Genomic DNA, 72,089 nt, shown 5'->3' on the forward strand with positions numbered 1-72,089 from the left:
AAATTTCTCATTTTCACTATGCCAAGAACTACTAAGAGGAACTCTCCTTGGTCCAACATTGTGGGGAAGCTGAAGGGACAAGGTGGGAAGGCTTTTTGCTTAAGTTTGCACCATGCACCCTAGAAGGAAAGAGAAGGAGTACTTGGAAAGTGCAGGTTGACTAATCAAGGGATGAGAGGAGGCTTCCTTTAGCCTTTCCTAATGCACCATGTGTTGAAGAGGAAGGGTCTAAGCAAGGCTTGAGTGAAGGTGATAGGGGAAGAGGGAAGGATGAAGGCTTTAGGCTTCAAGACTGCATCATGTAATTTTTAAGAGACAAAGGATCCTTGCTTTTTGGAAGTGCGCTTTATTGTTCCGAAATGTGCCTTGTTGTTCCAAAGTGTGTTTTTTTGTTTTGGAGTGTGCTTCATTGTTCCGCAATGTGCTTCATTGTTCCGAAGTGTGCTGAGGCTTGGGAGGGTGCAGTTCTCTCCAACATTGGTTGCTTGTTCATCTGGAATGCACTTTTCACTGAGGGAGGTAGCAAAAGGCTAGGTTACTTATCCTAATAAGTAATAATGCACTGTGAAAGGGAGGAGACTTTAGAAAATACTTATTTCATAAGTATGGTAGGAAAAGATACGCCAATGACGCTCATGAATAAGTTACACTCATAACCTAGTAAAAGGGATAATGCCTTTACAATTTGCATTGAGAAAAAGGAAAACATGAAGAATACACTTGAAATATGTTAGTGACCTTGAAATTGAAACATGTTAGAGTAAAGATAACATGAAAAAGACACTTATTAAATTCAAAGTAAGTAAAAGTGACAATTGTGAACATGAAAGCGACGATTGTGAAGGAAAAGGTGTGTAAAAGAGACAATTGGGAAAATGCACCGAATTAAAAGTAAAATTGCAATAAAACTGAGGGATACTGTCAATGAAAGTGCACACTAACTATCAACATGAGTTGAACATCACCCAGACACTATCTTGATGGATGGTATTATGCCTATTCAATCTCACATACAAGAAGTATGCTTATGAATTCATCAAGGATTGAGAATTTGTAGGCTAGTGATGTTGACACTTAGAATCTTATAAGAAGAATACTCTAATACAAAACATCAACCAACCATGAAATTACCATGGGATAAAAGTTCATAGGATTCTTAGTAGGCCCAAAAATTCACGTGTAGGAAATATTTTGGAGGGTGTTGATCACAACATCAACAATTGGTGACACACTGGTAGAACCCCAACTTTATTTATTCAGGTTTAATTCTCTAAGTGCAAGGTCTTAGTCTTTCAGGAAGTATTAATTCATCTTTTGGATTACCTTGGATTCCCCACTTAACCCGATTTGAGACATAGTCCCCTCCATTCCCTTACTCGGTTAAACATCAAGGCATGCCAAAATACAATTATTTCAATCTAGGAAAGGGTAATATATAACTGCAAGTTTAAGATAATCAGAGTATGATTTTTCATCACTATTGTTGCTCTATTTCCAGAAGGCTTGAACAGTACCCCCTCGGAGTCACTACAAGAACACAAGCATCACTTCATTTTCAGCAAGACTAAATAGTACCTTGTCGAAATTACCTGTTTCAGCTCTCTATGCATGAATCCTTTCTCTTCTTTCACCCTTTATTTATTTTATTTACAGAAATGTGCTTAGGCATTAATTTATTTACCAGGGCGAAAGAGGGATTATGACTTATTAAGAGCAGGAGAGGTTGCTCCTTCAAAGAAGGTATATAGACCTATAATATTGGTTTTCTCGCTAATGGAGTTTCCTCTTACGTTTCTCTACTCGATTAGATAAACAATAAAAACACTATTTAGTTACAATGACAAGTTTGAGGAATGAGAATCCTAGAATAGATGCGGGATTTATTTTTTGACAAAAGGCTTTCCATTCGAGTGGATTGTATTTTCCTTTCAGACATCATTGACTTTAAAGATATATAAACCCCAAGTTAGAAAAAAGGTAACATATTAGCCAAGCATTGTTCGTCGTCACAATTACCCTTTTCAACTTTTGCCACATTGTTGTTTCTAGCCAAAACAACATATTTCATTCAAAGACTTGTTAAGAAACAAGAAATAAAATACTTAAGTAAAATGAGAAACCAAAGAAAAATAAAATGGAAACTGAACCCAAAAGCATCATACGAAAACAAAACAGATGAAAACACTATATGGAGAGTAGGAAAGAAGGTGGATGCAATGCAAAGGAAAATAAATGCAACTAAACCTACTCCTAACCTAACCAGCTAGAAGATCAGGGCTAAGTGTAATAATATTTTCAATGAATCCATCTTAATTGGTCTCAACCTGTAATCACAAAGATAGAGGCAATCAAAACCAATATATAATAATGTGAAACTGAAAAGATAAGAACTTGAAAAGCTTGCACAAAACATTGAAGGACTTTATTAAGGGAATAAATATGTGTCATAACACCTGACTTTACCCAACTTGCCACCTTACCTTCTCAATGAAAACCATAATTAAACTAACCTTGACGGCTCGTTGTGAATGTTCCTGCACTTATATTGTCTTTCTTAGCAAACATCAAGTGAGATCAGAACTTGCTTTTAGCAAATGGACTTTCTAAGTAATATGCTTCTAACTAATGATAGATTGTATCATGAAATCCAAAACAATCCTCTTGGAGATCCTAAAATCCTTGGGAGAAATAATTTTCAATTAATGGTGTGGAATCAAGATGAGAATCTTGTAAATGAAGATGAATCTGATCATATTCAGAAGGCTTGTTAAGATAGTGAGGACCTGACATAACCATTAGTGAAGGATGAAGTGCCCCAACTACTTGACAAGTGTCTAAATATTGAGATGATAAACCATAAAGATCAGTTGATGTAAAACAACTATCATTAGGTGCACTAGTGGGAAAATGTTCAATTGAATGACAGTTGTTAGAAAAAGAAGCATGATCAGATGGGTTGATTAAGGCATAAGATTATCGGTTAGGAGACAATAAAGATAGATCAGCTTGAACATATTTACAAATGATTTGAATGAAAGAATCATCTTCCTCATATGTTGAATGTGACAAACCATCTACTTGTGACTAGAAACAAACTAGATTGGCATCATATTAATTAAAAAGAAATGTCAATATGAAAAACACATGAAACCAATCAAGATATAATGGATGAAAAAGAGGTACTTGATTCAGCAAATAACACAAGAATTCATTAGCACTCAAGAGAAAATCTGGTACCATGAAGAAAATTATTAGCATTAGAATATTCACAAGAAAGATTGGGAGATGATTATTTTCAAAATAATGTGATAGGTATGAATCCTTCGGCCAATTATAAACTTTAGAATGATAAAATCCATAACTTCTCTCACCCATGAAAGATATACATTCCAAAACTAAGTTTCAAAAAAGATAATGCTCAATATGACTGGAAACAAAATCTTGAAATATTGCCAAATTAAATATGAAATACCACACGACTTTCAAGAATGAATTTACATCCAATGAAACCATGCCAAGGAAATAATTTTGTGGGAAAATCCAAATCTGATTTGATTCGGGGGCCTTACCAGGTTCACGAGGACCTGACGTAACCATCAACGGAAGTTGAAGTACCTCAACTTCTTGATGTGTCCTGGAACTTTCAAGAATTGTAGAATGAGAAATTGAAGATTGGACTAGATCAGGCATGATACGTGGACAACTGCCATTAGTAATTGTAATAGGATCACTACTATCCAAATGGAAGACATCTATATTACTGATTTGATCATAATTTACGTCTTCAACCAACATATTACATGGGTGATGAACACCAAGGGACGGATAGATTGAATTAACTACATGAGTAACCCGAACAAAAGGATTTTCTTCATGAAAATTTGGAAATGACAAGGGAGGGATAAGGTACTCAATGTTTCATTACCTTCTTCTTGATCGTGAATGATCTCACTGCCTTGTGTCAATTCAAAATCCAACTCATTAGATCATGAACTTGGAGAGCATGGAGTATATTCTTCACAAGTTAATGCATTACAAAAAGCAACACACAAGGGATGGTGAGGTGAAGAGGAAGTTTCAATAAGAACATCTTCTTTAATCGAATCAGATTCAAGATCTAAATATTTCCAAACAATTTTTTCTTGAGAGACTAAAAGATAAAAAGGTTCACTTGGGAAACCATCATTACATACAATAATGGAGTCAGAATCAATAGAATGAAGGTTATCTGAGACTTCAGATCAATTAGGAAAATCAATGTCATTTGATTCATCACCAAGATTCTTAGATTGAAAATCAACCAAAGATGAAAGAAAATTATCTTGACACAGACGATTTTGAAAAAGAGAAGAAATATGAAAAGAATCATCACCTTCCTACTCCTATACCTATGAAAAGTGACTACCTTGCACCTAATCATTGTTTAGAGTGGAAAATTGAAAATAGGGAAGCTTAAGGGGAAAGAGGTTCTGAGAAAGAGATGAATGAGGATGGAAGGAATCCAAATCAGATTCAAGACTAAAGTTGTGAGTGTTAATACCATTTGGGGGAACGAAATGATTATTCTTCACCATAAGCTCCATGAACCATTCCAAGGTTTCCTCCATTGGATATGAATCATTAAAAATGAAAGAAGATTGAGGAGCTGAATTAGGAATTTGATTTCTAGATTTCCAAACTTGATCATTAATACATATAGGCACCCCAATTGGTACTAGAAAAGGAACAAAAGAAATAATAGGTTCCTACCTAGAGATTAGAGGTGCCTCACAATTTCCAAAAGTTGGGAGAATAGGAACATATGGGATTTTAGACTCACACTGATTCAAAGAGATGTGAACCAAATATTCAAACTTTTTCTTGAATAAATCCCAATCCATATCTTCTTCAAGAAACTCATAACATAAGTGAAGGAATCTATTAGAAAAATCATCAATTGATTCATTAGGCTCCATTCTAAGTTGATTGATTCTTTTATAAACAACTCGGTAATCATACCTTTCAAAAGCTTGATGAAGCTCCTTGAGGAATTAATCAAAATAATGGATGGAAGCAGATGGTAAGGTATGACACCATCGATTAACACGACCTTCAAGAGTGAGGGTGAATAGAATAAACACAACATCTTCATCATCAATTTCATGATATTTACAAAACCAAAGAAAATAATTTATGTGTTTGGAGAAAGATGTATCACCCTTGCCATTAAACATAAATCGAGACAAGACATGAACAATTTCCATGGAGATTGATATTTTTCTAGGGGATAGGTTAGAAAAACACTTTGGGATTCTGATTTTGGAAATAGCCACTTATGATAAGAGATTCAAATGGACTCAACGAGAATAAATTTTTATTTGGCCCTCCTTCTAGCACCAAAATGTTGATGGTGTTGGATACCGCCAACATACAAGGGGTATCCACAATGTGAAGTCCCAATTAGACCTCACATCATTTGGAATAGGAGCCCCATCCAGAGTATCGTCTCGATCGCCATAACACAAAGGTTTGCCTTGGTTTCAATGTATAACATAAGAGATTATATACATAGACCTTAAACAAGAAAGCAAATTGACATTGTGAAACTCTTATTGCAATGTGTAAAGGATAACTTCATGAGCAGGAGATGAGAATGAGTCTCTGGAAGGAATTAATAGTAGTAACCTAAGAGAGGCACATGAGAGCATGAAAATATTCGTTTGGAAAATAGTTCACATAAAAATTGTTAAAGTGAATACAACACACATTCATCAAGATGAGTACCAAAGCCGCCGAAATAGTTCAATTTCTCCAGTACATATGAACACAACATATACCATAACCATCCCAAGAATATTCCTAAGATATTCATGATACATGCATGAAAATGTTTTGGCTCATAAGCTTCAGTTAGGTGAAAGATCCAAATAAACAATTACAATTATGAGGCACTAGTTCCAATAGTGTAACATTAAGTCACTTCTTACTTCTCCAAAGAATATTTTTTCTCCCTTATGCCAAGTAGAGAAGCCAAGACTAGTTATCCAAAGCTTAAGCCTCCAAAATCCTTTTGCTTGAGTTATGAGGTTGCTTTTATAACAAAAGGAATGTACTTCCATCTCCCCTTGACTCTTGGTTTACCCTCATGAATCTTGGACTCCTTAATATGTCCTTTGGACTTCTAAACAATTCTTTATCTTCTAAATGACCTTTGGACTTATCTATGTGACTTTTGGACATATATGACTGTGTGACTCTTCATTTTCCACATATGACTCTTGGACTTCACCACATTACATCTTGCCCTTTTCTTGATAATACATCATTATATTCCACATGATGATGCAGCATGACGCATGGACACACATTGACTATAATGATGACAATTGTACAAGTTACAACTTGACAGTGATGACATGGACTTCATGATGAAGTGGCAATGCCAAGTTGTCTTCCTTGTTGCTTCATCTTGCATTCTTGATGGTAGACCTGATCTATGCTTCATCTTCACGAAGAATCCACTTTGTTCTTCTCCTTCAGCCTCCAAAGGACCATTAATCAATATCATAATCCTATGAGCCATCGTGCAATGTATTCTTTTTTCCTCGGTCCATGATTTGCATCATGTCTCCATGATAACTCTATTTTGTTCTTCTTCTTTGCAGGTGCTTCTTTATGTTTTATCCTTGCTATATGATTTGATAATTACCTTGTCATTCTAGGAAGGTGCTCCTACTAATGAAAATCATTCATGAAAAAGGGAAATTAGTCTTAAAAACATCTATTTTATCACTACCCAGCTCATGGAATGATCATCTCATGATAGGCCTGTGAGAGATTTAAAAGAAGGATGCTTGATTAGGAGGGCACAGTGAAAATGAAGTAGCTTGGGAAGGCTCCACTATTCATTTTTACTGCACCATGCACTATGGAGAGGAGATCTTTGTGGTCTAGTGCAGTAGGGAAGCTGAAGGGACAAGGTGGGAAGGATTTTTGCTTGAGGTTGCACTATGCTCCCTAAAGGAAAGAGAAGACTTGGAAAGCCCATTTTAACTAATCAAGAGTTAAGAGGAGGCTTCCTTCAACCTTTCCTATTACTCCATGAGCTGAAGAGGAAGGTTCTAAGAAATTCTTGAGTGCAAAGTGCATAGGGGAAGATGGAAGGATGAAGGCTTCAGGCTTCAAGACTATGCCATGTGCTTTTTAAGAGATAGAGGATCCTTGCTTTTTTGAAGTGCGCTTTGTTGTTCCTAAGTGTGCCTTATTGTTCCGAAATGTGCTTCATTGTTCTGAAGTGTGTTTTTTTGTTCCGAAGTGCACTTCATTGTTCCTAAGTGTGCTTTGTTGTTCTGAAGTGTGCAAAGGATTGGGAGGGCGCAATTCTCTCCAACATTGGTTGCTTGTTCATATGGAATGCACTATTCACTAAGGGATGCAGAAAAAGGCTTGGTCACTTATCCTAGGAAATAATAATGCACTGTGATAGGGAGGATACCTTAGAAAATACTTAGTGCACAAGTATGGGAGGAAAATATATGTCAATGAGGCTCATGAATAAGCTATGCCTATCACCTAGTAAGAGAGCTAATGCATTTACAATTTTCAATGAGCAGGAGGAAAACATTAAGATAACACTTGAAAAATGCGAAAAACCTTAAAAGCGACACATCCCAGAGTGAATATAACATGAAAAAGACACTTAATAAGTGGAAGCAAGACAAAGGGAGAGTTGTAAACATGAAAGTGATGCTTTTGAAGCCAAAGGTGCACAAAAGAAACAATTGGGAAAAATCAACAAACTAAAAGTACAACTGCAATCAAACTAAGGGAGACTGTTAATGAAAGTGTGTACCGACTTTCGACGTGATTTTAACATCACCCAAACATTGTCTTGATGGTCGGTGTTGTTCCTGTTCAATCTTGCATGCAATAAGTGTGCTTATGAATTCATCAAGGACTGAGCACATGTAGGAAAGTGACTTTGACACATAGAATCATATAAGAAGAAGACTCGAACAAAAAAAAATTGACCAACCATGAAGTGACCATGGGATGGAAGTTCATAGGATCCTCAGTAGGCTCTGAAATTCACGTTTAGAAATTTTTTTGGAGGGTGTTGATCACAGTGTCAACACTAGGATAAGACCAATTTCACTTGCCCATAGGGAACCTTTTGCTACAAGGTTCTTCCATTTGGTTTATCTAATTCCCATGCTACCTTCCAAAGGGTTGTATTGAGCATTTTCTTTGACCTTGTACATGACTCAATAGATATTTACATGGATGATTTCACATCTTATGGATATTCTTTCCAAGAAGCTCTCTCTAACTTGTGCAAACATTTCCAACGATGTATAGACATAAATATCTCCTTGAGCCCTGAAAAAGTGCCAATTTTTATGAATCAAGGGATTTTTTTAGGGAAATTTCTCTCTAAGGAAGGAATTCAGGTTGACCCCAATAAAATATCCATCATTAGAAAGGTTCGTGTTCCTCAAAAATAGAAAAATGTTATGATATTTTTAGGACTTGCTAGGCACTATAGAAAATTCATTAAGGATTTTAGCAAGATTGCTTCACCTTTGCCTTGTCTACTAACAAAATATTCAAATTTATGTTGGATAGATCTATGTCAAAAGGAATTTGAAGAGATCAAAGATAAGCTGACAACTGCACCAGTCCTTAGAGGCCCAAATTGGGTTGTTCCCTTCCACATCCACACAGATGCATCAAACAAAGTAGTTGGGGCAGAACTGGGGCATCTTGAAGGTAAATTTCCTTATGCCATCTATTTCATTAGTAATAACTTGTCCAAAGTTGAGCTTAATTACACAATTACTAAAAATGAAATTTCAGTTGTTGTACATTCTTTGAATAAATTCAAGTACTACATTACTAGAATGGGTCCTGGATATTAGCAAAAAATGAAAAATGAATACATGTATGGTGCAACTGATGGATCTCACGTGCTAAGAGATTGGTTTTAATAAAATATGTCACAGAAGACATACTAATTTACTAGTCAATATTGGCCTAGATCCCCAAAGGTGTATTAGGAAACATCAAACAAATTTCCATTCATTTTCTTTATGTTGCTAAAGACGACAAGTGGTTGCTAGTATTAGCTTCCTCAAAATCTATAACAAATCCAAAATGATTGGAGGTATGGGGGTTAAAATACTGCCTCCTTTTCTCCCAAACTCTAGAAGAAAAAAGTGTGTGGTCGATTATCCAGAGGAAATATATTTTGGCCCTATATACCAACGAGAAAAAATTGGGCTCTTTCTCCATCACCGCTTGGATAAGGGACACATTAAAATCTCATAGGAATGGCACAATTTTTTGGAAATTCCTCATACAAGATTTCAACGTCATTAGTCAAGGGCTTCGATGGAAAATTGGTGATGGTTACCAGGTCCTATTTGGAAAGGAACCTTGGATAGGGAGTCAAAATATGCACATATTACTAGCTCCATCAATTCAAAATCTTAACAAATCATATATCTATTTTCTCAACCAATTTTCTTGGAATGCAACCCATATAGGCCCCACCTTCTAGAAAACTAGCCAAGACCTAAACATGCTAGTCACCCTGACACCTTCTTGGGACCACTACATCAATGTTTCAAGGAATCCTTTATCAAACTGACAAATGAGTCAGACACTTTAATTTGGGGCTCCACCGAAATAGGATATTACACACCAAAAGGAGGATACATTTTGATGACACCTAATCATGAGGATTGGGTGAACACTTGTAAATAATGTAAAAAGTAAATAACAGAAAATGAAGATTCATCGAGAGGTGAAACCCAAGAGTCACTCCCTCGTGTATATAACCATGAGTAATCTTAATGAATAAGCACAATTTATTTGAGGAGTTACCTCCTGGCCTGACATGGTATTAGAGCTAGCTCCATTTTTGGCATTCCAGTCTACCCTTGTAACTCCCTTCTGCCTATGTTCTACCTATTTTGCAGAACTTATACCTCTTCCATTTCTCTAAGGCCCAAACCCATCTTCCATACATGGTCATATGTATTTTTATGTTGTATGTCAACTAGAGCGGTGTTTCAAATTTTTTTGTGAAAAGAGGTGTTGAAGCATCCCGCAGTTGTACAGGAAATTGGCAGAAGAGATGATGTTCGTGAAGCTCACATAGGAGAGCACCAGTGTCCCACAGGCAGAGGAAATGATACCCCAAGTGGGTGTATTTTAGGATGATGACCTTGAGCCCATGACGGTTTTTGTTTTAATATAATGTTGGTCATTCCTGCAATGCATAGAACTTCTTGCATGCTGGTCATTCCCGCAATGCATTGGTTCATAAACCCTCTCTCTTGAAATATGTGTGTGAAGTTTTGATGGTTCTGAGGGCATTGAAATACAGTGCGTATGGTGCGTTGAATAGTGTTGTTGAATGTCATGAATGATATTGTGTTGTATGTGGAAGTTGTGGTATGTAAATTCAAATCCATGTTGCGTCCAGAATTTTTTTAAAGGTCATATGGGATGTTTTTCAATGGCGTATTGTTGGTAAGTTGCATTTATTTAAATGAAATCATATGATTCATGTGTGCGTTGAAGGCCGTGAGGTGCACTTAAGTATTGAGTACATATCTCTTGTGTTGCTGTGTATAGTGCATGTGACTTGAATTTTTTTTTTTAACACTGCACTGTCCTTGCTCCCATAATCAACTCCCGATCATAATTGAACTCTATACACTGTTGACTACTCAACCCACAGTTTTTGATACACTGTTACTTTTTTTAATACCATACCTCCCACTGCCATGCCTCCATACGCTAATACACTCCACGCTCCTACGTTCCGCTCCCTACCACCATTTGGTCAATACGTTGACCCTCCTCCATATACACCTTCCCATATACTCCCTCCCCCACATACTCCCTCTCCAAAATATACCCTCCCCCAATAATACCCCTACTCTATACATATCAGATTGTAATTTTTTTTACACCAGAACTGCATTTTTTACCACTAGAAGTGCAAATTTTATACATTGGTATTACAGTACACGAATTTTGAAATGCGTTCATTGATATATATTGTGGGATTGGTTCTCACCGGAAAAGAAAACTATCCAGAATGGTCACGGAAGATCAAACATACTCTTATTTTTAATGAGATATGGAAAGGAGTTTGTGTAGGAGAAGGAGACAATGAACCGACAAATCCTACCTCAGACAAGGAATTTTCCATTTGGGAAAACAAGAACAGCAAGGCCTATGCCTTGATTACAACATCTGTAAATGAAGAGGTGAGTCATCATATTTCACCATTCTAAAATGCTTTTTAAGCCTTACAGAAGTTGAAGGAACTCTATGACTCACACTCTACACTTGAAGTTGTCCAATTGATGATTAAATTGTTCAGTCTTGAATTACAAAATGATGATCCTCTTTCTCTTGCATCGGAAGTAAAATCTATTATGCATGATATCAAAGTCACTAATGTTGAACTAGAAATTCCTCTCATAGCTTTTTTCAAGGCACTTTACCCCACTTATTCAAATTATCTTGAATCATTGCAAGAAAATGGAAACCTCAAAGAGATTTCATTTGACTCCCTTGTGAATAAATTTGTTGAGAGAGAGAAAGATTTTGGGAAGAAGACAGCTCCTAAGTCTTCTGAAGAAGTTGTGTTTCTTACACATAGAGAGAAGAATCATGCTCAAGATTCTTCCAAAGGAAGAGGTGGTCAAAGAGGAAGAGGAAGAAGAAATTTCAGAGGTGGGGGGGTAGACACTCTCAAGGAGAAAATTCTAAATCTTCATTGCATACGTTGCAATAGAGATGGATCACATGATGCATCCACATGTAAGTTGCCTTGGGACAGAATTGAGCAGGAAAGAAATCAACCCAAAGATAAAATCAATGAAAAGTATAAAGGTAAAGCACCTAAATCCGCTCACTATGTTGTGGCACATTGTAATATTGGAGTAAATGAAGACTTGTTTAATACTTCACTTGCTTCCTGGAAAAATGATTGGTTGCTTGATTCAAGAGCAACTTGCCACATGAATTTTAGAAGATATTTTTTTGAAGAATTTACTGACAATGTTGATGGAGCAGTATACTTTGCAGACAAATCAAAACTCAAGCCAACAGGGCTTGGCATAATCAGGCTCAAATTGTCTAGTCTTCCATACTTTCTTCTGCATGATGTTTTATATCTCCCACAGTTGAGGAGAAACTAGTTTTCCTTGGTCCACATCCACCAGCAAGGAAACTCCATTCATATGTTTAATGGAAAGGTTGAGGTGAGAAAAGCATCAGATCACTCACTTGTCATGGCAGCGATAGTAGAAGAAAGACTTCTCAAGTTGTAAGGTACCTCTGCCCGTGCACAAAATTTCTCACACAGTTCTCATTATGACGAAGGTACATTTCCATCAAGTCTTTTATGGCATGTTATATTTGGACACTTGAATTATGACAGCCTTCTCTTGTTGAAGAAAAATTGTGTTACGCCTACAATTCCTAGGAAACTTAAGCAATGTGATGCTTGTATTCTAGGAAAGCATAGCAAACAGTCATTTCATGATTCACATTCCAGAGCACATAGAAAAATTGAACTCATTCATTCAGATTTATGTAGTCCAATGCATGTTCCTTCTGCAAATGAAAATAAATATATGATGACATTTATTGATGACTACATCAGAATGTGTTGGGTTTATTTATTGAAGAACAAATCTAATCATTTTCAACCATTCAATAACTTTCGTACATGGATTGAAAATGATGCACAATCTCATATTGGCTCTCTTTGCACTGATAATGGAAAAGAATACGCTTAAAATGAATTTGAAAACTATCTTCGCCAGCATGGGATCAAACATCAAACAATTGTGCCTTATAATCCCCAACAGAACGAATTAGCTGAAATAATGAATAGGACAATGTTAAATATGATACGTTCCATGATGTTTTTCAAGAATGTAAAATTGATGTTTTGGGTTGATGTAGTTCTATGTGTTGTATATGTAAAGAATATATGTCCATCTAATGCTATTAGAAACAAGAATCCTTATGAAATGTGGTATGTCCAAATTCCTTTGGTAAAGCATCTCAAGGTCTTTGGTTCCGCCTGTTATCCCTTGGTACCAAAAGTACATAGAAACAAACTTGGTGCAAGGAGTCGTAAGTGTATCTTCTTAGGGTATTCAAATACCTCCAAAGCATACCATCTCTATGATGAAGTTAATAAAAATATTTTTGTATCTCTGTAATCTTTCTTGAATCTTCCAAAGCTGACAATGTTGTTGAGCGGTAACTTGACCACTTGGATAGATTTGAACATAAAAAAATCATTTCAAGAATTTGATAATCAGATTCCACATCTTGAAGGGGGGATTCCTATACTAGATCGATCTGTGGAATCTTCTTCTGAAGCACTCTCTCCCCCACATGAAACTCCAACCATTGATGATACTTTGAGTGATGTAATTGACAGAATTGGGACACTCAATCTTGATTCAGTCCTAACTTAGTCAACTGAGCAACCTGGACCATCACAGAAAGGTCCCCCAAAGTGGCTGATAAAGACACTCGAAAGTGTTCATCCTGATGAGATTGGAATGACAGGAACAAGAAATTCAACTAGGAAAAATGGAGGTGATGTAGATGATTCTGATTCACCTATTGATATGGATGTTTCTTATGATTGTGAACTAAATTTGTCTACAGATTTTGAACCAACATCCTTCAAAGAATCCTCTTCTCATGATGAATGGAAAGAAGTGATGCAAAAGGAGTATGATGCGTTGATAAATAATGGAACTTGGAAGCTGGTTGATCCTCCATTGGGAACGAAACCAATTGGCTACAAGTGGGTCTACAAGAACAAGTATAAAGTTGATGGCTTACTTGACAAGCATAAAGGCAAGCTTGTGGGAAAAGGTTTTGCACGGAAGGAAGGGGTCGATTATGAGGAAAATTTTGCCCCCATAGTAAAATGGGATACCATCCGGACACTCTTTGCCCTAGTAGCTCAGAAGAGTCGGAAAGTCCATCAAATGGATGTACAAATTGCTTTCTTGAATGGAGATCTGAAAGAGAATGTTGTTATGTCCTAGCTTGAAGGATTTATTGTGAAGGGACATGAACATAAAGTATGCAAACTTGTGAAATCGTTGTATGGCCTCAAGTAAGCACCACAAACCTGGTATGAAAAGTTAACTAGGCATCTCCTGAAACTCAACTTCAAACATTATTATCTTGATGATGCAACTTTGTTTGTCAAGAAAGTTGGAAAAACAGTTCTATATTTTGTGGTATATGTAGATGATCTTTTGATGGAAGGGAACAATGAGAGCTACATTACATCCATAAAGAAGGAATTGAGGAAAGGTTTTGAAATGACTGACTTGGGCTATGTTCACTGCTATCTTGGTAATGAAGTAACTCAACATCCAAAGTTTATATTCCTTTCTCAAAAGAAGTACATTGGAGATCTGTTGAACAAGTTTGGCATGGATGAGTGCAATCCTCTAAATACTCCAATGGAACAAAACTTAAAGCTCACATCCATTGAAGGACAATAATTTGAGGATGCAACAAAGTATAGACAGCTTGTAGGAAGTCTCGACTACCTAAATACTACCAAACGAAACATTTAATTTGTTGTTGGAATCCTCTCCAGGTTTATGCAAAAGCCTTGTAAGGGACATTGGTCTGCTGCAAAAAGAGTTCTAAAGTACTTGAAGGGAACTCAAGACTTTGGACTTAAGTATACACAGGTGGGCGATTTCAACTTGATTGGATACTCTGATTTGGACTTCGATGGAGACAAAGAAACTGGGGTATCTACTTCTGGTTATGTTATGAGTCCTGGATCACGAGTTGACTCCTGGAGATCATGCAAACAATCAGTTCCAGCATATTCCACAATAGAGGCAGAATATGTGGCAACAACTAAGGCAACAAAATAAAATGTGTGGCTCAGGAAAATTCTAGAACATTTGCAGGTAAAACAAGTACATTCAACTCCACTCATGATTGAAAACACCTCTGCAATAAATTTGGCCAAGAACCCAAAGTTCCATGATCGAACAAAGCACATCAATACAAAATATCATCTGATTCAACATTATGTTGAGGCCAAGACAATCCATTTATGCCATTATTCCACTAATGAGCAGATTGCAGACATCTTCACCAAAGCGCTTGGAAGAGAAAATCTTGAAATATTCAAAATGATGCTTGGACTCAACAACATCACTTAAGATTGTGGGGGGATGTTGACACCTAATCATAGGGATTGGGTGAACACTTGTAAATAATGTAAATAGTAAATAATGGAAAATGAAGAGTCATTAAGAGGTGAAACTGAAGAGTCACTCCCTCATGTATATAATCATCGATAATCTTAATGAATAAGCAAAATTGATTTGAGGAGTTACCTCTTGGCATGACATATTTATCTTTCCGATTAGTAACAACATGATCCCTCCTTTAGTGGGGATAAAATATTTGGAAATCCAATTGTCCTTCATAAAAAAATATCTTTATTTGGCTTCTTATAAGAAATAAATTCCCCATCTAGGATAGCCTACAAAAAAAAGTCTTTATGGTCAAGGTTATTGTTGCTTATGTGGTGAAAATATAGAATCCATCGTCCATCTCTTCTTAAAGTGCCACTTCTCTCTATCAGTTTGGCATGAAATTTAAAAACTCTCAGGTTGCCCGTTCCCTTGGGCTAGGGACTCTATAGAAGAGGCCCTAAAGACTTAGTTCAACCACTCTTTTTCCACAAAATATCACATATCTCTCCCTTTCACAGTATCGTGGGGAATGAGGCTTGAAAGGAACAATAAAATATTTGAAAAAAGCTCCCTTCAGAGATTAAAAAATAAATAAAAATGCAACAACTTGTATTTCAATTTTATCAGTACAACCCCTAGATCCACCATCATTTTCCCCTATTCGAAATTTGATAAATATAAATAGGAGTTAGGGGAATTTTGAAGTAAAAAATGGGACTCAAAACAAAAAATGCACTAACAAAAGTAACTTTAAAAGAACCAATATGATTCAAGATGATGATGTCGTCCACAGGGGAGAATATTTTGGAGGGAAATTAAGACAACTACTTTTTTAAATTGTATTTTTGGATTATCTCCTTGTAAGTAAATACTCAAATGTCAAGTGTAGACACTTGTTGGATGCAGAATTAAATTCCACATCGAACGAGTACTCACTCTAAATACTTCTGAGTAGACCCACATTGAAAAAAAAAATGAAAATACATGAAAAGCATGTCGAACACATTTTTTTCATGTATTTCCATTTTTTCAATGTGGGTCTATTCAAAATCATGCAATATGGCTGATTTTTAGATGTAGAATTTACTTCTATATTCAACAGGTTTCTACACTTGACATTTTAGTAAACCTACAAGGAGATAAGCTAAAAATACAATATAAAAAAAAGTAGTTTCCTTTCCTTTTCTTTAAAAATTCACAACTTTTTTTTCTTTTTGTCAAGTTGTCTGAGTTATCCAGATATTACATCAAGCTTGACCTGTGGCTTGAGAAACCACGACCCAGGGGAATTTAAGGCGTCAAAATCACCAAAAGATCGCACCCGACCTGGGCCACACTAACCCTTAACATGGTTGGATTTTTGCCCACTAAGTTTCGAGCCAATGACCTTCACATCACATAATGACTTGTTAGTACACCCCATCTCTGTCTATTCTATGTTCTGCAAGCCATTCATAACTCTTAATTAATTATTTTCCTTATGAGGCCCATTTTAGACCTCAAAATTCCCCTAATGGAGTTCCCATGTGCATTCTTTGATGGAGCCTCTCAAAGATCCCCACATAGAGGAGATGCAGGAGACATCATTTATTTTTATAAGAACCATTCATCACTTTCTTTGTGGGATTTTGGAAATCTACAAAAAACCATGCAAAGCTACTCATTTTGCTTCTTCTATTAAATTTGGAGAAAGAACATCAAATATCACATATACACATATATGGTGATTCTCTCCTCGTGATAAAATGGATGAAATTACTCTTCCATATGAGAAACTATATGATCCGCCACATCTTACAGGCCACTGTCAACTTATTAGCTACCTTCTTAAACATATATTATGACCATTTTTATAGGGAGAAAACCATATTGGGATACCATCCGGACACTCTTTGCCCTAGTAGCTCAGAAGAGTTGGAAAGTCCATCAAATGGATGTAAAAATTGCTTTCTTGAATGGAGATCTGAAAGAGAATGTTGTTATGTCCTATCTTGAAGGATTTGTTGTGAAGGGACATGAACATAAAGTATGAAAACTTGTGAAATCGTTGTATGGCCTCAAGTAAGCACCACAAACCTGGTATGAAAAGTTAACTAGGCATCTCCTGAAACTCAACTTCAAACATTATTATCTTGATGATGCAACTTTGTTTGTCAAGAAAGTTGGAAAAACAGTTCTATATCTTCTGGTATATGTAGATGATCTTTTGATGGAAGGGAACAATGAGAGCTACATTACATCCATAAAGAAGGAATTGAGGAAAGGTTTTGAAATGACTGACTTGGGCTATGTTCACTACTATATTAGTAATGAAGTAACTCAACATCCAAAGTTTATATTCCTTTCTCAAAAGAAGTACATTGGAGATCTGTTGAACAAGTTTGGCATGGATGAGTGCAATCCTCTAACTACTCCAATGGAATAAAAATTAAAGCTCACATCCACTGAAGGACAATAATTTGAGGATGCAACAAAGTATAGACAGCTTGTAGGAAGTCTTAACTACCTAAATACTACCAAACGAAACATTTCATTTGTTGTTGGAATCCTCTCCAGGTTTATGCAAAAGCCTTGTGAGGGACATTGGTCTGCTGCAAAAAGAGTTCTAAAGTACTTGAAGGGAACTCAAGACTTTGGACTTAAGTATACACAGGTGGGCGATTTCAGCTTGATTGGATACTCTCATTTAGACTTTGATGGAGACAAAGAAACTGGGGTATCTACTTCTGGTTATGTTATGAGTCTTGGATCACGAGTTGACTCCTGGAGATCATGCAAACAATCAGTTCCAGCATATTCCACAACAGAGGCAGAATATGTGGCAACAACTAAGGCAACAAAATAAACTGTGTGGCTCAGGAAAATTCTAGAACATTTGCAGGTAAAACAAGTACATTCAACTCCACTCATGATTGAAAACACCTCTGCAATAAATTTGGCCAAGAACCCAAAGTTCCATGATCGAACAAAGCACATCAATACAAAATATCATCTGATTCAACATTATGTTGAGGCCAAGACAATCCATCTATGCCATTATTCCACTAATGAGCAGATTGCATACATCTTCACCAAAGCGCTTGGAAGAGAAAATCTTTGAAATATTCAAAATGATGCTTGGACTCAATAACATCACTTAAGATTGGGGGGGGGGGGGGGATGTTGACACCTAATCATAGGGATTGGGTGAACACTTGTAAATAATGTAAATAGTAAATAATGGAAAATGAAGAGTCATTAAGAGGTGAAACTGAAGAGTCACTCCCTCATGTATATAATCATCGATAATCTTAATGAATAAGCAAAATTGATTTGAGGAGTTACCTCTTGGCCTGACATATTTATCTTTCCGATTAGTAACAACGTGATCCCTCCTTTAGTGGGGATAAAAGATTTGGAAATCCAAATGTCCTTCATAAAAAAATCTCTTTATGTGGCTTCTCATAAGAAATAAATTCCCCATCTAGGATAGCCTACAAAGAAAAGTCTTTATGGTCAAGGTTATTGTTGCTTATGTGGTGAAAATATAGAATCCATCGCCCATCTCTTCTTAAAGTGCCACTTCTCTCTATCAGTTTGGCATGAAATTCAAAAACTCTCAGGTTGCCCCTTCCCTTGGGCTAGGGACTCTATAGAAGAGGCCCTAAAGACTTAGTTTGAAACCATTCTTTTTCCACAAAATATCACATATCTCTCCCTTTCACAGTATCGTGGGGAATGAGGCTTGAAAGGAACAATAAAATATTTGAAAAAAGCTCCCTTCAGAGATTAAAAATAAAATAAAAATGCAACAACTTGTATTTCAATTTTATCAGTACAACCCCTAGATCCACCACCATTTTCCCCTATTCGAAATTTGATAAATATAAATAGGATTTAGGGGAATTTTGAAGTAAAAAATGGGACTCAAAACAAAAAATGCACTAACAAAAGTAACTTTAAAAGAACCAATATGATTCAAGATGATGATGTCGTCCACAGGGGAGAATATTTTGGAGGGAAATTAAGACAACTACTTTTTTAAATTGTATTTTTGGATTATCTCCTTGTAAGTTTACTCAAATGTCAAGTGTAGACACTTGTTGGATGCAGAATTAAATTCCGCATCCAACGAGTACTCACTCTAAATACTTCTGAGTAGACCCACATTGAAAAAAATGAAAATACATGAAAAAGCATGTCGAACACATTTTTTTCATGTATTTCCATTTTTCAATGTGGGTCTATTCAAAATCATGCAATATGGGTGATTTTTAGATGTAGAATTTACTTCTATATTCAACAGGTTTCTACACTTGACATTTTAGTAAACCTACAAGGAGATAAGCTAAAAATACAATATAAAAAAAAAGTAGTTTCCTTTCCTTTTCTTTAAAAATTCACAACTTATTTTTCTTTTTGTCAAGTTGTCTGAGTTATCCAGATATTACATCAAGCTTGACCTGTGGCTTGAGAAACCACGACCCAGGGGAATTTAAGGCGTCAAAATCACCAAAAGATCGCACCCGACCTGGGCCACACTAGCCCTTAACATGGCTGGATTTTTTCCCACTAAGTTTCGAGCCAATGACCTTCACATCACATAATGACTTGTTAGTACACCCCATCTCTGTCTATTCTATGTTCTGTGAGCCATTCATAACTCTTAATTAATTATTTTCCTTATGAGGCCCATTTTAGACCTCAAAATTCCCCTAATGGAGTTCCCATGTGCATTCTTTGATGGAGCCTCTAAAAGATCCCCACATAGAGGAGATGCAGGAGACGTCATTTATTTTTCTAAGAACCATTCATCACTTTCTCTGTGGGACTTTGAAAATCTACAAAAAACCATGCAAAGCTACTCATTTTGCTTCTTCTATTAAATTTGGAGAAAGAACATCAAATATCACATATACACATATATGGTGATTCTCTCCTCGTGATAAAATGGATGAAATTACTCTTCCATATGAGAAACTATATGATCCACCACATCTTACAGGCCACTGTCAACTTATTAGCTACCTTCTTAAACATATATTATGACCATGTTTATAGGGAGAAAACCATATTGTCGATGACCTCTTAAGGTGGGATTGAACTTGGATTGCGGCTGTTCAAAAACACAAGAGTCAAATGATGGAAAACTCTCTAAATACCTTCACACTGCATGGATTGAAACAACCTTGATTTGATTTACTAACAACTTATTTGGTTTTTTTTTTGGGGTTTTCTATAGTTTACTTGATATGAATGATTCTCAACCACAAGTTGTTTTTAGTTTTTATCAATTTAATAACTCATATTATATGATTTTTGTCACATATTACTCTCTGACATGATGTTATCATATAATATTTTAGTATGAAAGCCTTTATACAACCTCTCTTTTTGGGAGTATGGATTCACCACTACAACACATTATATAGCTCTTTTAGTACGAAAGCCTTTATACAACCTCTCTTTTTGGAACTATGGATCCACCACTACAACACATTAATATTGCTTGCATTGTAATGTTTTTTTTATAAATAAAATTACCTAATCTTTTTAAAACAAAAAACTTCTGCTATAAACTTTACATATTTCTTACTCTCATATAACCCACTACTTTTTTAATTATTCTATATTTTATTTTATTACAGATATTTATCTTTTTTACATATTTTTATCTTGAAATTATACTTATCCTAGTTCTCCTTTAAATTTTGTTATTAAAGTACTTTTGTTTTCCTTCCATTCCACTATTTATAATTTTCTTTACTTCCTATTTAAAATTATTTACCACTCGTCATGCTAATACTACTTTTAAATTTATAATTGCTTATACATATGTTAGTAAAGAAATATGTTATCTTGTAATATAGAAAAAATCATGATCTATTTATTTTTAACCACTCACACCTTAATTTCTATATCAATCAAAGACAAAACATGAAATTTATCATGTTGTAGGGATAAACAACATGTAACTTTAATAACATATTTGCAACATAAAAGTAATTTTATGCAGTACACTCATATCTATGAAGAAAGAATAAAGTAGTGATAAATTTAGTTTATATTAAATTTATATTTAAATCTAAATTTATTTATTTTTATTTACTTTAATAATTACTTCAATATCTTAACATCTTTATTTGTATTCCATGAGGCAACATATGGTTTTGTTAATATAATCACACATTAGTGAAGCTAAAAACAAAGAGGGTTTTTCTTTTTCAATTCCTTTTTTTTTAATCTCACCTTATTATATTAAAATATACATTTACAATACATTTTTTCTATATTATTTATTTTTTATTTTAATGTCTTACTTTTTATTTTAATGTCTTCCAGTAAAATTCATATTTACCATACCCTTTTTCTTATTCTTCACCCCAATTCCCACTCTTCTTTTATTTCATTTTCTATCTCTCTTTTCTTTTTTAATCTTTATTATCATTTTTTCTTTACCTTATTATTTTCAGCCAGTTAATGTTTTATCATGCTTTTAATTAAAACTAACCAAATATGTATTCTAATATAACTCACCTTTTTTTTGTGACTGAAGGAATGAACAATTGAATCGGTCTCCTATTCCCTTGACATAAGTGGCTTCCACAGGTAAGCACTAGGGGATTATGAACCTAGAATCTCATGGCACATAACGCTTCATTATCACTAGTAAGCACAATGAAATTATGAACCTAGAATCTCATGGCACATAACACTTCATTATCACCCCTATCACTGATTTAGTTTCCTTCAAGGACTATAACTAAAGTTGTTTTTAATTTAGTGAATATTTTATTTTTATTTTTAAAGAAATATTGACAACTCCAATAAGTATCCAATAAATATGTAAGTACACATATTCGTCATACTATACTCTAGAATACAACTCTCAACATTATAATAATAATTAGCACATATTTAAAAATAATATTTATAATTATGAGAAAAGTTAATTTAGAGAAAGAATCTTCGGCGAAAATCACATGGAATCTCATTTGTCGACGCGTTTCGAACCAACTAGTGTGGTTCATCATCAAACCACACTAGTTGGTTCGAAACGCGTCGACAAATGAGATTCCATGTGATTTTCGCCGAAAATTCTTTCTCTAACTTGATATAGATCACAGAAACCTAAACTCTATTATTAGAAAAATTAATTTTTAAATTATAAAAAATAATTTAATAATTTTAAATAAAATTTAATAAAATCAATGAAACCGACAAAATTTCTGATTCTTTTCATTCAATTAAAATTATCATAGTGCAATCTAAATTAGCAACCAAACTACATATTTGATATGAGTTCAACACTTTAAAACCACATATTTAATATGAGTTCAACACTTTATTTGCAAGAATTAAATAGAAATAAAAAGTATAACAATCATTTCTCTAACTATATGCATTCAATTTACAACATCGAAGAAAAATTTTACTTGAAAACAAATAAAAATAAAAAGACATTTAACATTTATAGGAAAGAAGTATTATCATCACATAACAATACTAATGTGAAAAAATTAAAATTTCGTTCACTTTTATGTTAATTAATACTTTTACGAATTTATTAAATTATTATTTAATAATTCAGATAAGATGTTAGTTTGTTTAAATCCAAAATACTATAAATTATAAGTTAATTGAGCCGGATGGTATTTCTATTATAAATTTTGTTGAATTCGATGGAGATTACTCATTTAAATTCAAAGATATTCTATTACTATTACTATTATAGGTTATGTTAATTGAGTTCGATGGAAATTCGTTTACAGTTTGATTTTAAACAAAAAAAAGTCACTATATCATTAAACAAGTGGTCAATTTGTGGCAAATGATTTAACCAAAATGAGAAGCAAATTGAATCATTATCCTATTATAAATAGAAAGCCGTAGAAGAGGAGATTTGATGTCATGCATCAAAGCACATGAAGGAAGGTGATATATATATATATATATATATATATACTTGATGCCTAATAAAATCTCTATCATCGGCATGAGTTTAAACATCCTTTTAGTGTAGTGGACATCAACCTCATTGCCAAACGCACCAGAAAAGCAGTTCGTTCACTAATAGTTTCATAGCACTTTACAATAATTATTTAATTAAGCAAATGTCAGGACTATAAATCTTTTATTTTGAATTATTGGTAACAATCAGCCTGCATCTTGCCTTTTGTAATTCGAAGGCCCTAATTTAATTACAATTATCCTCTTTGTTTATATCAAATATAATTACAGCTATCATCTTTATTTATATCCAATATAATGGTTTTTGTTAATAAAAAAATTTAAATAAAAATTAATATAGTCATAACTTTATTACGGGAGACGAAGGAGGTGTATAAATTATCTAAACATTGAAAAAGGTGGAATTACGATTTTGAAAAAATTATATATAAATATATGAAATGAAATACAATATTATTAAATAATGTTTATATTTAATAATTTTGAATTATTTTGTATTTGTATTTATTTCTAAATTACGATCTTACATTAATTGCGAAATCAAAATTATGATATGTTTTTAAACTTTACAAAATAATGTAAATCGAAACACTAATTTCGATATTCAAAATAAAATAATAGGTTAAGATGCATAGCTGGGACACACGATGATGAAAATTTTTAAAATATAAATTAGTGATGTGAATATCGCGATTTAATTTTGCAGGGCCGATATAATTATTGATCTGTTTGTTTAAAAAAGTCGTAAAAAAAATCGCAATTTGTTTTGTAAATATCGAGATTTGCTTGGAAAAAATCGTCGCAGGTGAAAACAACAACTTTCAAAAGTGATTTTGTGGTTTTTATTTTTATTTTTTTTTCCAGAGAGCGCAAGAGTGAGAGATGAGGAGGAGAAGTTATCTACAAGGGCAAGGGAGAATACAAGTGAAAGGAATTTTACATCTCAAATAAGAAAAATTCAAGTTTGAACCAAGTTTCTTCAACAAAGCATGGTTTTAGGGATGAACATCAAATTTGGGCGTTTTATTTTTTGTTTTTCCCTGGATTTCTATCACCCTTTATTTTCAATGATTTTTTATTGGATTTGATTGTGTTTTTTTTTTTCATTCTAGTTGCATATAGTGGAAAGAGCTTATTTTGGTCAAAAATGTGAAAACTTGATTATTAGATTTATTAGTTTAATTTCTTCTTGTACCCTAGTTTTTTTCCATAATTTTTTCTTGGGTTTGAATGTGTATTTTTTCCATTATTGTTTCATTGAGTTGAGGTTTTTTTGATCAAAAATTCAATATCTTGTATGTAAATTTTATTTTTATTTTGTTAACTTCCAATTCCTCTTGTGCCCTAGGTTCAACATCAAACTTCAAACTTCATCTTATATTAAAACTCAAGAGTTCAACAAAGTTACAAACATGCCAAGGAAATTAGACCCTGTGTGGGAATTTGGTGAACCTGATAGAGATTTTGATAGATCAAACTTGACTTGCAAGTTATGTGAGCATCATATGACGGGGCGTATACAGATTGAAGTATCACCTTGCACAAATTCATGAACATGAGGTAGGGCCTTGCACAACTATAAATTCATGGACATGAGGTAGGGCCTTGCACAAATACAAATCCAAAAATCATCCGAAGAGCCTTCAAATCATTGGAAGAAAGAGAGAAAACCAAATTGTCAAAGTCAACTCTGAAGAGCCAACCAGCAGGGAGTAGAGTGCTAGGATTGGGAGGTGAACATGAGAGTGGTACTAATTCTACTTCAACATCATCATCTACAACCAAACTTGTAGTTGCCTCATCATTTTTTGTTCCTAGAACCACACCTAGTTCACAACCATCTATCTCTTCAATTATTAAGAAAGAGTTAAAGAAGAAGCTAACAAGTTGTTGGGAAAGTTTCTTCTTTAGAGTGATATTCATTTCAGTATTGCAAGGAACAATCTATTTTTCCAGACTGCGGTCAATGCTATTGCTATTGCTGGCCCATGGTACAAAGTCTCTTTTTATGATGACTTTAGGGGGCACATTCTTCAAGAAAAAAAGGTTGACTGCACCAAGAGATTGGAGGAGTTTAAGGCATCATAGGTACACACAGGATGCACTGTTATGTCAGATGGTTGGACTGATCAAAATGGTAGAAGCCGTATAAACTTCTTGGTTAATTGTCCCAAGGGGACAATGTTTATGAAATTTGTTGATACATCTGCACATATCAAACATGCACAGTTATTATGTGATTTGTTGGATGTGTTCATTCTGGAGGTGAGTCTAAAACATGTTGTCCAATTCATAACTGACAATGCTGCAAATTATGTTGTTGCTGAGAAGATGTTTATGGAGAGGCATCCTACCTTATTTTGGACGCCTTGTGTTGTACACTGCATTGATTTGATGTTGGAGAACATATGAAAAATTCATTTTGTCAACGATATTGTTGAGGCATCAAAATGAATTACAAAAAATTTATATAATCATGCATCTCTCCTTCATTTGATGAGAACATTTACCAACAACAAGGAGTTGGTGCGCCTTGTCATTACACAGTTTGCCACCAGTTTCTTATATCTTCAATTCCTCTTGAATTATATGTGGGATGTGAAGAGAATGTTTTTTTCAGATGAATGGTGTGCTTTGGCATTTAGCCGCAAACCAGAGGGAGAGGCCATATGCAGGTTAGTTTCATACCAAGAAAGATTTTGGGTGGGAGTGCACGAGGTATGCAACATTACTGAGCCTTTGGTAAAGGTTCTTCGATTAGTCGATGGAGACAAGTCCGCAATGGGCTACTTATATGAGGCCATGGATAGGGCCAAAGAATCTATTCGGACCTACTATGATGATAAGGGGGGTGAGGGGTTTGAGAAACAACAAAGCCTATGGGAAGTGATTAATGGATGATGGAACAACACACTCCATCGTCCCATTCATGTTGCAAGGATCTACCTAAACCCCGCATTTGCTTACTCTTGTAGTTTCTTATTTGATGCGGAGGTCATGGATGGATTCTTCACTTTTGTTCAGAGAATGGTGCCATCTCCAACAGAATGTTCAGAAATCTCCAAAGAAATTGAGATATGCAAGATCGCAGGTGGCACATATAGCTTTGACATGGTTGTGGTTGATAAGAAGACTAAAATGCCAGGTATGTTTTAGTTTGTTTCAAATTTCATTGTCTTTTCAAATTCATAACTTCATACTTTACTTCAACTTTCAAATTTCATTTTTTTTCTTATGTTTATCTTATTTGTGATAGATGCATGGTCGAGAAGCTATGGTGGCAGAGTACCCAATCTCTAAAGGCTTTCCATTCGAGTGCTTAGCCAAACATATAGCTCCTCGAGATGCAAGCACAAATGGAGTGTATTTGAAAAAATACACACCAAAAAAAGCAACAGGTTAAAACTTAAAATATTCCAAATTTCTAATTAATTTTTTGAATTCATTAATAATATTGTTTTATATTATTATTTTATTATTAATAATTTATTAATTTATGACCCTTGTACAAGTTAGAGTCCCAATGACTTAATGACATGATTTACGTCTACTGCAATCTTCAATTATGGATGAGGCAACTTGAGAGGACACCTGATGTGGGGGCCATCTCATTGGATATAATTGACACCACTGATGCATGGAGGGTTGAGGCCAAGAGACCTCTCATGGAGTCGGTCGTTGGTTGGTTAGAGCAAGAGGTAGTGGAGGGGGTGGAGGAGGAGGTGACACCACCTACCCAGGCTACCCCTGTCACCAGTGGAGGATGTGGTCTACTTCCTATATCTCCAAATTCGTCAACTTCTAGAGCACAACAGAGTCCACTGCCAACTCCACCACCATCTACATCTAGAAGGAAAGCTATTGCATTTTCTCGCAAGAGGGGCATAGGAAATCAATAGTATTAGTTATTTGGTTCATTTCATTGTATATGACATTATGACTCATGATATGACATACATTATCATATTTTTCGTTGATATTTTGAGGCTGAGTTGGGACTCAGGACTTAGTATTCAGGACATGATTCACTGTTATGTGTGATGTAGCACTAGAAATGATATTACACATCTTATATATTAGTTCTTGTATCATATTTATGTGTCAATGCATTTATTTATGTTGTAGATGCTTTAGAGATTTAAAAATTTGAAAAAAAAATGAATGTTATTGTATTTGGCAATTTTTTGCAGATTTTTACCTATTTTTTTTATTCCAAACCCTCACCGATACCAATCGCAAGCTAGATTTTTCTTCACTAAATGTTTTATATGATTCTTAGTATCTTACAATTTTATATAATCCTACATGATGATAACAACAATATATTTAAATTATTTTTTTCATATATATATCTATATATTATTTTATTTTTTTTCATATATATATATATATAAGAAAACATGTAACAATATTTTTAGTCATAGAAATTCATCCTCACTTTATCATGAAAATTTGTAAATAACTTTTGTTACAATACAATAGGCTAAAACCATGGCTTATGGAGACCACATGCCCAATATAACATATACGGATATGAATTTCATTAATTTCATTAATTAATTAATTTCAGATAAATTAATTAAAAAAACATAGCTAACTTGGGAATAAATCTTCATCCCTGATTTGTAAATATTTTTATAAATATTACAACATATTCCATAAAATTTAAAACATATTCCATGAAATTAAAATTTATGTAACCCATTTAATAATTATCTATAATTAAATTTAAATTGCGAAATACCTTTTTTAAATAAACAGAGCAATCAACATAATAATCTTAACAAGGAAACTTTTCAAAAAAAATACACTTAAAAAAATATATTTCTGCCTTCCCAATTCCATAACTTCAAATCTCACAAAAATTAGAAAAAACAAGAATATAATTGTAAAAATACAAATCCGACCAGGTACAGACATTGTTATTCCATATACATAAGTGTGACTATGTTCAAAGTAACCAATGCGAAAGAACGAATTCAAAGCCTTGTAGCGCACAGGCATCCTGGACAAAAACGCCAACATGCTGAAAGTGTAGTCTGTAATCAGTCTGAATATCGTTGTGCCACATTTCACATATTTCGAAAACGAAGTTAAACTCCGTTACCGTAGCGAAGTCTCTATATGTTTGTGTTGAAAGGGGATTCCGTTAGCAGCTCGACTGCATTAGCAAACCTTCATAGAAACAGAGAGCGAAGCTTTCAAAGATTCATAAAATCGAGATGCAAAACCTCAAACCCATCGATATGGTGGGCGGGGCGAGATGACAATACGGGCTATACATTATCTTGCAACTCTCTGCACAGCTGTGCTGATTGAGGCCAACGGCTTTAATTGTTATCTGGGTCCAGACAATTGTGTGGAAGAAATGGATCCGTCTGACCTGCGAACACCCATGCTGTTCCCGGTTACTGAGGACGTCTCGTCCGGTTCTTCGTCATCTCCATTGCGATTCTCCATGGGCTCATACCCATAACCTTCCAAGAACTCGGGCCCTCTCTGCAACAACCACATGGGCGCATCTGGAACTTCCCACTCGCCCTCCAACATCTTCAGGGCAACGCTCATCCATGGCCTCTGGTTGGGATTATCCTGAATACACCAGAACGCAACCTTGGTCATCCTCGTAACACCCTCTGTGTCCACACTGTTATCCCCAAGCCTCTTATCAACCAGATCCATGTACTTTCCCTCCAGAGCCCTCAGCATGGCCCAGGCCGGGAAATAACAGAGCCGAGGATCGGACGCGAAGGGGTCGAAGTTCTTCCGGCCGGACACCAACTCCAGCAACACCATCCCGAAGCTGTAGACATCGCATTTCTTGGTGGCAATAGAGTGCCGAAGCCACTCGGGCGCCAGATACCCGGGCGTCCCGCGCACCGCCGTCATGACCTGCGTCATGTCGTCATTCAAGAGCTTCGACATGCCGAAATCGGAGACCTTGGGATTGAAATTTTTGTCTAGCAAGATGTTCTGAGGCTTTATGTCCAAGTGCATAATGGGTTCCCTGCACTGCTCGTGCAGATAGGCCAGTCCCCGAGCAGTCCCCACCGCTACATTGTAGCGCTGTTCCCACGTTAAATATCCGCTGCCGTCGTCGTGCGGACGTGAGAATACCCTTTTCTCCAGTGAACCGTTTTCCAGGAGCTCGTAAACCAGGAGCCTCTGGCGGCAATCGGCGCAGAAGCCATGGAGTCTCACCAGATTTATATGGCTTATGCTGCCGATTGTCGCCACTTCGGCCCTGAATTCCTTGTAACCCTGTCTCGGCCCGTCCAGCTTCTTCACGGCCACTCGCGTATTGTCCTTCAAAACCCCTTCGTACACCGAACCGAACCCACCTGTCCCCAGCTTTTTGCTGAAGTTAGCGGTGGCTTCCTTCAGCTCGTGATAAGTGAACCTCGGCGGCAGTCCTGGCAGCGTCTTCAAGAACGCTTCCTCCTCCATTTCGTCGGGATCGTTCTCTTCTTCATCCGTCTCCGATTCCTTCGCTCGCCTCTTTCGCCTGTGCTGGATGAACAACAACATCGCTATCAGGCAAAGGAACAGAGCAGTAGCAGCCGAGCCGACCGCAATCCCGGCTATGGTTCCAGCGCTCAGCGAATTACTAGACGCCACGGTTCTGTTCCGTGGAACGTTATTGAGGACCTTGAGATAGGCCTTGTATGTCTGGTTCGGCGCTGATTTCAGGCTAGCTAGTGGGCCATCCGCGAGATAACACGATGCCGAACTGTTGCGGAAGAAGGCCGCGACGCAGGAACAATTTGCCGTGCACAGAGCCTCGCATTCTTCAACGGTGGAAACATTCGCCTTGGGCTCCAGGAAGTCGTTGGGATAGTAATCCGCAGCTTCGATGCGCAGGTAATGCTGCTGCTCCGACGCCTGGCTGCACGACGGCTCCAGATTGCTATAACACCCCTGCGTCACGTCCAGGTTTTGGATCTCGTTAAATTGATCCAGAGTCCCGTAGCCAGGGCAGCTGCACTGCCCATTACTACAGATGCCATAAGGCCCGCAGGCTTTGGGCAGAAGGCAATTCTTATTTGATGGGTCCAGTCCGAAATCCGTGCTCCAGTTTGTGGCATTCGTTTGTCCCGGCATGGGAGAAACCCTGTAGACGCGAAGGCTACCATCGGTGTCCAGTCTCAGGAACCTATGCTCGCTTTCGTTATAGAAAGGAACCATGGGTACCGACACAGTTCCATTAGCGCATGAAGAAGACAAATTGCCGATCGTTCCATTGAAAGAAACCTGCAAAGCCTCTCCCGTATAGACGGCCTCGGAGCCGAGAGACGAGGAATTATAAAAGCACGGCCTGAGAATGCCCTGATAGTCTAGCCCAGGTAGCCCCAGAGACCAATAAGGCTCCTGTGCTGAGCTTGTATAGAACAACACTAGCCCTCCCGCTTCCATAACAAGCTTATAGGGTCCACCGCTTGTATTGGTCGCAGATGAATTCGAAACCAGGGCCTGCCCCCTTTTCAACCCCTGCCCAGGCACGAGCGTGTCCGTGGGATAATCCCAGCTCTGCCACACCAGATTCGAACCCGCAGACACAAGCGAAGAATTCGTGGTATTATAGATCTGCAAATTACCGCTCTCCGCCATTAAAATGCCTTTAGAGCTACCAATACTGATATTCCAGACCACGGTTCCGTCCGAGTCTTCCAGTACCATGTCCCCATTACTCCCCAGCTTCAGCATCGCGCCCTCGTTAACCATCCTGTTCCTGTTGGCAGTCCAAATCTCCATTGCAGGAAGCGAGGTGAGATCCAATCCCAGGACAACAGACAGAACAAATTTGCCAGAAGAATTGACATTAATGAATCCAAGTCCAGTTCTGTTATTCTCGCTAACAATGGCATTCCCATTCCCATCAATAACCGCTCTGAAGGGCCCCTGCACCGTGCTGTAATTCGGGAGACTGGAGTCATTGGCAGCCACTTTCCAATTGGAAGGTAATGAGAAGAAATTCCCTTCACTTGCTCCGATCAAACACAGCAAAATCAAACTACACAGAGCGTTGCAAGACTCCATGGTCTGTCAAACCATACCGTCCTGAATCCTGATTGATCTCAATGAGTATTTTTCTTCCACGGCTCCAGCAAATGATGATTGTTTCCAGCGTATAAAGACTGCACCTTTATCAATGCCGTCACCAGACACGACAAACACTCATCAATCCTCCGTCCAGTGCACACGATATCAACACGACAAACCCACATCAATCCTCTGTCCAGTGCACACGATATCAACACGACAAACCCACAAACCCACATCAATCCTGCTTCACAACTTAAAAAAATGCAGAAATAACACTATACGTCTCTTGAGTTTGGAGAACGAATAAATCAATTATTGACTTTATTTTGGGAAAATTAACACATTATTCTCAGGGTGTAGCACCATTTTTCCACGAGTTTGTTGGATCTGATTTTGTGTCAAAATATTAATTATTTTGATTGGTCCGAAGGTATTCAACTTATCATACAGAGGACGGTGTGGCCTACCGACACAGAAGGTCATTGGCACGTTGTCTAGACCATCGAATATGTCCAACGTTGATATCATTTCAAATCTTTACTTTGGCGGTGTGGGTGCTTCTGCATCAGATTACAGCAAAGCAGGTAACATCAAACCAGCTTTGGCCGGTAAAATACTGCCATCTATGAACTGTCAAGTTTAATATTTTTCTTCAATTCAAGTTTATATTTATTTCATTTTTTAACTTTTTTATAATTGAAGTTTATATTTATTTCATTTTTTAACTTTTTTATGATTCCAAATTTTAAGATGAATCGATACTCATGGCAGTATTATTAAAAACGTAATATGAGCCCACCGTGTTCGTTCTGTCGCAGTCATTTCACTGGAAAATAGTCAAAAACACACACGTGAACAAGAAAAGTGTACTTTGAATGTGTGAATGCAGTGCAAAGTGTACTTTCAAAGTGTGAATGCAGTGCGAATTTTGGCTTATGTAAATATTAGCAAATTGTTTGCAACTTTGAAAGTTACAAATTTTAGTAGGTATAAAGTAGTTAGTGAAAAGGTGTTTGGTTAAGATATTTTTGGTTGAAAATTTAATCATAAATATGAATTTTGAGTTTGTGCGGTCAAAATATTTTTGAATTGTAATTTCCCAAACCATATGAATAAGAGTTTGGTGTGGTCAAAATGCTTTTGAATTGTAATTTCCGAAATCATAGCAAATTTTTTATAATTTTGAAAGTTTCACATTTTGGTAGGTATAAAGTAGTTTGTGAAAAAGTGTTTGGTTGAGATATTTTATGGTGAAAATCTAATTATAAATATGATTATGAGTTGGTGTGGTAAAAATATTTTTGAATTGTAATTTTCTAAACCATAAGTTAATTTAGTTAATTTGCAGATAAATAGAATATTAAAAATTATATATTCTCTTTTTATTGAGTTAAAAAATTAATATCCATTTAAATATTGTTTTTTAATAATTTTAGAAGGAAAATGCTTAACATTTATTTATAAAAGAATAATTATTATTATATTTGTATTAATGAAAAAATATTTTATAAATAATATAATAATTTATATATTTATTTTTTTGTTATTTTATCATGTCTATGTTCTTACTTATTAAAATATTATAGCATTTCAAAACGGGAGGAAAAAACATTGGAACACCAAAAGGTAAGTTGAGAGATTCCCCCTCATAATTATGGTTGTATCAATTGGCCATGTGTTTTTGCAATTATCATGCAGTTGAGTTGTTCAAGGAGATCTCCTAAGTAAGTTGTTCACAACTTTGCCCATTGACATTCAAACAGATCCTTCTTTGTTGCATCATCAGTAGTTCTGCCTCATTCTCTTATCAAAGATCTGTCAATCTAGTCACAAAACCTGTGAATTCCCTTCTCAAGAAACTTGGGTCTATACAACATTTTTTTTTCACCCAATAATCATAGTTCCCATGTTGCACAACCTTACTATTGTACTCCTTACTTTGAAACATTTCCTCTATCACACTTGAAACTTTGCTTTTGTAGATCTATCTTTGGCCCTCTAGGCTTAGTATTTGAGCTCAGCTCTGATAGTTTCATTTTTTTTCTTGAGCCCATATAGTACAAATGTTGAACTTTTAGCTTTGATGTCATTTGTAATATACTCAACTCTTAAACCTTGATTAAAGTTGCAGGATATCCAATGCCAACCTCCTATGTCACCTTAAAAAAGTGAGGTTATCAAAATTCCCCTTTCTATGATTACTTTGAAACTCATTTATAATACTTTCATTTTCTTCTACACATCGAGAGCTTTCCAATAGTGTAAATTTCGTCCAATTCTGAACTTAGGACACAAATTTATGCTCACTTGAAGATTGCCCTCCAAAGCCACATCAACACCCTTTCCCATATGTTGCTATTGTGAATTTCTTTGTCACCTACCATAATGGCTTATCTAAGTCATTGATTGTTCTATCAGCGTTTAGCCTACCGACATTACTTCTTCAGTCTAACTTTTGTTATAAGGTTTCCACCCGCCTCGAATGTGGGCCATCATTTAATAGATCCCAACCTCTCTATGAATTTTCATCCCCTAATGGACTCACCATTTTCTATTACTGTTGGCCCCAAAATTTGCTCCAATTCTTTTCGATGTGTGACACCCAACATGTCGAAAGGTCAACATACTTCAATCATGTGATTAAACTCGATCTTTTTCAATTAAGGAGGAACTTCAATTATCCACCCAACCATAGGCCAGATAGACTGCAATATTTCTTGTAGCTGACTACTCTCAAGCTAGGTCCAAACTCTTAGGGGATGTTTGTTCAAGGGAATCACACCAAGGGAAAAGTCACACACTCAAGAGGTGAAGTCCATTGTCTAAGCCACTTATCTAATGTCTCTAACAATAAGTGCCACAATGACTCTCTCACTCCCTTGAGCTCAAACACAAGGCTTCAACCCAAGGTCAAGTCCAACTCAGTCTTTTCATTTGGCTCTAGGACCTCCTTGGTCCCTCTCTTCCAAACTTTTACCATCTCACTCCTCTACTCCTCGGTGTTCGTTCTCATTTGTAGGCTACCTAAGTGAATGTCTTTGTCCTCCTTTTTCAACTTAGAGCTCCTTCTTTCTTTTTCCAATGGCTCAATGCCCATCTTCCTCCCTACTCTATTGTTCCGCATTGTTTATTTTTGTGTGTTATATGTTCCCTTTTGTCCAATCACATCCTTTCATTTGTCAGGTGATGGTTTGGTCTTTTACACCACCTCCTCCCTCTTCAGGTGAGGGTGTTGTCTCCACTTCTCCACTATATCTTCCCGGGCTTCCTTTCCCTTTGCCTCCATCCACAAGGAGGAACAAGGATGGTTTCATCCTCCACCCACGCTACCCACTCTGAAACCTTTTAATGCTTGTTATCGCAAGTTGACAGTTAGTGAGGGAAATGTTAAAGAGATTAAATGCCACTAGTATGGGCCTACCCAATAGGCACACAATGGTGTAACCAACATGAAATAAATGCAACCCCCTCAGAACCTTCAATATGTGTGTCCCTCCATTAAATATAGCCAATTAAAATTCACATTTAATTTATTTTATATTTGCAACATAATGTCTCAGCCAACCATGGCCTCCATGCTAGCATTACATAGACACAATTTTAACATTACAAAAACAAGGGTAAGGTGAGAGATGTTACAGCTTGAACCATTCAAGTCGATAACTTTGGGTGGCACTAGTCACTGCCATAATAAGACTTGAATGGTCACATAAACTAACTTGGAAGTATATATTTGCTTGTGTTGAAAAATAACCTTATTGTACAATTATTATTGTTTTCCATTGACCTTCAATGCTAGGAGGTCACATAGATCTTAAATCTCATAGACTGTGAGACATATTGGTCATTTCCTATTTCCAATTTATGGTTCCTAGATATATGCCTATATTGTACATTTTTCTCTTAGAGTGACCTCCAACTTATATGGAGTCTGGACTTTGTTTTCTCCTAATGCATGTAGTTGGTTCACTTCACACTCACTTTTTTCATTATATTTCCATACAAGCCACTTAAGCTACCCCAATTTTGGATTGACATTAATACTATATTGCATCCATCTTATCTTATATGCTTGTATTATGTATATTCGCTATCAATTATTTCCTTTCCTTTTTCATCTCACATGAGCCAACCAGTTATGGAAAATATATATTATTATTTTTCAATCTAGTCAATTGGATAAGAATAATGTGATATTCAATGGATATGATTAATGGGTAGTAAAACTAATCTTTGGCTAATTGCTTGCCATGTATTAGACCTTAACTGGAATAATTAAGCCCTAAGGCACCAAACCCACCCATGACATGGATACTTTGTTGATATGGCAGTGCCATGTGTTGGGTCATTGTTCAGGAAACAGGGCATTGGTGGCTAAGGATGGGGAACCATGTGTTCTGAGAAATTCCTTGAACATGCATCAAAATATAGATGAAAATCACACTAGGTCATAAAATAAAAAAGATGTCAGGGCACTAAATAAAAGGACAAAAAAATGATAATTGTTTAGTAATTTCTAAGGATACAACAAATTTTATCCATATCGTTGAAACTAATCATTATATTTAAACACCATATATAGTAGTAATGTAAAGCTTCTTTAATAAACACCTTACTCTTAGCCAACTTCTCATTCATTTTTATTTTTCTTCACTCCAAATTACGCCCATTTTATGTTTCCCGATAGATTTTTTTTCCCTTTCTCAATGAATGGAGATTTGTCACACTAACACACTCACTAAGTGCTAGGTCTTTAGAAATAAGCTTAGTACATGCATCAAAACATAGTCTTTAGAAATAAGCTTAGTACATGCGTTAAAACATAGTTCTTTTGTTTGGTGCCTTTTTAATTCAGTCAAATTTATAATTTTCCTTTTCAAAATTTTGCTCAAATTTTTTTGTCAAAAACTTAAGAACTATGATTGGTATATTTTACTTAGTTAGCAAAAGAAACCTACATCACTTTAACTTGATCTTTACTTCAATGTTTATGAACTCTAACTATGTTAACAATAAAGGAATATATCTTCACTTTAATTAACATTAAATGAATATATTTTCGATATTTGTAAATTACACACTTATTAATAATTATTAATCAAAATTTAGATTTGAAAATAAAAATGTACTTTTAGATACTAACTACACTAATACATAAAAACCACATAAACTTATTATAACAACGAGAAAAATACCACATAGACATATAACTTATAATGACAACAAATACATTATAGCTTATAATGACAGCAAATACATAAAAACCACATGAACTTATAGTGACAACAAGAGAAATGCCACATAGACATATCACATCAAAAAAAATACATAAATTTGAAATGGACAACTTAAATGTATCTAGAAACCTAACACACTGGGTTGAAAAATATGGCCTTTATGCTCCTTTTACATTTCTACATTCAACTCTCATAAAAAGTTAGTTTATTTATGAAAGAATTAGCACAGAAGTGCATGTTAGGCCCGAATATAGGCTAAAGCCAACCTTCAATTTTGTTGATAATGTTGAGAATGGAAATATATTGCTTACTCAATCCATAAATGAGGAATTAGATATTATTGGTTGGTTACATTTATATCAAATATTACCTAACTATATCTAAATTTTCAAACTCATAAAGTTAGAGTTGGTTAATAGCATCCTAAATTACGGAAATAAAGACTCATAAAGTTAGAGTTGGTTAATGGCATCCTAAATTACGGAAATAAAGGACTCATAAAGTTAGAGTTGGTTAATGACATCCTAAATTACGGACATAAAGGATTTAGACTAGATTATTTATATGATAACATATACGCAGGTAAACTCTCAAATCCATTAACTTAAAAGTTGGTTAATAGAATCATAAATTGGCGAAATATATTGTTCTTCATCTTTATAAACTTTAGCAGGAATTAGCATGGATAAGAAAAAACTTCACTTCACTGGATTTCCTCCATTGTTTGATGGATAACAAAGATTTCATCTCTTAATTTCTGAATCAGGGTACAATTCGTCGTTAAAATGTCCATGGAGGATGTTAGGTTGAAAACCATTTGGTTATGATTTAGCCAGGGAGTGATAATTACTTGTAAAATTTGCCGTAATTAAAATGGTTTTGCATTCTTTGCATTCCCATGACAGAAGGGAGGCCTAGTGAGCAGTGAGTAGTACGAGTGAAAGTAATAATAAGGCTCCTGTGTTGAGCTTGTGTAGAACAACACTAGCCCTCCCGGTTCCATAACAAGCTTATAGGGTTCAGCGCTTGTATTCGTCGCAGATGAATTCGAAACCAGGGCCTGCCCCTTTTTCAACCCCTGCCCAGGCAGGAGCGTGTCAGTGGGATAATCCCAGCTCTGCCACACCAGATTCGAACCCGCAGACACAAGCGAAGAATTCATGGTATTATAGATCTGCAGATTACCACTCTCCGCCATTAAAATGCCTTTAGACTTACCAAATACTGATATTACAGACCACGGTTCAGTCCGAGTCTTCCAGTACCATGTCCCCCATTACTTCCCAGCTTAAGCATCGCGCCTTCGGCAACCATCCTGTTCCTGTTTGCAGTCCAAATCTCCATTGCAGGCAGGGGTTAAATTTGACGGGTGACCCTGCCCGTCAAGGAATTTTTTTATGACGTTTTTATTTTTAAACTGCCCATCATATGACTTTTAAAATGTATTTGTACAAGTTTCATCTGTGCTCTGTGAACTGGTTTGTTAAGAATAAAATCAAGGGTTAAATTTGACGGGTGACCCTGCCCGTCAAGGAATTTTTTTATGACGTTTTTATTTTTAAACTGCCCATCATATGACTTTTAAAATGTATTTGTACAAGTTTCATCTGTGCTCTGTGAACTGGTTTGTTAAGAATAAAATCAAGGATAACATATTTTTTTAATGGATTATTTATTTATTTTTAAACTGCTTCAAAAAACTTTTCACAATTAATTTATAAATTGAACCATGCTAAAGTTGACTGGGCTGCCCCGTAGAATAGTAAAGTGCTTGAACTATGTAAATGTATGTAAATGTTCAAAAAGTAGGAACTTGAACCGCAAACAAAACGTTTATCATCATACTAGAAAACAAGACCTGCAGGCACTACCCTGCCGAATCTGTGTTTTTTTAAATTGCTTGCTTACAAAACGACATATTCTGACTCTGGATCAAGATCTCGAAATACAGAAAATGGGTCTCGATCTGGAGCTGCTGGCCTTTATGTATAATAAGATTGCGCTTCTGCATCCGGATCTAATAAATAAATAAATATAATAATTAATAAATCATTTTGAATGAAATAATTTAAATAAAATATAAAACCAACTGCCAAGTGGGCTTCCATGCACCCACTCTCCACTCTCCACAACTGTGTTTTCAACCACACATGCCTCCATTGTTGCCCAGTTGTCTATGTGCATGTTTCCACTCTGCCAATCTGCAACATCGTGAAGAATAGCACAGAGAAAATACGAAGAAGCTGAAAGAAAATAACAATCGGTTGTTCCAAACGCAAGGAAACATTATCTGATTTTATGCAAGGAAACATTATCTAATTTGATTTAAGGAAAATGTCACCCCTCGAATCCTAGCTCCAAAATGTTCAGCGACAAAGTGTGAATCTACAGTATCAGATCAGGCTTGGCAACAGATTGCTTATTTTTCTTGAAGAGGCGGCCCGAAGTAGTTAAAATGGTCCAATAGTAAGTACTCCATTTTTCTCTTGAGCTTTTTCTTTTATTGTTTCTTGACAATAAAAGAATGTTATAAGCTAGCTGTTTTTAACAGTCCAATACAGCCCTATCAACCATACCAGTTTTCCTTACATCATGACTATATATAATTGCTAAGTGCAAGTATCTGAAATCGAGAGTATCCCTTATAAAATTTGTATATTGAATTGTTGTGTGTTGTAGAAGTATAGTATCAATTATTAATTATTTGCTTTCTGAAACATGGAATCAGATCAAAGATTGTTCAGATCAAAGATTGTTGGCGCCGGGACTAAAGGAAATAAAATGTGAATCATCATGCAATATTTTTAGAAGAGAAGACAGTGAGATGAAAAAGAGGGCAACCTGTGTATAAAAAAAAACCAGCGACATTCATGGTTTCTCTTTAAAAAACCAACCTAAACAAGCTTGCAGATCTAAGAGAGACGTGAGAATTCCCCTTCTAGTATCCCTCCGTCAGGCCTTTCAAAGAACATGATTGGGTAGTCATAAATTTGTTGTGGTCCATATTAATTGTGGATGGGCATGTCACCTATTTGTTTCTTGAGAACATCAGTAATTGCTATCAAAAAATTGGAAGCGGTTTCTCCATCTCTCAAACCAAGAAACTATTTTTGGACAAAAAAACACATTTCTGGTGCCAGAAACATTTCCAGACCTAGAAAATTGTCCTTGAAACGTTTTCAGGATGGCACAAACATCTTGGAAGTTTTCAATTGGTTTTGAAACTGCTCAAGCTGTTTCTTACTAAATTTCCAGAAACAACTACAAACCACTGGCCGGTTTTTGTGATCTCATTCTTAATTATTATTTATAAAACATTAAGAAATTCACTTAGCCTAATCCTAAAATGGCTTACTAACCCTAACCCATCAAAATAACTTCCTTCTAGTTATTTTATTTGTTCTTAATACTCCAACAATAAAATCAGATATTTTAGAAATTAGAATCCTAAGAATTTCCTTAATAGTAAAACATTAAGAAATTCACTTAGCCTAATCCTAAAATGGCTTACTAACCCTAACCCATCAAAATAACTTCCTTCTAGTTATTTTATTTGTTCTTAATACTCCAACAATAAAATCAGATATTTTAGAAATTAGAATCCTAAGAATTTCCTTAATAGAGCACTAGATGAAGCAACCTGAATCTAGATCTGGTGAGTTGGACAATTTCTGAATAGATTTCGCCGCTTCTGGTGGGAGGCCTAATGGCCGATATACTAATGGCAGAACCATCCCTGATATCTTGGGTCAAGAGCTGGGAGCAGAAGCATTTTCACCGCCGTACTTGGCACCATCTACTAGAGCCTAGAGGAGAGATTTTAGTGAAGGTAGGGGTTCTCTATGCATCAGGAGGTGGCGGAATACTTCAAGATACAGGAAAGCTTTTTGTAAGTAATGTGTATATTAGTAGCATAGATTCATCTAAACCAGTGTGTATATTAGTTGCATAGATTTATCTAAAACTAGATGACCCAGAGAGAATGCAATTTCTAGTAATGTGTGTATATGAGTTACATGGATTTATCTAAATCTAGATTAACTAGAGAGGATGCAATTTATAGACTACTTTTCATGTTCATTTAGTGTTACATTTAAGGTTTCAGTGACAATATTGCCATTGTACTAAAATATCAGGAAACCTCTAAAAAGAAATGAAAAACCTCACCTTGTAGCTCGGCCGGATCGTAAGCAGAGTCTGTGGTTCAATGGGAGAAATTGCCGATGAATGGGCAGATTCTCGCTCGCGCTAGCCACGATTCTCGCTCAAACAGCAGCCAAATACGCCAAACAGCAGCTCCAACGGATTCAAGCGGAGAAGGGGAGACTCGGAGAGCTTTTACGAAGATAAAGCTGGAAATATTTCAGTGGTCCGGGCGTATGATGGAATTTTCACTCGAGCCGGAGCGCAGCGCGGTGGACACCAATACCATCAACCAAATTTAATAGCAGTAGTCTTTAACGCGACTTTTTGAAAGCTTTTCCGGCGATTTTTTCCGGTGAAAATCCGGCAGTGATTTATTGGAATCCAAGTTTGATAGCTAATTTCTGCACAATGAAACCGTCCCAGGGGTTTTTCAGGGTGCTGAATCCGAATATGCAGTTAAAAAACCATTTTAACTGCAACAAATCATGATTTCTTCTCAATTTCTTCCGCCGGATTCCGTCACCGGAATCTCAAAAAGTCGCATTATAGACAACTCCAATTTAATAAAGCCATTAACAGCTCTAGTGGATTGTAAATGCAACAGGCTCATAATTTATTTCAATACGTGAAAGTTGGTGGACCGTGGACGCGTCACGCCAACTTACAACATACAGCGTACTACAGACTACAGTCACTTCATTCGTATAGGCTATTACCGACGGTCCGATCCCGATTCCCGACTTGCAAGCTGGAACTTGTATGTTAAATATATATATAATATATATATATCAAAAAATTATTGAAAAAAAACTTAAAATTTTTCATTTACAAACCTGCCCGTCAAATTGACGGTTTTAAAAATTAATAGCCAGTTACGGTTGACGTGGATATTTGAAAGGTGAACGTATTTTACGTGTAAAATCGCTAAAAACGGGCAGACGGGCGTCAAATTTAACCCCTGATTGCAGGAAGTGAGGCGAGATCCAATCCCAAGACACCAGACAGAACAGCTTTGCCAGAATAATTAATGTTAATGAATCCATCCCTCCACATCACCACCAAATGATGATTGTTTCCAGCAGAATATGCGCGTATAACGACCGTGCGTTATCAATGCCTTAAACTGCAAGGCAACTGCTCACCAAACCCGACAAACCCACATCAATCCTCTCTCCAGTCTACACGATATCCTTCTGGATATGGGCTTCACAATTTAAAAATTGCAGAAATAACTTTATTTCCCTTGAGTTTTGGTAAACGATTGAATCAATAAATGAACATATTTATACCTAACTGGTCGGATTTTGGTAAAAATTAACACATTAGTTCATTAGTTTCAGGGTGTAGCACCATTTTTCCACGAGTAGTTGGATCTGATTTTGTCTCAAATATTGATTGGCTCGAAGGCATTCAACTTATAATATATTTTCCACGAGTAGTTGGATCTGATTTTGTCCCAGATATTGATTGGCTTGAAGGCATTCAACGTATAATATGGAAGACGGGTAGCCTACCGACAGAGGAGATCGTTAACACGTTGTGTAGAGCATCGAATGTGTCCAACATTGATGTCATTTCAAATCATTTCTTGGGCGGTTTGGGTGCTCATCCATCAGATTACAGCAATGCAAGTAACATCGGATCAGCTTTGATTGATAAAAGTTATATTTATGAAGCTTTGAGTTCATTTCGATTGTTGATTCGTTGTCTAATATTTTATAATATAGATATGGACACAGTTTATAGATATGGACACAGTTAAATAATTAGACTTGTATCAAATATTAATCATATAAATATAGATATAGATATAGATATAGATATAGATATAGATATAGACATAGACGCAGTCAAATAATTAGACTTATATTAATTTGATTGTTAAATATTAACAAAATTAATAATAAAAATAAAAATACTCTTATGAAATATAAAATTCAATATTTTTATCCATTAAAATTTACATTTCTTTCAAATTTCCTTGTTTTTTAACTTAAGCTTAATATTCGAGTTTTTGACATAAATGGTCAAAAACCCACAGGTGAACAAGAAAAAGTGTACTTTGAACGAGTGAATGCAGTGCAGAAATTTGTAAAAGCCAGTTTTTTTACTATAATTGAGGATTTTTAAAAGAGTGAATTGATTCTAAATGTGGTTGAAATTATATAAATAAATAATAACTAAAGTCATGAAATTCAATACACTATTTTGGTTGAAATTATATAAATAAATAATAACTAAAGTCATGAAATTCAATACACTATTTTGGTTTGGTTTGAAATGATTATTATGTAAATATTAATTAATAGGTAAATATGAATAAAATGTTTACCATTTTAATCTAAATAGGTATAAAATAGTTGGTGAAGGTAGGTATAAAATAATTAGGGAAGAGGTGTTTTGTTAAAATATTTTATAATGAAACTTTAAAAATAATTTTAGGAAAAAATTATTAATATTTATTTAAAATAAAAATTTAATTATTATATTTGTATTATTTTAATTAATTAAAAAAATCTTGTTTAAATTAATTTTTAAGAACCAAACTTTTTTACCTAATCATTAAACTATATTCTTAAAATTTAGTATATTTTTACTTAAAAAACATTTTATAAATTATATAATAATTTATTCTATTTTTAATATAAAATTAATATTTTAATAATTTGTGTTTTATATTTTCATTAAATTTTAATTTTAATATATTATACCATACTTAAAATATTAATATTTTAATATAAAAACCATACTTTCAAATTTTGCTTTTAATGTTTTTATTATATTTCAATTTTAAAACTCTATAATAATATAATATTTTTAAAATAATTCAATTAATTATTTAAGCAACAAGAATCTCGGTCTTCTATATTTTAAAAAGGCTTAGTCATTTTATGCCATTTTAAAAGTTACGAATTTAAATAGATACGTATAAAATAGTTGGTTTTTAAAAGTTATTTATTTAAGTCGGTATAAAATTATGTTTAAGATAATTTTGGTAGGAACCAAATCTCTACGGACCACATTCTTAAGACCTATTATATTTATACTTACCAAAAGTATTTTATAAATTATATAGTAATTTATTTTATTTTTTAATATAAAATTGATATTTTAATTTTTTTTTTCATCTTCTTATTATTTTAATTTTAATATATTATAACATTATAATATTTTTAAATAATGATCCAAAATATTAATATTTTAAGTCATAGTTTCATGTATACATAGTCTTTTTCAAGATTTTTTTTGTTTAAAATACATTTGTGAATGCATAAATGGGTTCAACAACCTTGAAAAGGATTTGAGCACTTGAATTATGCAAATTAAACAATTTAAACTCAAGTTTTTAAAATTCTATGGCATATTTTGATTAGTCTAACTTGGAAATAGCCATTTTCACATAATTCATTAAAATCAAGCTATGCAATTTCAAATAAGAATGTGATTTTTTGTTGTTTAAAATACATTTTTAAATGCATAAATAGATTCAATGCCTCCAAAAACCCTGAGGCACTCCAATTTTACATATTAAACAACTTAAACTCAATTTTTTAAAAATCTCCACTAAATTTTGATTAAAATCAGCCAAAAAATATATAATAAAAAAAGCTATTTAATTTATAAATTATACTAATCCTTTAATCCTTTAAAAGTGTTATACAAATCTTTAAATAAATTTTTGTTTTGTTTATTTATTAAAAAGTTATTAATATACAAGTTTTTAAATGATTTTTTATTCTGTTTTGTTTATTAAAAGGATATTAATATGATAGGTATCTGCAAATCGTGATATAGCTTTCCTATCCATCATGTAATATTATTAATTATTATTTTTTTTGGAGAGAGAGTCACGTGATTTTCACATTAATTTATTAATCAGAAAACTTTGCTTAAATATGGATATTTTAATTTTTTGATATGTTTAAAATTTAATATTAACTATAATTTGAGAAAATGCCCCTTCATCATAAGTAGCTATCGTTTTGGGTTTAACCCTAGCTGCACGCAGAACATCCTCTAATTTCTTCCAGACCTTTTGGTTTTTGTGGTTCAAATTTTCTTGTGTTTGCAGTCAATGAGATCTGCAACCCTTGAATGGATCCCTAGTGTGTCATGTACATGCAGGTATAGTTTCAAGTATGCCAGGTGGGCTATCTTCCAAGGACTCGTTCATTTTAGAAAGACTATTTTTTCTCATCCTCTTCTTTTATGTTATTTTTGAGTTAAAATCCACTCCTATGACGATTTCCATGGGGTTAGAAGTCGAAGAACACGCAGATGTAGTTGTTGTTTTAATGGGTTTTATGATTAGATTTCAAATTTTTGGAAATTAATCATTAAAAAAGGGTCTTCATTATTTTGGTGTAATTAGTTAATTTTTTTTTTTTAATTAATAAGTTTGATAACACAGAAGATGGAAATTTGATTCTCAAACTAGGACCTTGGTTTTTAGGTAAACTTAAGTATATTTATGAAGATTTTGTCTTATTATGAGGTTAAAAATAGGCATCAAAATTGGAAATGTATTATCAAAATCAATTTTAAAAGAACTAATAACATGGTGGTAAATATTTTTGAACAAAAAAATTACTTTTTAAATTGTATTTTTGACTTACTTCTTTATAAAACAAAGTTGCCTATTAAACAAAATGTATTACCTCAAAACGAGAACTCTAGAAAAAAACCCCAAAAAGAACATAAAAAACAAGTTGAAAACTAAAAGTATTGATACTGGAATAACATTTTTTTTCAAGATAATTTTTCAAGAATTTTTAAAAATGGCAGTAAAAACATTTTTTTTTTTTTGTAAAAGACACTCTGAAAACGAAAAGTGTTGACGTTGGAATAACGTCTTTTTTTAGGTAAATTTCAACATTTTTTAATAATGGCATTAAAGATAAAATATCATGACTTAGAAAAACATTAAAATCTTGACAATTTTTCAACTATAGAATTAAAACCAAAGATTACGATTACAAAAAAAAACCTTAAGTTTTTAAAATATTTCAAGCATGACATTATAGAAAAAAAATTATGACTAAAAAAACTTTAAAAATGAAGACTTGAATGAAAGATTCATTATACCAAAAGTAGTTTCTTTTTTAAATGCTAAATGTATAACGATTTTAAAATCTTAGCCTCAAACAACTTGACACATTGCAACAAAAATTTAAAAATCAAGACAACTTGACACATTGCAACAAAAAATTTAAAATCAACCATTAAATTGATACACAGTGTAGGTGAACTCGACCCATTGTAATAAGAACTTAAACACCAACCATGAAATTGACACATTTTGGTGGCAGACTCGACTCATTATAACGAAAATTTTAAAATCAACTATCAAATTGCATATGGGATTGAGTTACTAGTCGGGCATCGATACAGACTCTGCAAAAAAAAAAAATCATATATATATATATATATATGAAAATACAAAAGAAAACTAAAATTCAAGCATTGAAAAAAAGCACAAAAAAAAATAAAAATAAAAATAAAAAATTATAACAAGTAAAAAGGAAAACAAACAAACAAACACATCACCTAAAAAATCAAATATAAAATATATATATATATATAAAATGGGACAAAAAAAAACAAACAATAACAAAAAAATGTAGAGAAAACAAAAAAATAAAAACACACACACATATTCAAAAAACACATAATTTAAGAAAAAAATCTAAAAAACCACACAATTGAAAAAATTAAAAAATATATTAAATTTATTTTTTTAATTTAAAAAAAAAAAAAAAAATTACCAAAAAAAAACAAAATTTAAATTTTTTTGCGCCGAGCGCCTAGGTCGACTCCCGAAATCGACCTAGGCCGCCTAGGGCACAATTTTTGTGCCCCACGTGGCCTAGGTTGATTCCGGGAATCGACCTACCACCCAAGGTTGCGGGGCGGCGACCGAGGCTCCGTGGCCCTGGGCGGCAGGTCGATTCCCAGAATCGACCTAAGCCACGCATGGCAAAAAAAATTATATTTTTTTAGTTTAAAATTTTTATTTTTTTAAATTTAAATTTATTATTTTTTTGTTAATATTTTTTTATTTATTTTTTCCATTTTTTGAATTGTGTGGTTTTTTTTTAAATTTGCTTTGTTTTTAACTTAAAAAAAATCTTAAATTATGTGTTTTTTGAAATATATATATATAAAAGTCATGTTTTTTTTTACCAACATGAAAATCACCAACATTTAAAAAAAATACACACTTAATAAATTAAAAAATTTAAAGTGTAAAAAATAAGCTCTCTAAACAAAAAGGGATTGATGTTGCATCAACACTTTTCAAAATGAGCATGAAAATCACTAACAAGTTAAAAAGATGTTCATACTTGATACATAAAAAAATTTAAAGTGTTAAAAATAAACCTTCTAAAAAAAATGAGTTGATGTTGTATCAAATATTTTCAAAATCAACATGAAAATCACTAACATTTTAAAAAAATTGTTCATACTTGATACTTAAATTGTCAAAATGTGCTCCTAAAAAAAAGGTGTATTCTAAATAACCACTTTTCAAAATCGGGTAATTTTTTTGCTACCTCAAAAAAATGGGTAATTAGTAATTTTCTCGTTTGATTGGTAACTATGTTATAGCGTTACTCAAATTTCAAGTGTACTTGTTTCATGTCGGATTAAATTATACATATAATGGATACTCATTAAATCCATAACGAAATTAATTGAAAAATAATAATAATAATAATAATAAATAATTTATTTCTACTTGAGTTTTATTATATGAAAAAATTAATTTTGAATCTAATGAGTATCTACACTTGAATTTGAGTAAATCTATAAGAGGTTAAGTGGAAAATACAATTAAAAAAATAATTTTATTTCTTTCCCTTTAAAATTTCAATTTTTTTATTATTTATTTATTTATTTTATTTTTATTTTTTAAATGTAAGTTTTAACCCTGTACAGAAATTACCTGCATACGAATTCTAAAACACAGAAAATAAACACATATACACAAAGATTTTCCCCCAGATCCCAAAACCGAGACTACCAGCTTGATTTTTCATTATGTTCCTTTCAATGTTACAATACATATTTATACATTCTGAAACATCCAATACCATGGACCGAAAACCATCGCGTCCAAAACCATGTGCGAAAACCACGCACAAAACCATAGGTAGGTTCGCCCAACCTAATATAGGGTCCAAAAAAAAAAAATCGAGGTGCTGCCCCAGACCCCATAGAGGGGGGCTACCCGCCCCCCCCGCTACGCAATCGGCGCAATGAAGGGAGGGCTCCACCCCACCTCTAACCCCCAGTTAACTACATAGGTTAGTTGTGTAAAGAATATAACACAACCCAACATTCTCCCACTTGTTTTCTTTCCACGGGGGGCCACAAGAGAGCTTAGTCATTTATCCAACCCTATAACGCCCATTGTTTCTCTGCACCAGGAGAACTTCTCAGAGCTCACATATTTTTCAATGCATCTGCAGTGTTCTTCAAAGTGTCCACCTTTACCAGCACCACATTTTTGTCTTCTATCATATCCCTCACAAAGTGATACCCAACATCAATGTGCTTTGTCTTTGAATGATAAGCAGGGTTCTTTGCCAAGAAAATTGCACTTTTGCTGTCACAGTCTATCCTTATAATTGTCTGTACTAACCCCATACTTGAACACAATCTCTGCAACCAAACTGCTTCCTTGCTTGCATGAGTGGCTGCCATGTATTATGTCTCTGTAGTTGATAGTGCCACTACAGATTGTTTCTTCCTCATCCAACTCATTGCACCTCGTAATAGGTTAAACACATACCCACTTGTAGATCTTCTCTGATCTAGATCTCCAGCCCAGTCTGCATCAACAAAGCCATGAATATTCAACGCTCTCTCCAATCTTGGTCTTCCTTGGTAGCACAAGCCATAAGCACTAGTGCCACACAAATACCTAAAAACCCGTTTCATTGTTGTCCAGTGCTCCTTCCCTGGTTTTGACATAAACCTGCTTAATACTCTCACTGCATGTGCAATGTCTGATCTAGTACAGACCATCGCATACATCAGGCTATCGACTGCACTTGCATATGGAACACGGGATATGTCCTCTTCCTCTTCTTGTGTCTTGGGACACTGTTCAGTAGATAACTTTACACCTGTAGGAACAAGAACCTTCACCAGTTTACTATCCTGCATATTAAACCTCTGCAATATTGTCTCGACATACTTCCTCTGGTTTACGCAGAGCTTCCTCTTTGCCCAATCTCTTTTAATTTCCATTCCCAGAATATAGTTTGCAGCACCAAGATCTTTTATGTCAAATTTGGAGGACAATTCGATTTCCAAATCCTGGATACTTTTTTTGTCATTTCCAACCAGCGACATATCATCCACATATAAGACCAGATAAATAACACGGTCACCAATTAATTTAAAATACACACAGTGATTTGCTTTGCTTATGGTGAAGCCAAGTCCCCATATAAATGTATCAAATTTTTGATACCACATCCTTGGTCACTGTTTTAACCCATACAGAGACTTTTTTAACTTGCATACCAGTTCTTTCTTACCCTTCACCGCAAAGCCTTCAGATTGCTTCATGTAGATTTCCTCTTCTAGATCCCCGTGAAGAAATGATGTCTTCACATCCATCTGTTCTACCTCAAAATCAAAAGTAGCAGCAATAAATAAAAGTAATCTAATCAAAGCTACCTTGGCAACAGGAGAAAAAATATCACCAAAATCAATTCTCGGCACCTGGGAATAACCTTTTGCTACCAACCAAGCTTTGTATTTCTCCACCTTTCCTTCTGCATTTGTCTTCTTCTTGAACACCCATTTGTTGTCAATGGGTTTCTTTCCAGCCGGCAACTCCACCAGATCCCAAGCCTCATTTCTGTGCAAAGATGCCATTTCATCAACCATGGCCTCTTTCCAGATTTTTCCATCCTCTGAATCTATTGCTTCCTTCACAGTTCTGGGATCATCATCAGTAATAGATAAAGAAAAATTTGAACAGAAAGCAGATGGACTATACCTTTCTGGCTGCCTTATTTCTCGAACTAATCTTCTCACACCCGGAGTTTGTGGCTCTTCATCTTTTGATTCCTCCTCTGTTGTAGAGTCTGATTCTTCCTTCTTTAGCTCAAACTCTATCTTCTCAGGTTCCTTTGATGGGACTTCATATTTAATAACATCTTTCACTTCTCTAAACATCACATCTCAGCTGTACACAACCTTCCTTGTTACTGGATTCCAAAGCTTATAACCCTTTAAACCATCCTTATACCAAATAAAGATGCACTTTTCAAATTTACTATCCAACTTGGTTCTTTTTTCTTTTGGAACATGTACATATGCATCACATCCAAATATCCTCAGATGTGAAAGAGAGGATTTCTTACTAGTCCTTACTTCTTGTGAAGTCTTATCCTCCAACGCTAATGAAGGTGATCTGTTGACCAGGTAACATGCTGTCTCCACTGCCTCTGCCCAGAATTCTTGTCCTAACCCAGCACCACTGAGCATGCTTCTTACCCTTTCCGTCAACGTCTTGTTCATTATTTATGCAGCTCCATTTTTCTCAAGTGTGTATGGAGTAGTCTTCTGCCGTACTATACCATACTTCTTATAGAATTCTTCAAATTCATTGTTGCAAAACTCTCCACCGAAATTTGACCTCAACACCTTTATCTTCTTCTCTGTCTGGTTTTCCACCAGAGCCTTAAATTCTTTAAATATGTCAAAGACTTCAGATTTATTCTTAAGGAAATATATCCATGTATTCCTTGAAAAGTCATCTATAAATGATACATAGTACACAGACTTACCCAGTGATGGAACCTTCACAGGTCCAAACACATCATTGTGCACAAGCTCTAATATTTGTTTCGCCCTCGTACCACCAGAGGGGAAACTCACCCGATTCTGCTTCCCATATACATAATTTTCATAGAAACTAAAATCCAGAGAGCTATTACTCATACCTTCTACCATACCTTTACCATGAAGTATTCGAAGGCCCTTCTCTCCAATATGTCCAAGCCTTTGATGCCACAGCATGGTCTTCTCTCCACAGACCACTAGATTTTCTGCTCCACTTTCAGAAACCACAGAACTGTTGCACCCATCAACAATAGTGCTACTTTGCAGCGTGTACAGAGTTCCAATCCGAACTCCCTACATCAATAACAGTGCTCCCCGAACCATCTTGCAGGTCTCCTTCTCGAACATTGTTTTTACACATGCATCATCCAGCTTACTTACGGAAATTAGATTTCTCGCCAATGCAGGAATATGAAGAACACCCAGAAGCGTTCTAACCCTTCCACATTGCAACTTCAACTTTACTTTTCCGCGACCAACGATTCTAGCCTTCCTATCATCCCCTACGAAGACATCACCACCATCGTATTTCTCATACTTGCAGAACCACTCTCTATGGGGAGTGAAGTGAAAGGATGCACCTGAGTCAATCAACCATGCCTCATGATCTACATGTATACTTGAAGAAGCCAAGTACACATCCCCACCTTCATCTAAGGCGGTTTTCGCCTCTGCAGAAGGAGCATCATCAAATCCCTTTCCTTTGTCAGGAGCTTTAGATTTACAGTCCCTTTTGTAGTGCCCTTCCTTTCCGCATTTCCAGCACACCACCTTTACAGGTTTTCCTAGAGATTAAATATCCCTTTAGATTTAGATCTCCCACTCGATGACTTATTTTTGTTTATGTTCTAGGTCTGTCTTCGTACAAACAAGGCATCACCATTCTGGCTCTCCATATTTTTCTGTCTCATCTCCTCCATCAGCAAGGATGACACTATTTCATCAAACTGCAAAGCAGTTGCATTGCTACCTATTGCAATAACCAGACTATCCCACGAATCTGGTAGCGAACACAACAAACTAATGCACTTATCTTCATCTGAAATTTTAATATCAATAGATAAAAACTGACTTACCACAGTATTAAATGCGTTCAGATGCTCTGTCACCAAGTCTCCATCTTTCCTCCTCATGTTATATAGCTTTTTTCCTAGGAACAGTTTATTCACCAGAGAATTAGATTGGTATAAAGGCCCTAACTTGTCCCACAAAGCCTTATTCATAGCTTCCCCCGATACATTCAGCAATACTGAATCTGAGGCACACAATCGTATTGTGCTCTTTGCCTTCCGATCCAACTTCTTCCATTCTTCATCGGACACTCTCATTGTTTTAGTACCTGGATCTACTGCGATCCGCTGATCTTTATCCACCAATAGATCCTCCATATTGAGTTTCCACAACTCAAGACTCTAACCATTAAATTTATTGGTCTCTATCTTTCCACTGCTCGCTATCTTCTTTCACCACCAGAATCGATCCCACAGATCTTCCACTAAACAAGGTCTATCACAGGCCCGAGCGAAACCCCTTAGCAACAAAGGCATCCCATTGGGGCCAAAATAGCTCTGATACCAAATGTAGGTTTTAACCCTGTACAGAAATTCCCTGCATATGAATTCTAAAACACAGAAAATAAACAATGCGAGAGCATAACACATAAAACACATATACAAAGAGATTTTCCCCTGGATCCCAAAACCGGGACTACCAGCTTGATTTTTCATTATGTTCATTTCAATGTTACAATACATATTTATACATGCCGAAGCATCCAATACCATGAATCGAAAACCGTCACGTCCAAAACCATGTGCGAAAACCATGCACAAAACCATAGGTAGGTCCACCTAACCTAATATAGGGTCCAAAAAAAAAATTCTCATTGCGTTGCCCCGGACCCCATAGAGGGGGGCTACTCGCCCCCCCTGTGAACCCCCCACTGCGTAATCGGCGCAACAAAGGGGGGGCTTCGCCCCCTCTCTAACCCCCCGGTTATCTACGTAGGTTAGTCATGGAAAGAATATAACACAACCCAAAACTTAAGAGGCCCATTTTAGACGCCATTTTTTTTTTTGACAAATTAACTTTTCCACGAGTTTGTTGCATTTGATTTTGTCTCAGAATATTGATTGGTTTGAAGGCATTCAACTTATCATACAGAGGACGGTGTGGCCTACTAACAGAGAAGGTCGTTAGCTCATTGTCTAGAGCATCAAATCTACCCAACATTGATGTCATTTCAAATCTTTTCTTTGGCGGTGGGAATGCTCCTACATTAGATTACAGCAAAGCAGGTAACGTCAAACCAACTTTGGTCGATAAAGTACTGCCATCTTTGAAGTGTAAAGTTTAATATTTTTCTCCATTTGAAATTTATATTTCATTTTTTAATTTTTTATGATTACATAATATTAAAACAACAGTATTCCAAATTTTAAGATGAATCCATTAGAGGAATTTTAAGGTCTAAAATGGGTCTCCTAAGGAAATTATAAAATAATAGTGGAAATAATAAAACAAGAATAGATTACATCATCAAATTTTAGAGGGAAAAAAAAAAAAAGAAAAAATATTTTTTCAACTCGTATTTTCAACTTATCTTCTTATGGCTTTACTCAACTTTCGAGCGGCAACACTCATTGGATGAAAAATTTGATTTCTCATCCAAGGAGTACCCATGTTACATACTTTCGATGGACCTTTCTACACGAAAAATGAGAAATACATGAAAAACGTGATTGCAATCATGTTTTTTTCATGTATTTCTCATTTTTTGTATAGCAGAGTCCATTGAAAGTATGCAACATGGGTACTCTTTGGATGAGGAATTAAATTTTGCATTCAACGAGTACTCCCGCTCGAAATTTGAGTAAAACCTTAGGGAGATAAGTTGAAAATACGAGTTGAAAATATAGTTTTATTATTTTTTAATCTTTTTACTTTTTTACTCAAAAAATGGTGAATCATTCCCCATGGTTGACATCATCATCTTGAATCCTATTGGTTCTTATAAAGTTTATTTTGGTTGTACATTTTTCTTAGGAGGTCCATTTTAGACCTCAAAATTTCTCTAATGAATACTCATGCAATATTATTAAAAACGTAATATGGCCCCATCGTGTTCGTTCTATCACAGTCATTTAATGGGATATGTGGAACGTTGTTTCCTTTTTGGTAAGCTAATATTCAAATGTTTCAAAAAAATAGTAAAAAAAACACATACGTGAACAAGAAAAATGTACTTTGAAAGTGTAAATGCAATGCAGAAATTCGAAATTGTGGCTTTATGTAAATATTAGCAATTTTTTTACAATTTTGAAAGTTACAGATTTGCTTAGTGTTGAAGGTGTTGGACTCACCAACATTTAGGAAATCTCCCTGGTAAGAAGTCCCAAATAGACCTCAAACCATTTGGAGTAAGCATCCCAGTAGTGGGTGGCAATGTAATGCCTTGACGACGATAGCACGCAGAGATAAGTATGATAACTTTGGGATGAAGCAAGTGTGTGACCTTGCAGCAAGTCAAGTGAGATGCATGGGGGTTCTAACACACGGAGGGGAAAAGGAAGTGTGCCCCTTAGAAGCCTGTAATAGTACGCAACTTGAAAGGAACACATGAGCGGAATGACATCACAAACTAAAATGTGGAATAATCCACAAATTAAAGTGTCGGGTTAATCCAACAACACACATTCAACAAGATTCATACAATTGCATACAAACTAGTTCATAAGAAAATGTGTAAGTTAAACAACATGAAAGCGTGTTGGCTCTATTATTATTAGTATAAGTGAAAGTTCCATCCATACATACACCATTGACGACCACTAGCCTCAATAGTGGAACATTACAGCCAAGAACACCTGCTCCTCTAAAGAACTATACTTGCTCTACATTGTGGAGAAGCCAAGGCTCATCACAATACTCCCAAGCCTTTTCTAAACCTAAGCCTAGCGAAAAGATTGGCTCCCAAAAGCCTGTTCTAAGAGTTATGAGGTTCTATTTATAACAAAGGGTGGGGTGACCCTTGACGTTCCCCTTTATGACTCTTTAACTACCCTCGTGACTCTTCAACTTCTTTACAAATAAATCATTACATAATATGATGACCTTTCATATTCCACTAATGACACTTGGAATTTCACTTACAACATATTTACAACTAATATTACATGTTCCACATGTACCCATGTGAGAAAAAATATGTTAGAGACAGCCTAACAAGACAAAACACTATGACTCTGAAGTTTGGGAAAGACCAACTCAGCAACCTCCACTTGGTGCTTCTCGGTCACATACTCATGCCAAGCTTAGTACTGTGAGGTGATGTCCCTAAACTACTTAATGGTGTCTTTCTGATAGCGGACTCTTGCCTCCATAACATTTGGGTATATGGTCTTGGAACCTGTATCCAACTCATCCTGAAGCATGTGCAACATGGTGTTGACCATGATGGGACCACCAATGTACTTCTGCATGTTATGTGCGCTGAGCTCCAAGTCATCCTTGGTGGCCTCTCACCTTAGTTGCTCCATGTACTTGTCGATCTCTAGCCAGACTTGGTTCTTGTGTTTAGCCTCGGTGAGGGAATCGATTGAAGGGATCCTGTGCGTTCTCACCATGACATCCAAAATTTTGTACAACTGTGCATATGAGGTCTGTATGCTGGTGACGAATGGGGTGAGTTGCTCATAGTTTTGGATCAACATTTGAACCTTTTTCTTTCTCCAGCTCTGCCTCAGGCTTTATCATCTTTGGCAAGTGAAGCAGGGACCCTTTGTACAACATTGTCCACTCTTGCACATGGGCGATGGTAGCATGTATGTCCTTGAGAGTTTGAACAAACCTTTTGCTCCCCTGTTGTAAGCCATGCATATGGAAAACATCCTTATGCATGGTGAAGAATCTGTCATAGAGCTTATGCATGGTAGTCTCAAGTGTTAATGCTTCATCAAGTATCACTTTCCTCATCTCAGCCATTACGGAAACTACGCTCCTCTCTCTGATTTGTTCTGCCTCTTGCCTGGTCGCCTGCAAGTTCTTTGCCATTTTTTCATTCTCAGCCAACATGAACTTAACATTAGATCTTGTGTCTCATGCATAGGCCAAGGTGGCATCGAAAATGGTAGCTGGATGTTGTCTGACATCTGACACTATCACCCTTTCCTTCATGAATGCAGGTGACACATGATCACCCGAAAAGTGTTTCCTCCTCGCCTATACAATATTCTTCTGCAAGTCATCGAATGAAATATTGTACAACTCTATAACTGGATCATCAACAAGGAGAAAAACCCCTCCTTACTCGCTTGAGATTGGTTCTGACAGTGGAGGTGGAGGAGACTGAGAGGTGACCTTGGGTGCTCTTGGCTTGAGGTCGGTTTCTTCATTTTGTGGCTCATCCCCCAACTCCATGTCTGTCATGTTGGGTTGTGTTATATTCTTTCCACGACTAGCCCACGTAGTTAACCGGGGGGTTAGAGGGGGGGTCACAGGGGGTTTGAGGTGTACCCATAACCCCACTTTATGGGGTCTGGGGCAGCGCCCCGGAAAATTTTGGTTTTGGACCCTATGTTAGGTTGGGCAGACCCACCTATGGTTTTGTGCATGATTTTCGCACATGTTTTTTGGATACGATGGTTTTCGGTCCATGGTATTGGATGCTTCGACATGTATAAATATGTATTATAACATTGAAAGGAACATAATGAAAAATCAAGCTGGTAGTCCTGGTTTTGGGATCCAGGGGAAAATCTCTGTGTATATGTGTTTTATGTGTTATACTCTCGCATTGTTTATTTTCTGTGTTTTAGAATTCGTATGTAGGTAATTTCTGTACGGGGTTAAAACCTACATTTGGTATCGGAGCAGATTTGGCTTCAAAGGGATGCCTTTATTGCTGAGGGGTTTCGCTCGGGCCTGTGGTAGACCCTGTTCAGTGGGAGATCTGGAGATCGATTATGGTGGTGAAAGAAGATGGCGAGTGGTGGAAAGATAGAGATCGAAAAATTTAATGGTCAGAGTTTTGAGTTGTGGAAACTCAAGATGGAGGATCTGTTGGTGGATAAAGATCAGTGGATTGCGGTAGATCCGGGTACTAAACCAACGGGAGTGTCCGATGAAGAATGGAAGAAGTTGGATTGGAAGGAAAAGAGCACAATATGATTGTGTGTCTCAGATTCAGTATTGCTGAATGTATCAGGGAAGCTACAACAAAGGCTTTATGGGACAAGTTAGGGACTTTAAACCAATCTAAGTCTCTGGTGAATAAACTGTTCCTGTGGAAAAAGTTGTATAACCTGAGGATGAAAGATGGAGACTTGGTGACAGAGCATCTAAACACATTTAATACTATGGTAAGTCAGTTAGCATTTGTTGATATTAAAATTTCAGATGAAGATAAGTGCATCAGTTTGTTGTGTTCTCTACCAGATTCGTGGGATAGTCTGGTTATTGCAATAGGTAGCAATGCAACTGCCTTGCAGTTTGATGAAATAGTCTCATCCTTGCTGATGGAGGAAATGAGACAGAAAAATATGGAGAGCCAAAATGATGATGCCTTGTCTGTACGAGGATGGTCCCAGAACAGAAACAAAAATAAGTCATCAAGTGGGAGATCTAAATCTAGAGAGAGATCTAAATCTTTAGGAAGACCTATAAAGGTGGTGTGCTGGAAATGCGGAAAGGAAGGCCACTTCAAAAGGGACTATAAATCTAAAGCTCCTGACAAAGGAAAGGGATCTGATGAGGCTCCTTCTGCAGAGGCGAAAACCACCTCAGATGAAGGTGGGGATGTGTACTTGGCTTCTTCAAGTACACATGTAGATCATGAGGCATGGTTGATTGACTCAGGTGCGTTCTTTCACTTCACTCCCCATAGAGAGTGGTTCTGTGAGTATGAGAAATATGATGGTGGTGATGTCTTCTTGGGGGATGACAGGAAGGCTAGAATCATTGGTCATGGAAAAGTAAAGTTGAAGCTGCAAGGTGGAAGGGTTAGAACACTTCCGAGTGTTCTGCATATTCCTGCATTAGCCAGAAATCTTATTTCTGTTAGCAAGTTGGATGATGCAGGTGTAAAAACAGTGTTTGAGAAGGATACCTGCAAGATGGTTCGGGGAGCACTGGTATTGATGCGGGGAGTTCAGATTGGAACTCTGTATAAGCTGCAAGGTAGCACTGTTGTTGATGGGTGAAATAGTTCCTTGGTTCCTGAAAGTGAAGCAGAAAATCTAGTGGTCTTTAGAGAAAAGACCATGTTGTGGCATCAAAGGCTTGGACATATTGGAGAGAAGAGCCTTCTAATACTTCATAGTAAAGGTATGATAGAAGGTATGAGTAATAGCTCTCTGGATTTTTATTTCTGTGAAAATTGTGTATATGGAAAGCAGAATCGGGTGAGTTTCCCCTCTGGTGGTAAGAGGGCGAAACAAATATTAGAGCTTGTGCACAGTGATGTGTTTGGACCTATGAAGGTTCCATCACTGGGTAAGTCTGTGTACTATGTATCATTTATAGATGACTTATCAAGGAATACATGGATATATTTCCTTAAGAAGAAATTTGAAGTCTTTGACAGGTTTAAAGAATTTAAGGCTCTAATGGAAAACCAGATAGAGAAGAAGATAAAGGTGCAGAGGACAGATAATGGTGGAGAGTTTTGCAGCAAGGAATTTGAAGAATTCTGTAAGAAGTGTGGTATATCACGGCAGAAGACTACTCCATATACACCTCAGCAAAATGGAGTTGTAGAAAGAATGAACAAGACGTTGATGGAAAGGGCAAGAAGCATGCTCAGTGGTGCCAGGTTAGGATAGGAATTCTGGGCAGAGGCGGTGGATACTGCATGTTACCTGGTCAACAGGTCACCTTCATCAGCGTTGGAGGATAAGACTCCACAAGAGGTGTGGACTAGTAAGAAACCCTCTCTTTCACATCTAAGGGTATTTGGATGTGATGCATATGTACATGTTCCAAAGGAGAAAAGAACCAAGTTGGATAGTAAATCTGAAAAGTGCATCTTTATTAGGTATAAGGATGGTTTAAAGGGTTATAAGCTTTGGAACCCAGTAACAAGGAAGGTTGTGTACAGCCGAGATGTGGTGTTTAGAGAGGTGAAAGATGTTATTAAACATGAAGTCCAACCAAAGGAACCGGAGAAGATAGAGTTTAAGCTAAAGGAGGAAGAATCAAACTCTACAGCAGAGGAGGAATCAGAAGATGAAGAGCCACAAACTCTGGTTGTGAGAAGATCAGTTCGAGAAAAAAGGCAACCAGAAAGGTATAGTCCATCTGCTTTCTATTCAAATTTTGCTTTGTCTGTTACTGAAGATGATCCCAGAACTGTGAAGGAAGCAGTGGACTCAGAGGATGGAAAACTCTGGAAAGAGGTCATCGTTGATGAAATGGCATCTTTGCACAAAAATGAGGCTTGGGATCTGGTGGAGTTGCCGGCTGGAAGGAAACCCATTGGCAGCAAATGGGTGTTCAAAAAGAAGACAAATGCAGAAGGAAAAGTGGAGAAATACAAAGCTTGGTTGGTAGCAAAAGGTTATTCCCAGGTGTCGGGAATTGATTTTGGTGATATTTTTTCTCCTGTTGCTAAGGTAACTTCTATTAGATTACTTTTATCTATTGTTGTTTCTTTTGATTTTGAGGTAGAACAGATGGATGTGAAGACAACATTTCTTTACGGGGATCTGGAAGACGAGATCTACATGAAGCAACCTGAAGGCTTTGCGGTGAAGGGTAAGAAAGAACTGGTATGTAAGTTAAAGAAGTCTCTATATGGGTTAAAACAGTCACCAAGGATGTGGTATCAGAAATTTGATACATTTATACGAGGACTTGGCTTCACCAGAAGCAAAGCAGATCACTATGTGTATTTTAAATTAATTGGCGACCGTGTTATTTATTTGGTCTTGTATGTGGATGATATGTTGCTAGTTGGAAATGACAAAGAAATTATCCAGGATTTGAAGACCCAATTGTCCTCCAAATTCGACATGAAATATCTTGGTGCTGCAAACTATATTTGGGCATGGAAATTAAAAGAGATCGTATGAAGAGGAAGCTATAGTTAAACCAGAGGTATGTCGAGACAATACTGCAGAGGTTTAATATGCAGGATAGTAAACCAGTGAAGGTTCCTATTCCTGTAGGTGTGAGGTTATCTGCTGAACAATGTCCCAAGACACAAGAAGAGGAAGAGGACATGTCCCGTGTTCCATATGCAAGTGTAGTTGGTAACCTAATGTATGCAATGGTCTATACTAGACCAGACATTGCACATGTAGTGGGAGTATTGAGCAGGTTTATGTCAAAACCAGGAAAGGATCATTAGACAACAGTGAAGCTGGTTTTTAGATATTTGAATGGCACTAGTGATTATGGTTTGTGCTACCAAGGAAGACCAAGATTGGACAGAGTGTTGGATATTCGTGGCTTTGTTGATGCAGACTGGGCTGAAGATCTACAAGTGGGTATGTGTTTAACCTATTTGGAGGTGCAGTCAGTTGGATGAGTAAGAAATAATCTGTAGTGGCACTATCAACTACAGAGGCAGAATACATGGCAGCCACTCATGCAAGCAAGGAAGTAGTTTGGTTGCAGAGATTGTGTTCAAGTATGGGGTTAGTACAGAGAGCTATAAAGATAGACTATGACAGCCAAAGTGCAATTTTCTTGGCAAAGAACCCCACATATCATTCAAAGACAAAGCACATTGATGTTCAGTATCACTTTGTGAGGGATATGATGGAAGACAAAAAGGTTTTGCTGGTAATGGTGGACACTTTGAAGAATACTACAAATGCATTAACACAATCTGTGAGCTCTGAGAAGTTCTCTTGGTGTAGAGAGACAATGGGTGTTTCAGGGCTGGAAAAATGACTAAGCTCTCTTGTGGCCCCCTGTGGAAAGAAAACAACAAGTGGGAGAATGTTGGGTTGTGTTATATTCTTTCCACGACTAGCCCACGTAGTTAACTGGGGGGTTAGAGGGGGGGTCACAGGGGGTTTGAAGCGTACCCATAACCCCACTTTATGGGGTCTGGGGCAGTGCCCCGGAGAATTTTGGTTTTGGACCCTATGTAGGTTGGGCGGACCCACCTATGGTTTTGTGCATGATTTTTGCACATGTTTTCTGGACGCGATGGTTTTCAGTCCATGGTTTTGGACGCGATGGTTTTCGGTCCATGGTATTGGATGCTTTGGCATGTATAAATATGTATTGTAACATTGAAAGGAACATAATGAAAAATCAAGCTGGTAGTCTCGGTTTGGGATCCAGGGGAAAATCTCTGTGTATATGTGTTTTATGTGTTATGCTCTCGCATTGTTTATCTTTTGTGTTTTAGAATTCGTATGCAGGTAATTTCTGTATGGGGTTAAAACCTACATGTCACTTTAATCAGTTGCTCAATCTTCAGAGCAAGCTCTTGATCTTGCATCTATTCACCCTCTTCTTTAGTTTTCGGTTGTTCTGAATCTTCAACCTGTATGGGCTTGTTTACTTTGTCATCGTGCCTTGCCTTTCCTCTTCCTCATGTTTCTGCTTCTCTTCCCTTTCTCTCCTTCTCAACTACTGCTCTTCCTGCAACTTCTTCGATGTTTCCTGCAACTTCCATTATGCTTCCTCTAGCCTTTTCTTTTCTTTCTTCCTTCGCTCTACCCTCTTTATCTGTTGTTGCCTCTTTGTCTCCGCTGCCAATGCTGCTTTCTTAGTGATACAATCTTCTCTCATCTTGTAGCTTTGCTCAGCCTCTGGATTCTTGGCAATCTTCTTCTTACCTTTGCCCTGTACTGGATTGCTTCTTATTATTGTTATTGTTGTTGCTTCCTACGCAACTACTGCCTACAAAGAAGCCTTGCAAGTTATGGCTATACTGACCGACTCGTGGAGCTTGGAGTCAATGTAAAAGTATCTCCAAGGGGCCTCCTCATGCCAGTGAAATGTCTTGTGAATCCATGGATAGTGCACCTTCACACAATGGTTCTTGCAAATACCGTGGGGATCATATGCATTGAAGTCTTTGGTGTCGAAATTGAACTTCAATGTCTCCTTAGCTTCAACGTCAGCATCTATCAAGCTCTTAATCTCGTATAACCCATTCCGTAAAGGAAGAGCAGGCCATGGTGCCTTCTTCTTCCTGTGCAGTCCTGATGATAACCCTATGGAGAGGTGATATAAGACCTCTTACATGACTAGATTTTCCATGGCATACCTTGGTAGAACATGTAGTGGCTTCTCTTTGCCAAACACTCCGATGAAGGTGCCACCGGGTGAGGCATACCAATCTGCAATGTTAAATATCTCCTCCATCACTTCTTGGGACATGCAAGGTGGATCCTGCTCAAAGATAAACTTGTATAATGGGATGATGAAATGGCCATTTATCCTTTTCATTACTCCTTGGTAGTTGCAGTCGGAAAGAAACTTACAATAAATATTGACAATAATATCTTTTGGTGTCCATGTCCATCTCATGCTAGGAAACCACTGTTGAGCACAAATTGCATTCGGTAAGTATGTGGACAAGTAGAATCTCGCTTGCTCATACTTGGGAAGATTTTGGGTGTTGGTCACATGGACTTTCAACTATTGAGCCAACAAGTCCAACCAGTTGAATGGCATTCCATCACTCACCAACTGATCCAATGCAACTACCAAACCTTTAAGAAAGGTCTTGGTGCTCTCTTGACTGTGTACTCAACATGCAAAGATGATCAAGATCTAGTAGGATTCCTGAGAGACTTTGTCTTGTAAACATGATTGGGTGTCTGTCTAAAGTTTGATGGCTCTTTCACCCAGTGCTTGACTATATCTCTCGTGCTCACCTGGTTGTGGGTGGCATAGAAAAGTGTATCCATGTGCCTTGTCGACTGAGGTAAATGATACATTTGATGATAGTTCTCCACCCTGAAGGTGGCAAGTTCTATCTCGTGGCACTGCTCAATATCATAGTTTCTGGATTTATCTATGAGACAATCCAATTGATAATGTTAGCACATGGAAAGGCAGGGTACATGCATGCAACCTTGTAAAAGCCTGACCGTTGGATACAAATATAAACCTATTGGTCCTCTATGTCCTCCTTGAAGTCCTCTACAAGATTATCCTTGATCTTATTTCATGTCAACTTCATGCCCTTCTCAATGAACAATTGAGTGTCTGCATAAACTAGCAAGTTAACTAACACCTACTCAACTGCTTCCCCAGTACTACTCTCGATAATTTCCTTTGATGCAGCTCTCTTGGAAGCCATGTTAACTGTAACTGCTAAAGAGATGCTCAACAATTGTTGTACCTAGAGACAAAGAGGACACTCATGGCATGCAAATGTTAGCTTAAAACTAAAAGAACCTCAAGACAAGTTCAAGAAACAAACTGGGAAAATGTTGGGATGGATTGCGCAATCCTAGTTCACAGAGGTGACTATTTGCCTGCTAGAACTACGTATTGTGTAGTCCCAACAGTCAGTGAGGGAGGCTTACTGACTGGAACTATGCAATGCACAGTTCAGTCTGGGCACAAGCAAGGAGAAATTGCATATTGGGCAGTCTCAGTGGCCAGGACAGGGAGGTTGGCTCCTAGAACTGTGCAATGCGCAATTGGATCCAAACTAAGGCAACATTTGCACAATTCCAGAAGCCAAGGCTGGGGCCTTGATCTCCCAGAATGCGCAGTGCATGCAAGGGAAGGTGAGATTCGGGAAAGGGAAGCCCAAATCTGCTCAAGAGGAGTGGAAATTGAGCAAATCTGAAGGATGGTGAGATGTTGAGTGAAAATCTAATAGAGTGATGATATATGTAAGTAAAACAAGTGCAGGAATCAATCAAACTAAAGGAAAATGAAGCATGTGGAGAGAGTCATCATAATGATGATTGTTAGTGCAAAAATTGGGTAATGCATGCAACACTCAGGAAAGGCAATGAAAAACTTAAAACAACACTACTACAAGCTAAAACAAGTTAAAAAGCCATCAATCATTCAACAAAACAAGTGGGACAACACTCTCACAAGCTAAACAAGAAAAAGTGACAGAAAAAGCGGCAAAAGACTATAAAAGAAAGACTTACCCGGAAAAGTGATGACGATCACACCAAAGGTTCCTTGATCTCCTCGGGAATGCTAGGGCTCCAAGATCGAATGTGAAAATGAGTTCTAGCTGTGTCTATTAAATATATTTGGTTGATTTAGGTTTTACGACGTGAAGGCTAAAAACTAAAGGAAAAAGTGACACTTGGCGGCAGTTTCCAAAATAACTCAAGTGTCTCCTTCGAGCTGCTAAAAATAGATCCCTATTTTCTAGGGATGTTTTTTCACTTTTTCCTTTTTTTGATTTTTTGGGAAAATTTGCCATGCATTGCCTGGAAGTTCTGGGAAGGACTGGGCAACTCACTAGATAATGCTCTGAGCATCTTCTAAGCAAGAGGCTTCTCTGCAATTTCTGGGTTGAGTGGCTCTAGATTGCCTCTCAGGCTCTACACAATTTCTCAGCTGAAGGCTGGCTGTCAACTGGCTCTGAGAAATTTTGGAGCTGAAGGTTCACTGTCAGCTTGGACTACGCAATTACCAGGAGCAAGGTTGGTTGCCCTCAAGGATTGCACAGTTCTCCAAGGCAAGCCCAAAATTGGGTTGAAACCAAATAAAAATATCATCCTGTGGGGTAGCCAGCAAATGCAGCAAGTAAACACAAGCCATGATGCAAAGATGAGGCTCAATAAAAGCACAAGTACCTGGGTCAGTGCAAGATGAGTTTTTGTAATGTAGAAGGGAGGCTCCAAAATGAAGCATAGGCAAAAATTTTGAGGGTGGTTGTAGCCACTACAACACGTAGGTATAAAGTAGTTAAAGAAAAGGTGGTCAAAATACATTTGAATTGTAACTTCCCAAACTAATTTGCAGATAAATAGATATATATATATAATTAAAAATTTATTATTAATTTAAATCATTTTTAAAATGATTTTGGAAAGAAAATGGTTAACATTTGTTAAAAAAAAAAACTTAATTATTATATTTGTATAAACACAAAATATTTTATAAGTTGTATGATAATTATATATTCAATCCTTTACCATCGTATTATGCATATGCTCTTATTATATCATGGCTTGCTCAATGACATTTATGATGGGTGGAGTTTGATTAGTATGCCCGTAGTATAGAATTTTTTGACATTTTGTATAGTTAACATTGAGTTTTTAATGTGAACTTTTGAGTGACACCAACCCATCGCCACATCCCCAGCTACTGGTTTCGAGGGTGAACGTCAGGAGACAAAGTAGTCACATGCCAAATGCAAATGCATTTGATGGGGGCTGCAAATTTATGAATGGATGGGACTTAAATACTTCAGTTGCATATTATTTGTTTCGCTGGTTAATAAGGTTGTCGTCAATTGTTCTGTGTACAAGCTATACACGTACGAGAGATATGGCATTTTGATGACTTGTTTTGATTGAATCCACACAGGTGTTTTGAATCCATTCGTCATTATCTTACGCATACATAACCACTAAAGTGAACACAAAGCCATGCTTGCTTACTATGCAAGTCTCGGACTAAGGCCAACCCTTGGCACCTTCTCTCTCACACATCTGGTCACATGTTATGGGATTAAAGGGCTTAAGCGCTTTACATTATTCACCATTGTCAGTAGCACAAGTTCGATTCCTTCTCAAGACAAATAGCTCCATATATGTTATTTCTTGTACTGGGGAAATTACAATGCATGTCGTGCAAAGTTGCGGGTTGGTTGTGTCATATTTTCACTTTTTCCCAACCACATACCAGGTCGACATGACTGACTCTGTGGAGAGAAAAAATTATTGTTATTACTGCAATTAAGTATGAAACCTTTACAACACGAGGTAAAGGTCAACATTTCTCATAATCGACAATTTCACATAAAAAAAATTAATACTGGCAACAACATAATTTTGAACAGTCATTGTTAAAATCAATTTTAAGTTTCAACGGTGTGGAAATATTTGTTGTGTGATATTATATTAGAGAAGTCTTGCGTGTTTATAAAAACTTGAAGTACATCTTCTGATAAGAATTAATAATTGTTGTATGAATGCACATTTGGCTATATGTAGTAGCTCTAACATTTTGTCCATTCCTCATAGACATGACACATACTTTCGAGCAGAGCAGTTCATGGGGGGTTTAGAGTATAATGGAATTTGATTTGGAGCATGGAAAAGTGAGAGGTCAAGCAACCTACCAGGTTGCAAATTTCCTCCAGATAAGTTTTGCAAAATTATGCTTCTCCCTATTCCTAAGGGTATATGTTACAAAATAGTTTTGTGATTGTTCATAAAAATAATGTTTTCATGCCTGATATGAAAATTAGTGTTCTCCCTGTTTCTAAGGGTATGTGTAAGAAAATAGTTTTGTGCTTGTTAATAAAAATAATGTCTTATTACTTGATATGAACAACAGAATGAAAATATGTTTGATCGTTCAAAACTAACCCACCCAAAATATACCTCAAACATTCAATTTATTTCAACCAAAATGTCCAAAATAATAAAAGACATCTAAGGATATTGAAATCCTTTACCTAAATAAAAACAATTAAAAGGATTTTTCAAGTGTATAGTCATCATTTAGGGCAATTTCATTGTAGTCTCTAGAATATTTTAGAAATTGGACTGGAAAAATGTATACATCAAACTTGATTCTTGTGTGTAGCTAGATTACAAATTCAAAATAATACAAAAATCTCACCCACGCGAACATAGACCATCATATTTATTCGAATGATGCATCTTCAAATGTATGCACCATGCATTAAACATAAGCCTTGAAGGTAACTCAATTGTAGATTCAAAATATTCCTGACATCTCACTGACATGGCCAAGATGAACTACATGAGCGTGAGCCGTTTTTATGGGAAATTAAATCCTTAGCATAATGTTGAATGTGTGGAATGAGACTCTAACTTGAATCAATCAGAGTTAGGTCCAGTTGTCCTGGAAAGTGTCCATGTGGAGTTGGCATAGTTGAAAGTGTTAGTGACAGAAATTCATTTAGAAATTGTTCAAGAGGCAAGTATGACATCCAACTTGTAGTCTCCCTCTAGAGGAGTCAGGTGCGAGCAGATAAGGAAAGGAGGACCAAGGCCTAACCTCGACCTCAAGTCAAGCCCAACCTTCCGAATACTCAATTGGGCTATATCTTTATTATATTTAAAATTTCCTTAAATGTAAATGATTTCAATTATTTTTAAGGAAGGCAAATTTATTCCTCTTCATTTATGAAAAATTAAAGAAAAAAATTATGACAATTTTAGGTCTCTATTTAAAAGTTTTAAGCTATAATTTGATATTATAATGTAGTTTTGTATTTTATTTTAGTTCTAAATTTTACAAAAACTTATTATAACTTTAGTTCAGTGTTTTACAAAATTTTCTAAAGTCACCAGTTATGTATATTAATCCCAATCGGTTTTACTGTACATGTTAACTTGAAACATAAGATATTATCAGGCCCATAAAATGATGGGCTTGTCCAGTCTTTAAGCATCCAATCCCATTTTAAAATTCAAATCACGTGCATAATTAACGAATCTAAATAAGTTATGTAAATGTGTGAGGAAAAGAATCTGAAGATGGGCATTAATTTCTCATCAGATTATCTTTTGAAATTTTTCTAAAATGGAAAAATTGGCAATAATCATAAAATGAAAAGTGAAGGCATAACAAGCACAAATGCCATGATCACAAGATGAAATGTGGAGAAATTGATAAGGTTTCAAAACCTAAGAAGAGGTGGATAAAGAGAGTTTGTTATTAATGAACTTAATTGTGTAGGTGAAGTTTTCAAATTCCTGGTAAGCATAATAAAAATGAAACATAAATGGATAGTGAGTAAAAACAAATTGTGCATATCAATACACATGGATATGCCAATAGGAAAGGAATTCAACAAATTATAAAATACACATGGATATGCTAGTAGGCAAGGCATTCAACAAACGAAAATGTATGAATTTCATTTCAATGGGTGCAAGGCTTATTATATGGTGAAATAATGAAACCAACGTGTCGATTTACTAACATCTCAATCCATCATATTTCTTCAAATGATGCATCTTCAAATGTATGCATCATGCATTAAACATAAGCCTTGAAGGTAACTCAATTGCAGATTCAGAATATTCCTGAGATCTGACTAACATAGCCAAGATGAAATACATGAGTGTGAGATGGCTTTGTGGGAAATTAAATCCTTAGCATAACGTTGAACGTATTGAATGAGGGTCCATCTTGAATCAGTCAGGGCTAGGTCTAGTTGGTCTGGAAAGTGTCCAGGTAGATTTGGCATAGTCAGAAGTTTTGGAGTTGAAAATTTATTAAGAAATCATTCAAGAGGCAAGTCTGACATCCAATTTCTAGTCGCCCTCTAGAGGAGTCAGGTGCAAGCAGATAAGCAAAGGAGGACCAAGGCCTGACCTCGACCTCCCGACTACTCCATTGGGATATATCTTTATTTTATTTAAAATTTCCCTAAATGTAACATGATTTCAATTATATTTACAGGAAGGTGAATTTCTTCCTCTTCATTTATGAAAAAATAAAGAAAAAAATTATTACAATTTTAGGTCTGTATTTAAAAGTTATAAGCTATAATTTGCTATTATAGCATAGTTCTGTATTTTATTTTAGTTCTAAATTTTACAAAAACTTATTATAACTTTAGTTCTGTGTTTTACAAAATTTTCTATAATCACCAGTTTTGTATACTAATCCCAATCATTTTTACTGTAAATGTTAATTTGAAACATAATATATGCTCAGGCCCATTAAATGATGGCTTCTTCGATCTTTAAGCATGCAATCCCATTTTAACATTCAAATCGCGTGCATAATTAATGAATCTGGATAAGTTATGTAAATGTGTGAGGAAAAGAATCTGAAGATGGGCATTAATTTCTTAAAAGATTATCTTTTGAATTTTTTCTAAAACGGAAAATTGGCAATAATTAGAAAATGAAAAGTGAAGGCATAAATGAGCACAAATGCCATGATTTCAAGACAAAATGTGGAGCAATTCATAAGGTTTCAAAACCCAAGAAGAAATGGATGAAGAGAATTTGTTATTAATGAAATTAATTGTGTAGGTGAAGTTTTTAAATCCCTGGTAAGCACAATAAAAATGAAATGGAAATGGATGGTGAGTAAAACCAAAATTGTCATATCAACACACATTGATATGCCAATAGGCAAGGAATTCAACAAATTAGAAAATACACATGGATATGCTAGTAGGCAAGGCATTCAACACATTTAAATATATGAATTTCATTACAATGGGTGCAAGGCTTATTATGTGGTGAAATAATGAAACAAACATGTCGTTTTACTGACATCTGAATACATAGTAATAATAATAAAAGTAAAAATAATGATAATGGCACCAAAATTGAGATAATACACCCACATCCCCACTTCAGCTTGAAGTGAAGGTAAGGAAGGGACATCATTGTTACCCCTAATTAATCACAACTTTCTTTATCTTAGAAGAATACCTAATTTGGCAACATTTTTCTTTATCAATAATATTGTTATTATTGTTTGTAGTAGTGGTATAATATTCTTTTTTCCTTTATTGTTTATATTCATAGTAATTCGTGGACCATTGGACAAACACAAAGAGATAGTGAGGGAGCCAATTAAACATATGTATTTCTCATATTGGTTAAAATAAAAACTTCAATTCATTTTAATATAAAAATATAATTGAAATTTTAAAATAAAAATATAATTGAAATATTAAATATATAAATTTTCGATGAAGTTTTTCTATTTCAAATAATTTCATTTTTACACATATTATTTCAACCAAATAAACTAAAAATTATGTGCACACAATACACATATACAAATAAGTAGTGATATGCCACCATGTGGCTCTTGTTTATTAGCATATTTATAGCACTTTCAAAATTTGAGGAAAAAGTATTGGAACAGCATAAGGTAAGTTGAGAGATTCCCCCTCATAATTATGGTTGTATCAATTGGCCATGTTCTTTTGTAATTATCAAGTAGTTCAGTTTTCAAAAGGGATCTAATCAACATCCTGACTATGTCATTCACAACTTTGGCCATCGACATTCAAACTAGATTTCCTTATTTGTTGCATCCTCAATAGTACTGCCTTATTCTCTTATCAAATATCTGTCAAATCGTCACAAAGCCCGTGAATTCCCTTCCCAACAATATTGATTCTATACATCAATTTTTTTTTACCCGATAATCATAGTTCCCATGTTGCACAACCTTACTACTATACTTCTTACTCTGAAACATTTCCTCTATTACACTTGAAACTTTGTTTCTGTAAGTCTTTCTTTGGCCCTTTAGGTCTAGTATTTGATCTTTTCTCTGATAGTTTCATTCTTTTTCTTGAGCCCATATAGTATAAATGTTGAACTTTTAGCTTTGGTACCATCTGTAAGATACTCAACTCTTAAACCTTGATTGAATTTGTGGGATATCCAAACCCCACCTCCTATGTCACCTTAAGAAAGTGGGGTTATTACAACTCCTCTTCCTACAATCACTTTGAAACCCATTTATAATACTTTCATTTTCTTCAACACATCAAGAGCTTTCCAATAGTGTAAATTTCATCCAATTCTGAGCTTAGGACACAAAGTTATGCCCACTTGAAGATTGTCCTCCAAAGCCGCATCAATGTCTATACCTTTCCACGTGGCAAACACATGGCACCCCCTTTCCCATAGGTTTCCATTGTGTGTTTATTTGTCAGCTACCACAATGACTTATCTAAGTCGCTGATTATTCTATAAGCTTTTAGCCTCCCAACATTACTTGTCTAGTCTAACTTTTGTTATAAGGTTTCCACCTAACTCGACAGTGGGCCATCATTTAACAGACCCAACCTCTCTCTCAAATTTCATCCCCTAATGGACTCACCAATTTTCCACAGTTCTTTTCAATGTGTAACACCCAACATGTCGATAGGTCAACATACTTCAATCATGTGATGGAACTTGATCTCCGTAAATTAAGGAGGAAACTCAACTATGTACCCAACCATAGACCAGCTACACTACAATATTTCTTGCAACCAACCACCCCCGAACCAGATCCAAAGTATTAGGGGATGTTTGTTCAAGGGAATCACACCAAGGGCAAAGTCACACACTCAAGCGGTGGAATCCACTGTCCAATTCACTTATATAATGCCTCTGGCAATAAGTGCCACAATGACTGCCTCAGTCCCCTGAACTCAATCATAGGGCTTCAACCTAAGGTCCAGTCCAGCTCAGTCTTTTCATTTGACTCTAGGAGCTCCTTCATCTCTCTATGCTCAACTTTTATCAGCTCACTCCTATACTCTTCGACCTCTTCTCTCATTTGCAGGCTACCTAAGAGAGTGCCTTCATCCCCCTTCTTTGACTTAGTGCTCCTTCTTTCTTTTTCCAATGGCTTGACGCCCATCTTCTTCCTTGCTCCCTTGTTATGTGTTATCTGTTTTTGCGTGTTATATGTTCCCTTATGTCCAATTCATTTTTCAGGTGATGGTTTGGTCTGTTACACCACCTCCTCCCTCTTTGGGTGAGGGCGTTGTCTCCACTTCTCCACTCTATCTTCCTAGGATTCCTTTCCCTTTGCCTTGATCCACGAGGAGGAACAGGGATGGTGCCATCCTTCACCCATGCTACCCACTATGAAACCTTTTAATGCTTGTTACCGCAAGTTGGAAGTTGGTGAGGGAAATGTTAAAGAGATTAAATTCCATTGGTATAGACCTACCCAATAGGCACACAATAGTGTAACCAACAGGAAGGCAATGCAACCCCCTCAGAACCTTCGATATGTGTGTCCCTCCATTCAAGCTATCTAATTAAAATTCACATTTAATTTATTTTATATTTACAACATAAATTTTCAACCTACCATGGCCTCCATGTGGGCATTACACAATCACAATTTTAACGTTACAAAAAAAGGGGTAAGGTAAGGGATGTTATAACTTGACCTAGTTGAGCCAATAATTTTGGGTGGCACTATTCACTGATAGACATCATAAGATTTGAATGGTCACATAAACTAACTTGGTAGTATATATTTGCTCGTGTAAAAAAATAACCTTATTGTACAATGATTATTGTTTTCCATCGACCTTGAATGTTAGGAGATCACATAAATCTTAGGTCTCATAGACTGTGAGACATATTAGTCATTTCCTATTTCTAATTTATGGTTCATGGATCTGTGTCTTTATTGTGCATCTTCCTCTTAGAGTGGCCTCCAACTTATATGGAGTCAGGACTTTGTTTTCTCCTACTACATGTTGTTGGTTCACTTTATACTCTCACTTTTTTCATTATATTTTCATACAAGCCAGTTAAGCTACCCCCATTTTGGATTGACATCAATACTATAGAACATCCATCTTATCTTATATGCATCTATTATGTATATTCTGTATCAATTCATTCCTTTCCTTTTCCATTTAACATGAGCCAACCAATTATGGCAAATATATATCATTATTTTTTCAATCTAGTCAATTGGATAAGAATAATGT

General features: G+C 35.9%; 1 protein-coding gene across 1 annotated transcript; it reads right to left on the bottom strand.

Moving 5' to 3' along the window:
* Nucleotides 1-28,084: 28,084 nt before the first annotated feature.
* On the bottom strand, nt 28,085-31,339 carry LOC149190426 (G-type lectin S-receptor-like serine/threonine-protein kinase SD2-5). Its single transcript, XM_089412147.1, has one exon. It carries the CDS (start codon nt 31,254-31,256, stop codon nt 28,557-28,559), a length of 2,700 nt encoding a protein of 899 aa, XP_089268273.1. The 5' UTR covers nt 31,257-31,339; the 3' UTR covers nt 28,085-28,556.
* Nucleotides 31,340-72,089: the final 40,750 nt, after the last annotated feature.

This window comes from Pinus tabuliformis, chromosome 3_1 (genome assembly GCF_031772625.1).
Source record: "Pinus tabuliformis cultivar Carrire ecotype Pingquan chromosome 3_1, CPIR1, whole genome shotgun sequence".
NCBI classification, from domain to species: Eukaryota; Viridiplantae; Streptophyta; class Pinopsida; order Pinales; family Pinaceae; genus Pinus; species Pinus tabuliformis.

What these genes read in the sequence shown, in the direction of transcription:
- LOC149190426 (XM_089412147.1), bottom strand. Translation starts at nt 31,256, where the DNA reads ATGGAGTCTTGCAACGCTCTGTGTAGTTTGATTTTGCTGTGTTTGATC.